At 43.8% G+C, this 70301-nt stretch overlaps 1 protein-coding gene, 2 non-coding genes and 1 pseudogene across 3 annotated transcripts; 3 read left to right on the top strand and 1 right to left on the bottom strand.

Annotated features, from left to right (window-relative positions):
- Nucleotides 1–22285: 22285 nt before the first annotated feature.
- Nucleotides 22286–23694, bottom strand: LOC123055642 (G-type lectin S-receptor-like serine/threonine-protein kinase SD2-5). Its single transcript, XM_044479569.1, has 2 exons — nt 23601–23694; nt 22286–23505 (listed from the first exon to the last, which is right to left on the bottom strand). The coding sequence occupies exons 1-2, from the start codon at nt 23692–23694 to the stop codon at nt 22286–22288; spliced, it is 1314 nt and encodes a 437-aa protein (XP_044335504.1).
- Nucleotides 23695–34045: 10351 nt separating this feature from the next.
- LOC123056395 (uncharacterized) lies at nt 34046–34167 on the top strand (annotated as a pseudogene).
- Nucleotides 34168–37337: 3170 nt separating this feature from the next.
- LOC123056390 (U1 spliceosomal RNA) lies at nt 37338–37497 on the top strand. Its single transcript, XR_006426771.1, has one exon. It is a non-coding gene; the product is annotated as a U1 spliceosomal RNA (small nuclear RNA).
- Nucleotides 37498–64006: 26509 nt separating this feature from the next.
- On the top strand, nt 64007–64168 carry LOC123056392 (U1 spliceosomal RNA). Its single transcript, XR_006426773.1, has one exon. It is a non-coding gene; the product is annotated as a U1 spliceosomal RNA (small nuclear RNA).
- Nucleotides 64169–70301: the final 6133 nt, after the last annotated feature.

The following is a 70301-nucleotide window of genomic DNA, read 5'->3' on the forward strand; positions in this document are numbered from 1 at the left end:
CCCATTGCAAGAAAGATCAATCTAGTAGGCCAAACCAAACTGATAATTCGAAGAGACTTGCAAAGATAACCAATCATACATAAAAGAATTCAGAAGATTCAAATATCGTTCATAAATAAACTTGATCATAAACCCACAATTCATCGGTCTCAACAAACACACCGCAAAAGAAGATTACATCGAATAGATCTCCACGAGAGTGGGGGAGAACATTGAATTGAGATCCAAAAAGAGAGAAGAAGCCATCTAGCTAATAACTATGGACCCGAAGGTCTGAGGTAAACTACTCACACATCATCGGAGAGGCTATAGTGTTGATGTAGAAGCCCTCCGTGATCGATGCCCCCTCCGGCGGAGCTCCGGAAAAGGCCCCAAGATGGGATCTCGTGGGTACAGAAGGTTGCGGTGGTGGAATTAGGTTTTTGGCTCCGTATCTGGTAGTTTGGGGGTACGTAAGTATATATAGGAGGAAGGAGTACGTCGGTGGAGCAACAGGGGGCCCACGAGGGTGGAGGGCGCGCCTGGGGGAGGGGGGCTAGGCGCACCCCCTACCTCGTGGCTTCCTGTTTGATTTCTTGACGTAGGGTCCAAGTCCTCTGGATCACGTTCGTTCCGAAAATCACGTTCCCGAAGGTTTCATTCCGTTTGGACTCCGTTTGATATTCTTTTTCTGCAAGATACTGAAATAGGCAAAAAAACAGCAATTCTGGGATGGGCCTCCGGTTAATAGGTTAGTCCCAAAAATAATATAAAAGTGTATAATAAAGCCCAATAATGTCCAAAATAGAATATAATATAGCATGGAACAATAAAAAATTATAGATACGTTGGAGACGTATCAGGTGCTGCATTATCTTCTTCCTCTGCACCACTTCATTTAGTCGCATGGGCCCTGTCCTGATGGCGTCAGACTCTGCCGGGGGCCTTGCCTTGCCGGCGCCAGGCCCTGCCGGGGGAATCTTTGGCTTGCCATCCGCTAGTCCTGCCGTCGCCACTGCCTCTTCGTCGACCTCCCTCTGTGCCACTAGCGCGGGGCTGACCACTTGATTCGTCGCCGCCAGATACAGCAGCAACGACTCTTGTGGTTTAGGCGCAACTAGTATCGGTGTAGAGGAGAGGTATTTCTTCAGATCTCGACCTCTGGGGTCCACTCCATTGGGCCTGCCTTTTTCAAGATTTTGAAAAAGGGAAGGGCACACTCAACAGACTTGGAGATGAATCTGCTCATGGCGGCAACGCAGCCAGTGAGCTGACGCACATCCTTGATCCGCTTGGGTGCCTCGATCTGCTCAATAGCCTTGATCTTGTCTGGATTTGCCTCGATCCCACATTGTGACATGAAGAACCCGAGAAGTTTGCCGGACGGAACGCCAAAGACACACTTCTCAGGGTTCAACTTGAGGTTGATCTTGCGCAGATTTGTAAACGTCTCCTCTAAATCTTGTACAAGAGTCGCCTTGTCCTTGGTTTTGACCACTATGTCATCCATATAAGCTTCCATATTTCTATGTAGCTGGGGCTCAAAACCAATTTGGACCGCCCTTGCGAACGTTGAGCCAGCACTCTTCAACCCGAAAGGCATCCGTAAAAAGCAATATGTACCACATGGGGTGATGAATGCTGTCTTCTCTTCGTCTTCTCTTGTCATGAAGATCTGGTGGTAGCCCGAGTAGGCGTCGAGGAATGATAACAGATCGCACCCGGCTGTGGAGTCAACAATCTGGTCAATGCGCGGCAACGGGAAGGGGTCCTTAGGACAAGCCTTATTGATATCTGTGTAGTCAATACACAGCCTCCACTTCCCGTTTGCCTTGCAAACCACCACCGGATTGGCCAACCATGTCGGATGGAGCACTCCTCTCACCAAGCCTGCCGCTTCCAACGTCCTGATCTCCTCTGTGATGAACTCCTGCCGTTCCAAAGCTTGCTTCCTGACCTTCTGCTTGACGGGTCGCGCATGGGGGCAGAGAGCAAGATGGTGCTCAATCACTTCCCCTGGGAACGTCGGGGATGTCGGATGCTTGCCATGCAAACACATCGACATTCGCCCGTAGGAAAGTGATGAGCGCACTTTCCTATTTGCTGTCGAGGGTGGAGCTTATGGTGAAAGCCCCTCCCGTGCCATCCTCCTTGACGGACACCTTCTTGGTCTCTAGCGGTGCAGCTCTGGATTTCTTGCTCTTGCCGGTGGAGCTCTCTGGCATGTCCTCGACGGTAGCACAACACTCCGAAGAGGTGCGCTTGCCGGAGTGGGTGCTAGAGGTCTTGCCAATGTCAGGGAAACGACACCTATGGGATCACTGGAATCCCTTCTACGGTTGGCGGGCGCGGGGTTGTGCAAAGAGCAGGTCTGACAGGAAGCACACGAATCGTTTACCCAGGTTCGGGTCGCGAAGATGTGTAATACCCTAGTCCTGCTTTGGTGGATGTATTCGAGTGTTCTTGTGTTCTTGAGCTAGCTACGGGGTGTGACTTTGCCCAAAAGATCCGAATCCCCCTCCTGGACGCCTCGGGCCTCCTTTTATAGACAAAAAGGGGCTGCCACAGTGGCACACAGGAGGTGGAAAGGTCTACAGTCGATGAGTCTATCCTCTGGCTCCGTCGGACAAATGCATTAAATGCGATGCCGAAGTGCCCCTCGCGCTTCATCGGGGATGGCAAAGAAGCACGTCCCAGCTGTTGTCGCCTCGCCTGGCCTCGACATGCGTCCTAGCTGACGAGGCGTCGTAGCGCCACGTTGGATGGATGTTGGGCTGGCGCGGTGGTGGAGCCTTCATGAAGACTTCCATGCCACCACGCAGGTGCTTGCTGAGTCGGTCGTGCACGCCGCTCGTCACCACGCAGGTGCCTGCTCAGTTGGTCGAGTTGGCAGCTGCATGGGGACGGCGGTGGAGCCTTGGCAGACGCGGGCCTGGCCGCGGCCCCGTGAGTGTCTTTGGCAAGGGCCTTGCCGGGGGCCCCGGCAAGGGTCTCGCCGCGGCACATGGTCGTCCTCGGCAAGGGTCTTGTCGGGGGTCTCGTGGATTTCCTCGGCTAGGATCCTGCCGAGGATCGTCGTCTTCTAATCGTCATCTGGTCTTGTGTGTTTACGATCTTGACGAAGATCTGCATGCCACCACTGAGGCGCCTCCTGAGCCTTGGTTCCGATGTAGTTGGTTGGTGGTGTTGGAACCCGCGGCTCAAGGGTGGCCTCCTCTGCTGGCGTCGGGCAAGTTGCCCCGGCAAGGCTCTTGCCGGGGGAGTCCACCACGCCCTCTTGCTCTTTTGTGTTCTCTGGTCTTGGCATTGCCTCTGGTCGCCTTGTGCCTCCGGCTCCCCTCCTCTGCCCTGCTTAGCGTGGCCGTGGGCGCGGCTCCGACTGCCCGTCCACAAGTAAAGGGGTAAAAAGGAGTGCCCCTACTTTTGTACACCGACACCCCGGTTGATAGAATACATGGTATTACTAATCCACGGCGACATAGTATAATCCTTTTTTGCAGCGTGAAAAGATGTTTTATTACAAAGTTATAGGGTGCAATCAAGAGACAAAAGTTCCTTAATACACGGAGGTCCTGGTTGAGCCACACAACAGTGACACAATCACTATGACTATAGTTTGTCAATCGATCTGCCACACCATTTTGAACACTCTGAAGCTTCTAAGGAATAAACTCCATGTCGATTGATACATCTCCAACGTATCTATAATTTATGAAGTATTCATGCTATTATATTATCCTTCTAGGATGTTTTATATGCATTTATATGCTATTTTATATGATTTTTGGGACTAACCTGTTAACCTAGAGCCCAGTACCAGTTTCTGTTTTTTCCTTATTTTTGAGTTTTACAAAAAAGGAATACCAAACGGAGTCCAATTGACGTGCCAATTTTTGATGATTTTTTATGGACCAAAAGAAGCCTCCGGAGCAAAAGAGTTGGGCCAGAAGAGTCCCGAGCTGTCCACGAGGGTGGAGGGCGCGCCCACCCCCTGGGCGTGGGCCCCTGCCTCGTGGACAACTCGGGAACCTCCTTGACGTGAGACCTACGCCAAAAATTCCTATAAATACTGAAACCTCCAGAAAATAAACAAGATCGGGAGTTCCGTCGCCGCAAGCCTCTGTAGCCACCAAAAACCAATCGGGACCCTGTTCCGGCACCCTGCCGGAGGGGTGATCCCTCACCGGTAGCCATCTTCATCATCCCGGCGCTCTCCATGATGAGGAGGGAGTAGTTCACCCTCGGGGCTGAGGGTATGTACCAGTAGCTATGTGTTTGATCTCTCTCTCTCTCTCTCGTGTTCTTGAGGTGGTACAATCTTGATGTATCACGTGCTTTGCTATTATAGTTGGATCTTATGATGTTTCTCCCCCCTCTACTCTCTTGTAATGGATTGAGTTTTCCCTTTGAAGTTATCTTATCGGATTGAGTCTTTAAGGCTTTGAGAACACTTGATGTATGTCTTGCGTGGGATACCCGTGGTGACAATGGGGTATTCTATTGATTCACTTGATGCATGTTTTTTTGATCAACTTGCGGGGTTCCGCCCATGAACCTATGCGTAGGAGTTGGCACACGTTTTCGTCTTGACTCCCCGGTAGAAACTTTGGGGCACTTTTTGAAGTACTTTGTGTTGGTTTGAATAGATGAATCTGAGATTGTGTGATGCATATCGTATAATCATACCCACGGATACTTGAGGTGACATTGGAGTATCTAGGTGACATTAGGGTTTTGGTTGATTTGTGTCTTAAGGTGTTATTCTAGTGCGAACTCTATGATAGATCGAACGGAAAGAATAGCTTCGTGTTATTTTACTACGAACTCTTGAATAGATCGATCAGAAAGGATAACTTTGAGGTGGTTTCGTACCCTACAATAATCTCTTCGTTTGTTCTTCGCTATTAGTGACTTTGGAGTGACTCTTTGTTGCATGTCGAGGGATAGTTATATGATCCAATTATGTTATTATTGTTGAGAGAACTTGCACTAGTGAAAGTATGAACCCTAGGCCTTGTTTCAACGATTTGCAATACCGTTTTCACTCACTTTTATCAATAGTTACCTTGCTGTTTTTATATTTTCAGATTACAAAAACCTTTATCTACCATCCATATTGCACTTGTATCACCATCTCTTCGCCGAACTAGTGCACCTATACAATTTACCATTGTATTGGGTGTGTTGGGGACACAAGAGACTCTTTGTTATTTGGTTGCAGGGTTGTTTGAGAGAGACCATCTTCATCCTACGCCTCCCACGGATTGATAAACCTAAGGTCATCCACTTGAGGGAAATTTGCTACTGTCCTACAAACCTCTGCACTTGGAGGCCCAACAACGTCTACAAGAAGAAGGTTGCGTAGTAGACATCAAGCTCTTTTCTGGCGCCGTTGCCGGGGAGGTGAGTGCTTGAAGGTATATCTTTAGATCTTGCAATCGAATCTTTTAGTTTCTTGTTTTATCACTAGTTAGTTTATAAAAGAAAACTACAAAAAATGGAATTGAGGGTGCCTGATATGCTTCATCTTTTTAATGTCTTCTGTGAAAATAAGGATTCCGATAATTGTGCTCAATTGCTAGAGGAAGAATGCATTAAAATGTTTGGCACTAAATTTTTGAATGATGAGCATGATTGCAATGTTGTTAGTATGAATTCCTTGAATACGCATGATGCTAATGATATGCAAAGCCACAAGCTTGGGGAAGCTATGTTTGATGAAGATGATATTTTTTGTCCCCCCAAGTTTTGATGAGAAAATTTATTATGATGAAAGCATGCCTCCTATTTATGATGATTATTGTGATGCCACGTATGCTATAAAGAATAAAGATAACCATGAAACTTGTCATCATGATTTTAATTTTCAATTGGATTATGCTTCACATGATAGTTATTTTGTTAAGTTTGCTCCCACTACTATTCATGAGAAGAAATTTGCTTATGTGGAGAGTAATAAAATTTCTATGCTTGTGCATCATGAAAATAATGCTTTATGTGCTGGTTATGTTGTTGAATTTATTCATGATACTACTGAAAATTATTATGAGGGAGGAACATATGCTTGTAGGAATTGCAATAATATCAAGTTTCCCCTCTATGTGTTGAAAATCTTGAGGCTATGCTTGTTTAACTTTCCTATGCTAGTTGATTCTTGTTCCCATAAGTTGTTTGCTCACAAAATCCCTATGCATAGGAAGTGGGTTAGACTTAAATGTGCTAATCATATTCTTCATGATGCTCTCTTTATGTTTCAATTCTTATCTTTTATGTGAGCATCATTGAAATCATCATGCCTAGCTAGGGGCGTTAAACGTTAGCGCTTGTTGGGAGGCAACCCAATTTTATTTTGTTCCTTGCTTTTTGTTCCTATTTAGTAATGAATAAATCATCTAGCCTCTGGTTACATGTGGTTTTATGTTTTAATTAGTGTTTGTGCCAAGTAAGACCTATAGGATCTTCTTGGATGATAATTATTTGATCTTGCTGAAAAAGACAGAAACTTTCTGCTCATGAAAACAATTGTTAAAAATCACCAGAAAGTGATAAAATACTGATTTCAATTGCAGTAGATCAATAATCAAATTATCTAGGTTGTCCTATTTTTTCAGATTTTTCTAAGTTCCAGAAGTTTGCGTTTGATACAGATTACTACAGACTGTTCTGTTTTTGACAGATTCTGTTTTCTATGTGTTGTTTGCTTATTTTGATGAATCTATGAGTAGTATCGGAGGGTATGAACCATAGAGAAGTTGGAATACAGTAGATATTACATCAATATGAATTTAGAATGAGTTCCCCACAGTACCTAAGTGGTGATTTATTTTCTTATACTAACGGAGCTTACGAGTTTTCTGTTAAGTTTTGTGTTGTGAAGTTTTCAAGTTTTGGGTAAAGATTCAATGGACTATGGAATAAGGAGTGGCAAGAGCCTAAGCTTGGGGATTCCCAAGGCACCCCAAGATAAATCCAAGGACACCAAAAAGCCAAAGCTTGGGGATGCCCCGGAAGGCATCCCCTCTTTCGCCCTCATCCACCGGTAAATTTACTTGGAGCTATGTTTTTATTCACCACATGATATGTGTTTTCCTTGGAGCGTCATGTCATTTTATTTTGTTTTGCTTGCTGTTTGAATAAAATACCAAGATCTGAAATTCTTAAATGTTAGAGAGTCTTCACATAGTTGCATAATTATTCGACTACTCATTGATCTTCACTTATATCTTTTTGGAGTAGTTTGTCATTTACTCGTGTGCTTCACTTATATCCTATGAGTACATGGTTGAATGATTTGAATGTCATAAATCTGAAATTATATATGTTTCATATGCCTTTCCCATGGGGAGTAATGCCTTCACATATAAGAAGTAGAGGTGGTAATTTTTTTGAAGGTTAGCAAACATTGTATTGGTCACTTGAAAAATTCATGAAAGAATATTGAAGGAAGAGAGATTTCACATATAAATATACTGTCTTGGACATCTTCTATGATTGTGAGCCCCATTAATTATTTTCAAACCTGAGCAAATTAGTTGAAGTTGGACAAGGAAGACAACATAATGAGTTATGCTTGGGTATATTTGTATAGAAGTTATATTTTTATGGATCCTCTAACATGTGGTGCTTGCTATTTAGAATCCTTTGCTAGCTAAAATATCTGTACTAAGCGGGAATACTGCTTGTGCATCCAAATTCTTTGAACCAAGTTTCTTCCATGAGTGTCCACCATATCTACCTATATGCGGTATTTACCGGCCGTTCCAAGTAAATTTGCATGTGCCAAACTCTAAACCTTCAAATAATAATCTGTTTTGTATGCCCGAATCGCTCTTGGTCGTTATGTTGACAATGAATGCATACCTCTCAAAATTATTTGCATCTCTGTTTTAGCTTCGAGCTCTGGCACCTCTGCAAATCCCTGCTTTCCTCTGCGAAGGGTGTATCTTTTACTTTTATGCAAGAGTCAGTAGTATTCCTTCTCATTCCAACCTACTTTTAGTTGGCAAGCATCATGTGGTGGAGAAAGATCTAAGCATGTATGGCCATTCAAATATATTTGATCATGAATTATTATTGTTGACAATTATCTATAGGATAAATAAGTTGGGAGGCGAAACATTAAGCCCCTATCTTTCTCTGTGTTCGATGGATGCTATTTGTTCTAAAAATATGCTTTGAGTGGTAGAAATCATGGAAGACTATATGATAGTTGAGTATGTGGGATTTGCTAAATCAAAGCTCTTACATAGACCCTTCTTGAAAATAAGATAAATTGCAATTGTTTGATGACTGAGAACTGTTTGTTAGTTTTCAAGAAAGTTTATGATCTATACTTTAACAAGTGAATAGCTTGTTACTTGATCATGAGAAGCTTTATGATATGAGCTACTGTTATGACATATTATGATGCAAGAAAAGGTGATTGAAATTATCATTGATCAAACTTGTGCACCTGCTAGCATTCACACTTCATAAATTATTTCTTTTATCATTTACCTACTCGAGGACGAGCAGGAATTAAGCTTGGGGATGCTGATACATCTCCAACGTATCTATAATTTATGAAGTATTCATGCTATTATATTATCCTTCTAGGATGTTTTATATGCATTTATATGCTATTTTATATGATTTTTGGGACTAACCTGTTAACCTAGAGCCTAGTGCCAGTTTCTGTTTTTTTCCTTCTTTTTGAGTTTTACAGAAAAGGAATACCAAACGGAGTCCAATTGACGTGCCAATTTTTGATGATTTTTTATGGACCAAAAGAAGCCTCCGGAGCAAAAGAGTTGGGCCAGAAGAGTCCCGAGCTATCCACGAGGGTGGAGGGCGCGCCCACCCCCTGGGCGTGGGCCCCTGCCTCGTGGACAACTCGGAAACCTCCTCGACGTGAGACCTACGCCAAAAATTCCTATAAATACTGAAACCTCCAGAAAATAACCTAGATCGGGAGTTCCGCCGCCGCAAGCCTCTGTAGCCACCAAAAACCAATCGGGACCCCCCTCCGGCACCCTGCCGGAGGGGGGGATCCCTCACCGGTAGCCATCTTCATCATCCCGGCGCTCTCCATGACGAGGAGGGAGTAGTTCACCCTCGGGGCTGAGGGTATGTACCAGTAGCTATTTGTTTGATCTCTCTCTCTCGTGTTCTTGAGGTGGTACGATCTTGATGTATCGCGAGCTTTGCTATTATAGTTGGATCTTATGATGTTTCTCCCCCTCTACTCTCTTGTAATGGATTGAGTTTTCCCTTTGAAGTTATCTTATCGGATTGAGTCTTTAAGGATTTGAGAACACTTGATGTATGTCTTGTGTGGGATACCCGTGGTGACAATGGGGTATTCTATTGATTCACTTGATGTATGTTTTGGTGATCAACTTGTGGGTTCCGCCCATGAACCTATGCATAGGGGTTGGCACACGTTTTCGTCTTGACTCTCCGGTAGAAACTTTGGGGCACTCTTTGAAGTACTTTGTGTTGGTTTGAATAGATGAATCTGAGATTGTGTGATGCATATCGTATAATTATACCCACGGATACTTGAGGTGACATTGGAGTATCTAGGAGACATTAGGGTTTTGGTTGATTTGTGTCTTAAGGTGTTATTCTAGTACGAACTCTATGATAGATCGAACGGAAAGAATAGCTTCGTGTTATTTTACTATGGACTCTTGAATAGATCGGTCAGACAGGATAACTTTGAGGTGGTTTCGTACCCTACAATAATCTCTTCGTTTGTTCTCCGCTATTAGTGACTTTGGAGTGACTCTTTGTTGCATGTCGAGGGATAGTTATATGATCCAATTATGTTATTATTGTTGAGAGAACTTGCACTAGTGAAAGTATGAACCCTAGGCCTTGTTTCAACGCATTGCAATACCGTTTTCACTCACTTTTATCAATAGTTACCTTGCTGTTTTTATATTTTCAGATTACAAAAACCTTTATCTACCATCCATATTGTATTGGGTGTGTTGGGGACACAAGAGACTCTTTGTTATTTGGTTGCAGGGTTGTTTGAGAGAGACCATCTTCATCCTACGCCTCCCACAGATTGATAAACCTTAGGTCATCCACTTGAGGGAAATTTGCTACTGTCCTACAAACCTCTGCACTTGGAGGCCCAACAACGTCTACAAGAAGAAGGTTGCGTAGTAGACATCATCGATCATCAATGCCTTGATCACCGTGATGAGGTGCCCATACACCGAACAAGATAGTTCATCACCTAATAACACAAGGGCCTCCGAAGAATCATACTAAACAATGATTGATACATGTGTGTGTGTTTGTAGACTTGCAGTGCCGAGTGTCATCCCTTGCATGAGCGCATATAGCTCCACTTCCAGCACATATTGTAATTGAACACATAGCGGTAAGCCGCAAAGATCACGGATCTGTCCTGTCTTGTCTGGGTGTGAAGTGAAAAAAAAAACCGCTCTGGCTGGCAACGGGCAGTGACTAAAAATCGTCTTTTGTTTGGTCTTTTTGAGTCTAAATCCAAACGGAGATAGTGGTTTTAATCCAGCTCAGAACGAAAAACGAAAAAGGCGTTGAGCGGGTGCAAGCTCAAGGAGGTAGGAAGCATGGAAGCAAGTTTGATTATTTTTCACTCCACTACTCGAGTGTTTTGTTATAAAAGAATAGCTCAATTCGAGAGAGGGTTGAGATCCACCAGTTAGTGTGCAAAGGATGATGTTTCTTTCCGGTCCTACAAACTGAAACCGTTCTAGCTTGATACTGCTATATCATCAAACCATCCAACAGAGCATATAAATCATTTCGGTGGCAGTAATGGCCTCCAGTAGTTTTCTATGGAACCATAGCACTATGTTCGTCTATATGATTAGACTGTGCCGCTTCACTAGATTTTCTTGAACCATCCATTTGATCCCGACAATCGTGACACCACATCCTAAAGAAAAGATGGTTAAATCCAATGTGGAACCAAACAGTAAGAGAAATTTATCATGGTAATTATTAATTGAAAGCAGTGGAACAAAGAGAACATGGAGAGTGAGTTGCAATGAATCAATTCTAGAGGAATAATGTTGAAAGAACAACATGTTGTGTCATAACTCGTAAGTATCGTATATAGAGATTTTTCATCTATCGTCGGACGTCATAAATATCGTATATACATATTTTTCATGTATCGGCGCTTTTGATTGAATTATGAAAGTAGGATGCACTAGACTTGCACCCCTTGTTTATAATGGGGTATGTGCTTTTGACAAACTGAGGCCGGTTGATAGAATATGTGGTATTACTAATCCACGGCGACATAGTATAATCCTTTTTTTTTTGCAGGGTGAAAAGATGTTCTATTCCAAAATTATAGGGTTCCAATCAAGAGACAAACGTTCCTTAATACACAGAGGTCCTTGGTTGAGCCGCACAACAGTAACATAATCACTATGACTATAGTGTGTCAATCGATCTACCACACCATTTCGAACACTCTGAAGCTTGTAAGGAATAAACTCCATGTGAATCATCAACGCCTTCATCTCCATGACGAGGTGTCCATACGCCCAATGAGATAGTCCATCACGTGATAACACAAGAAGGGCCTCCGAAGAGGACAGGCTGATTCAGTTCCCGAGCTCATCTGCTCCCTTGCATGAACAACAAGAAAAAATTGATTTTTTTGGGCGTGGAAGATGTACGAGTGTGTGATGTCCATGCCAAATTTGGTGGTGTCTGGACATCTGAGTAGCTCTCAGCAAAATAAATTTGAGGTCTATGAGAAAGTTTACTGCTCACACGCTGTTTGAACCGATTCTCTCTCTTTCTGCCATGGGCTCATGAGATGTCCGACCACATGAAATTTTGCGAGGACATCATCCATTTGAGTGTCTTGGTTGACAAAAAATTCAGATTTTTTGATTTTTCTCTACTTTTTTTAAATTTGCTCTTCACCGGGAGCAGATAAGCCTGAGCTCATAAATGAATATTCGCTTTAAAGAGTCTGATTTTGTTTTCCAATGCTTGGGCTAGCAAATTTGGATGCTCTATAGAGAGTAGAAATATTTCGACGTCGGAAATGCTAAAAACATTAGACTGGTATGAATAGTATGTAAGGCGACCCAAATACTTTCAGGCTGCACAATGAACTCCACAAAAATGTTCTGTGTCACCTCACGCAAAATGTGAATCCCTACTTATTGTTGCGCCAACTCTTATTTGGCGCCCGTTGCACCTGTTAATGTGTTATTGATTTTTCTTCAAATTTGATGTTTTTTTCAAAATCGATGAACTTTTCACCAGTTTTGATAAACCTTTTTTCAAATTTGAATAACTTTTTCAAAAATTGATGAGCTTTTTTAAAAATTCGATTCACTTTTTTCGAATTTTTAACCTTTTTTCAAATTTAATGAACTTTTATCAAATTTGATGATTTTTTGTTAAACCGATGATTTTTTTTTTCAAAATTGATGAACTATTTTGAACCTTTTATTTTAAAATCCATGAACATTATCTAAATTCATTTTATTCATTTTTTGTGATTTCTTCCATTTTTTTATTTTTTTCATTGTTCCAAACAGGTCAACCTCAATTAAGCAACCATGGAAAACCAGGTGAGTGCTCGCTCGTCGTTGGGTCGGCCCATACAGTAGGTCGTGTGAGCGCCAACTACACTCCCGTGCTTAAGACGTTGGGGAGGACATCATGGGCCAGGCGCATTACCAATCTTGCTACCCTTTTTTTTCCTTTGATTTTCTTGGAGCAACTAAGGGTCATTTTGGATGGGCCGAGAGCGCGTCACTTGACATGCTCGCGTGCTGGACGCTCCCTTGGGATTAAATTAGTGGTCGCAATGAGCGAGCTTGCAGACGAATCATTCAGTATATATGTGTGTAGTACTAGTACCTATAATCACGTCCTTGATTCCGCGGCGCGTTTTGCCAGACGACCAATCGTGGGATTCATTCCTGCAACTAGATTATCTCCCGCAACGGGATGGGAGCGGGTAAGCCGTCACTTGAAGCTGGCCCAAGTGTCAGAAAAATCTCTACTCCTAAAGGAGCAGTTTGTAGGTCATTTCATTCGTTGGCTACCCCTTGCACGACCTCATCCCCTTCCACCGAATTTTTTGCTCGTACGATCTTCCCTTCCACCGATTTTCACTCAAAAAATTGGACAAACCTGCTCTGTCTAGCTCATGATCCAATCGTCGCCGCAATCATCGCGCCTTCCCCTCCCGATTCAACCCTGCCCGGCCCATCTCTTCCCATCTCATGAGAGGCAACCATACCCCATCTGCCCCACGATCACGACGATGTTTCGCCCCTCTATCCAATCTTCCTCTCCCTCTCATCCTATCGCCGCCGCTTCCCATGCTCTCGCTTGCTTGCTCCCCCTTGCGATCCGCCGCCAAGAAGCTACCACTAGTGCAGAACCGGGCTTTAGCGCTGGTTCGTAAGGGCCTTTAGTGCCGGTTCTGCAACCGGCACTAAAGAGTGGAGACTAAAGGCTCCCCCCCTTAGTACCGGTTCGGCACGAACCGGCGCTAACGTGCCACCACGTGGCACGAGCCAGGCCCGAGTGCGTGTAGGACATTAGTACCGGTTGGTAACACCAACCAGTACTAAATGTTTGGGTGTGTTTTGGTTTTAATTTTTATTTTTCCTTTAGTTTTGTGTTTTTAATTTAACTTAGTGATTGTTTTACATTATAATGAGTTGTTAAATCATTAGGTGAAAGTACCGCAGATTAGTTTTGACTGGATGCATGTGGATCCTAGCTAAGTGATCAAGTATATGCCATATCCATAGTACTTGATCACTAGTGATCAAGTAATATGGATATGGCATATACTTGATCACTTAGCTAGGATCCATCCAGTTGAAACTAATATGCGGTTTCTTTCATAAATGATATAATAACTCATCATCATCATCATATTAATATAAAAACTCTTGCATCATATCATCACCAACAACAGTATATACTAGCTAGCAAAGATATCATCGAGTTCAACATGGTCATGATATTATAAGCGTTCATAACACCACAAAAGCAAATCACTCTTTAAGATTAAGTTCAGGACGAAGAACACGGACACGCATGAGAGGACAACAAGTACTAAGGGCATGATAACTAGCTAAATCACTCCTGCTGCTCTCTCTCAGGTAAAATAGCATATAACATGTATAGCTCTCCTGATTCATCATATTGGAGCATGCAGATGAACCTGTCTCCTAATCGTGGGTTGCGCTTCTGATTGCTGCCCCCTAGTACTTCTCTGCGATCGTTAACAATTTTGCTCCAATCTTTCACTATTAAGCATTCATCGCTTTCAGAAATCCTGAATGCACTCATGTGCACTGTAGGATATCTTGGCCGTAAGCTAACAATTGACATGCGACCTTTAGTCTCGATCCACTGAGGCACAACTGTCATCTGTTGAAGAACATCGTATAGTAATTAATATACTTAGCAATGAAAGTTTAGCTTGAAAAATAATGTATGCAAAAGATGCACTGAGGACTAATAGTAAAAAGCTTACCATCTTTCCTAAATACATGTGACCGTAGTTCAATACGATCACTATTGGTCGCACGTTTTGAGTACTAAGATTTTTAAATTCAGGAAAATGATTTCTCTTAACAGCATCAAGATCCTCAAGCCATGAAACATAATACTTATCTCCTCGCAGTTTAGTTCAGCTCCGGGACAGTAGTAGGTCCTGTCTACCAAGCGCCGGACATGTTTGCTTGAATGGAAATAAGTTGTCAATAGAAATTAGTTGTCAACTATTTTTGAATAAATAATATCAAAGACATAAATATAGTTGAGAAACTCACATAATGATAGAACTGGAGGCGTCTGCACATCGACCCAGATGTCTCTATTACCTTCAATATCATCTTCCGGACGAATATCAAAGGTGATAACCATATCAGGCTCAAATGCATAAGCCTTGCATAGTGCTTGCCAAGTTTTGCATTCAAAATATGTGTACGTGTCTCATTGTATAATTTGACGTTGAAAGTATAACCATGCTCGGTCTTCAGGTAAACTCTCTTTACCTCCATAGTTTCCATAGCACTGAAACCTATCTTATCCAAGACAAAAATTCTTGCATGGCAGGGGATGCGCTAGTAGGATAGTGAAAATTTAAAATTATAAGTTGAAGCAAATGAAGCATATATAAGTCATGCTTAATTACGAAAAAGACTTGTCGTTGTGACTTACTGTATCCACTTCGAAGGTCTCATCCAGCTTGATGCTGAAGCGTCTATCATCAACAAGGAAATTTCTGTCGCACAGGCCGCGCTGGTCTTCACAGAATTCGTACTTAATGAAATCTTTTTCGTCGTCAGACGACATTTCCTATGTTCATATAGGTGAAACATTAAACACTTACTAATTCTATTAATTCAACTAATTCAACTACTTCTATTAGTTCAACTAGTTCTATTAATTCAACTAATTCAACTAAGCATTTAATAAAAATAAACTTGTTCTATTAATTTTCTTACTAAAATAAAGTAGCTATTTCTATATAGTAATATTTTAATTAGATCATCAAATCTTAGATATCTAAATTTTCTTACTAAAAATAAACTAGTTCTATTAATTCAAGTAAGAATTTACTAAAAATAAACTAGTTCTATTAATTTTCTTACTAAAAAATATATATAAAGTAGCTATATATAGTAATATTTTAATTAGATCATCAAATCTCATATACTTAAATTTTCTTAGTAAAAATAAACTAGTTCTATTAATTCAACAAATTCAACTAAGAATTTACTAAAAATGAACTAGTTATATTAATTTTCTTACTAAAATATATAAAGTAGCTATATATAGTAATATTTTAATTAGATCATCAAATCTCATATACCTAAATTTTCTTACTAAACATAAACTAGTTCTATTAATTCAACTAGTTCAACTAAGCATTACTAAAAATAAACTAGTTATATTAATTCAACAGAAAATTTGACATGCATTAATCTAAACAACAGAAAACAGAAATAAGTAAAAAAATGTGTGTCTCTGTGTGTGTATGTGTGTGTATATGTGTGTGTGTGTGTGTGTACGAGCGGGGCGGCGGCGTACGGGCGGCGGGGACGGCGCGACGGGCGGCGGGCCGGGGGCGACGGCGCGAGACGGCGACACGTACGGGGCGGCGGGCCGGGGCGACGAGGACGGCGAAGACTAGCGGCGGGCCGGGGGCGACGGCGCGAGACGGCAACGACGGCGCGGCGGGTCGCGAGACGACGGGGGCCGGCTGGGGCGGCGACGACGGCGACGGGGACGGCGACGACGACGGCGACAGGGACGGGCTGGGGCGCGACAGGGGCGGCGACGAGGGCGAAGAACAAACTAAAACGAACTAAAAATATTCGTAAATGGTGCTTATATAGCGGTGGCCATTAGTACCGGTTTGATCCACTAACCGGTACTAAAGGCCTATTTTGGCCAGGCCAAGAGGCGGGAAGAGCAGGCCTTTAGTACCGGCTGGTGGCTCCAACTGGTACTAAAGACCCATCTTTAGTACCGGGTTGGGCTACCAACCGGTACTAAAGGGGTGCGCTGCCACCCGCGGTGTAGAAAGTTTGGTCTCACCTCGCCGGGCGAAGGGCAGCTGCACTGGTTTATAAACCCAGCCGCGGCTGGTACTTTGAACTCCCTTGTAAAGCAGGCTTCTAGGCCTAACTATGGCACGCTGCCCTGTGAGCCTGCTGGCCCTTGTGGGCCTGAATTTCCACGCCCGTGGTCTAGTAGGCCCACTGGGCAGCGCCCCAATAATTTTTTATATAGTTTTTTTTTTCTTTTCTTCTTTATTTATTTTCTTCTATTTATTTCTGAGTAGTTTTTTATATAGTTTTTTTATTTTCTGCTTTTTTTATTTTCTTCTATTTATTTCTGATTAGTTTTTTATATAGTTTTTTTCCCAAATCGGTAAATGACTGAAAAATAGCAAATGCTGTCAGAAAGTGTTGAAAATTGATGACGTCGCTTTGAATGGTGCGTACGGAACGCAAAAAAGTCTGGAGTTGTAATAAGTTTAAAAAAATGAAGTGCCAGTGTAACAGATGAGTTCTCGTCCGAAACCCTGATACTCCGAAAGAGATTGTCCAGTTTTGTACACGAAGTGCATCCAGTTTTTGCGTAACCCTCTCTACTGTTTTGCACATGCTATGTGGGTGAAATGATGATACCATGCCAAGTTTCGACATTTTCAGAGTTCATTTTGTAGTGATTTTTAATTTCACGGTAATTTAGCTCTCTAAACAAATCGGTAAACGACTAAAAAATAGCAGATGATGTCAGAAAGTTTTGAAAATTGATGACGTCGCTTTGAATGGTGTGTACGGAACGCAAAAAAGTCTGGAGTTGTAATAAGTTTAAAAAAATGAAGTGCCCATGTAACAGATGAGTTCTCGTCAGAAACCCTGATACTTTGAAAGAGATTGTCCAGTTTGTACACGAAGTGCGTCCAGTTTTTGCCGTAACACAAGAAGTCCGGAGTTGTAATAAGTTATTAAAGATAAAAAAGGGGCACAATGCTCGTTAATTAGCTTCAAGCCTTTTGGAATAGTGCAAACTGCATTGCACATAGCTCCGTGCAGTCTACACTATTCCTCAAGGCCTAAAGCTAAGCAACGTGCAGATGAGCATTGTGCCTCTCCTTCATCGTCTCTGCACTCAGGGCTTATAAACCGCTCCTAGTGCCTCTCTCTTCACGAGGTGGGACTAAAAAACAGCTTACTAAGAAACTATAGTACCAGTTCATGGCACGAACCGGAACTAAAGGTGCCCGTGGGGCCCCAGCCTGACCACAGCCTGACGCAGCCTCATTAGTACTGGTTTGTGACACGAACCGATACTAAAGGTTGCTCACGAACCGGTACTAATGATCTCCGCCCGCCTAGCCGTTGGAACCGGCACTAATGGACACATTAGTGCCGGCTCAAAATCAAACCGACACTAATGTGCTTCACATTTGACCATTTTTCTACTAGTGTACCATGGCGGCCGTGTGACACACAGGAAGAAGGCGCTCCCGCAGCATGCTGAACGGGGCAGGGTATGCCGCTGTAGGGGCTGGACATCCCCCACCCCTCGCCCTTCCCTCTCTTTCTCTCTACTCCAAGCTTCAGCGCCCTCTTTTCTGTTCATTATAGAGGCGGTGGCTCGTTCGAGGCGGGCGCGGGATCAAGGCGGCTGGGTAAAGACGGGAAGCTTGAGCGGTGTCGACGAGGGAGGCAGCTTGGAAGGCGTGTACCAGTGGTGGACGACGGAGCTGGATGGAGCGGTGGAGGAGTTTCGAAGGGGGGCATGGTTGGGAGAGTAGCGGCAACAGCGGGCGGCCTCATCGTCAATTTAGATCTCGACCTACCTATGCTATTCCATGTTGACCATGACTCCATGAGCATCAGCTTTGCCGAGGTCACGCTTTCTAATCAACTTTTCTCAATTAGATCGACTTATTAGATTGTCCAATGGACATAGCATGTAGATCAGGTCTGTGGCATGCATGGACGAAGGTTTATATCTGCTGGATTCCTATAATTACTTTCCTGCCGACCTTGTGCTATATTTTATACTAGGCATGCAAGCTGGAAGTGGATGAGAATTTCTGCACGACCCTCCAATTCCATGAGATTGCACTGAGATACTCTTCATATGGTAACAAGACATGGTCATCTATTGATTAGTCATGCTGCTTCAATTGGGTTGTTACGAGAACATGGAAAATACTTTAAATGATTCTAGGCTGGGTATGATACCCAATAAATCTATTGATTAGTCATCCTGCTTCAGCTGGGCTGTTGTTGATGTTGACGTGGAAAATTCTGTTATTGCGGTTGGTACCCAAGTCTAACTATTGTAGGTGATGTTCTTTCTTCCTAGTTTTCACTTTTCAATAGGGCCTTATATAAGATTGGTTGATTGGCAGTGTGCTTGCTCTGGTCCAGAGAAAGAGGATGAGCAGAGAATGAGGATCTATTGCTGCTACTGCAATGTATATCTCGTGAATGGGCAAGTAGTATAGATTGTATAATGTTTGCCTCAAAATAAAAGATTGTACAGCCTATAAAATTTGCCATACATAAATTATGCTTGTTGCTGCTAAATTTTATTGCTGCTATTAATGCAGAAGAAGTAAGGATACGGTAAATATGTTACTGTACAGTAAGGTGGTCATATGATCAACAAGAAAGTATCTCTGTAGTAACCATATTGTGGGCATTTTTATTGCTTTCCAATAATCGTTGGGCTTCTGTATTACCAAGAAGTCAATTTCCTAGTGAAGATATAGCTGCAAGGATGCAATATTTCAACTTTGAAGTTACTTAAGCTTTTGGATTTTAGATTAGTTGCCATCACCAACAGGTATGCTCTTGTATGTCAATAATCTTTAACTGTAAAACTTTCTGACTAGATTTGTTTGATATTCTTATTCGGACAATTTGATTTAGGAAGAACCCACTTGATTATTTTTACCTCTGAATTTACGTCACATCGCTGAGCTCCACGAAGTGAACTCCTTCTGCAACTAGACATAGGAACGTACTAGAAGACCAGTCTCGTCGCCCGCCTCTGACCCTCCTGTCTCCAGACCATCGCTTGCCTCATGCATCAACTAGACATAGGAAAATGTTCGTTTTTTTACCATGGGAAGTCGAACATTTTCGATGAAAATTTTAGTGACGCGAGGATGACAAGTTTATTTGACACGTATGGCAAATTTGTGCTCAGTTTTTTTCCAGGAAGTTGTCGTGTGTGTCAACTAAACTTGTCATCCTCGCATCACTAAAATTGCCATCGAAAACATTCGATTTGCCATGGTTACATTCCAAATGTTCGGGATTTATCATTTCTTTTTTTGGATCCATTATTAATGTGGAGTGGCAAAGATGAACTTACAATGATGTTTCACATTCATTCTTTTTTTTATGCATACAATTAATAACGTTTTCCGTTTTGTAACCCATGATAAGAACGGTCAAATTATAACCCATAATCGAGTAAGAAATGGAACATACCTCTGTGATGTGAACAAATTTTGTTTCGTTCGTTGAATGCCAAAATTCGCACACATATGTGATCTTCAGTAAGTAAATAGTTCTAGGTCAGTACACCATGGCAATTATCATGTTGCAAAATGTTAACATTTTTGTTTGCTCATTAGTTTGGAATAGTGCCTACACAATGGTCATATACAAATTTCTCCACAGAATGCTATGTCCTTTCTCTCTCTCATTCCATTCTCCACATAACAGGGCAACTAGGTTTCACAACCTCCCTTGTCCCATCCCGCCTTCTTCCTGAGCTCCTGGGTTCCACCCCATGGTAATGCGGAATTTTCTTGCAGTTACTAATGAGTGGGACGACAAGGCGTAAAAAATGAAAAATAAGTAATGGAACCGGCAACTACCATTCAGTGTTTACCATTCTCTGGTCTACACAACTGACATTTGCTAATGAACTGTATTTTTATTCTTCCTTGAATTGTTCCATTGTGTTATCCTTCGGTAAGTGTGGATAGTTGTGAAGTATAGTCAGAAGCTGAACCCCCCTTCCCCAGCAACCCTCTCGCGTCGCTCGACAGAAAGGGCGAACCCTACCCACTGCCAGGCCACCTCCCAGCCCTCCCGCCCGCCCCTCACGGACGTCGGGGTGCGCTGCCAGGTGAAGCCTGGTCAACGTTGGTGGCAGAGGTGACTTCTCTCCCCTCCCCTCCCCTTGGTGCTAGGCGGCGCGGATGGTGCACCAATGCGGCGGCGTGAAGCTTCAATAGGGGGCGGCAGCGCAAGGGCGGGCTCCCGCGGCGCGGGGCGGGGTGGCCTGCCGGTGGTGTGGATGGCTGGGGCGCGTCGAGCTTCCTCTTCCAGGGTTCGGGCGTGCTTGTCGGGCGGAGGTGTGTGCGGGGGCGCGATGCGGAGGCGGTGCATCTGATGCGCAGAGGCTCCCTGCAGCGCGAGCTGGGAGCGCCGCGGTCTGGTGACCCCGTGGTCATCGGGCGACGGCTGCTGACGGCTCTGGTGTTCGCGGCTCTTCTCGCGAGCGTGGAGGCGGGGTTGTATTTGAGCAGTTCATGATAGATCCATTTATTGGCCTGTGGCAACGCACGGACATTCTATTAGTCATGGTAGCAACTGAGCACTAATAATCTGCCTATGGGAATCGACTCAATCAGGTCACTGTTGAACATCGACAACAAGCTCGACAGAAAATATGTCGAGGAGGCGACGAGGACCTTACGAGCGTACGGAAACCAAGCGGGGGTGAGGCCGCATCGGCTTGGGGGTAGTTTGAGTTCTCGGGGTGACCGGAAAACACGACAGCCACGCCGGGTGGCGCTAAGACATGGCTGGCTAGGGAGACACAGAAGAGAGGGTCATTCTCAAACATGGAAATTAAACAGGAGCTCATGATTATCATGCTTAGCAATGCCCGCACAGATGAAATCCGCAATAGTTGCATTTCAGTCGACTGAATTTTCACAGTTGGGTCAATCAATTTTGGTCAAAGGGAGAAATAGCCAGATGGGAGGAGGAAACTTGTCGGAGGGGACCTCGTTGGGTAGGCCACCCTGATATCTATCTTCGGGTTCAGGGTGGGGCGGTGGTGGACGGCGGTGGTGGGGGGATTCGCCAGAGAAAAAACTTAGTGCGGCGGGGCCTAGAGGGATGGCCGGGGCGGTGGGAGACCGGCGGTGGGGGTGGTTCCGGGGAGGGCGAGGCAGCGCGGGAGCGCCGCCGGCCGCGGGCTGTGGGGGTCGGCGGTCCGGCTGGTGGTCCGTGGTGGCGGCTGGGGAAAGATGGGGTAAGGAAGAAGAGAACGAGGTGGAAGATGATTTCTAGACGTTGGATCTTGATCTGGTGGTTGGGATGAAATCGACTGACCACTTCAAAATTTCAGTCGACTGATGAGTAGCCACTCCCGACGAAATCTCTATAACATTATTTAGTACTCCATCCGTTTCTTTTTACTCCGTGTAGAAAATTTCGTCAAGGTCAAACTATATAAAATTTGACCAAATTTATATAAAAAATGAACATCTACAATACTAAAACTATATAGTATGAAAATACATTTCATGATGCATCTGATACTATTGATTCCATATTGGAAATATTGATATTTTTTAATATAAAGTTAGTCAAATTTTACAAAGCTTGACTTTACCAAAGCTTATATACAAACTAAAAAGAAACTAAGGGAGTAAATGCTTATATTTTACTCCCTGTCTCAAAATGTAAGACTTTATTTTTCACCAGTGAGTATATGTATTGTTCCATGCATGGCAATCGTACTACCACGAGAGTATCGTAGCTTAAACAATCTCGTTGCTACCACGAGAAACACCATTTGCGGGAGTCAACGCCGTGTTCACGGAGCTCGTCGTCGTGATCCACAGGTTTGCCGCCGCCGGCGCTGCCATGAGATGCTGGAACGGGTTCGCTGGCGGGGCAATGTCCATCTCGCCCTCGAGCATCTTCACCACCACACTCATCGGTGGCCTCGCCTCCGGCTGCTGCTGCACGCACCAGAACGCCACCTCGCACATCCTGTGCGCCGTCTTCTCGTCTTGCTCGTCACAGCTCTCCACGACTTCCATTAGCTCGTTGCTGTCGTACTTTGTCCACGCCAGCTTCGGGAACCACTGCTGGCTCTCCGGCGCGGCCTCGTCGAAGTTCCTCCTCCGACCGAGGATCTCGAAGAGGAGGATGCCGAAGCTGTAGACGTCGCACTTCTCGCTGGCGCCGGCCTGCATCCACATCTCTGGCGCGGCGTACCCGGGCGTGCCGCGCATCCCGGAGACGGTCTTGTGCGTGTCGGCCCGGTTCAGCAGCTGCGCGAGGCCGAAGTCGGCCACCTTGGGCGTGAGGCCGCCGTCGAGGAGGACGTTGCCGGGCTTGATGTCGTAGTGCACGATCTTCTGCTGGCACTCCTCGTGGAGGTACCGGAGCCCCTTGGCGACGCCGACGGCGATGGCGCGCGCCGTCTCGAAGCCGACGTCGCGGCTCCGGTCGAAGAGGTAGGAGTCGAGCGCGCCATGCTCCATGTACTCGTACACCAGCGCGCGCACGTCGGCGTCGTAGCAGAAGCCGAAGAGCCTGACGAGGTTGATGTGGTGCGTCCTCCCGATGGTGCCCACCTCCGCCATGAACTGCTCCTGCGAGGTCCTGTCGTCTTGGCCCGGGTGGAGGCGCTTGACGGCGACCGTGAGGCCGTTGGGCAGCATGCCCTTGTAGACGGCGCCGAAGCCGCCGGCGCCGAGTCGGGCGGAGTAGTTGTTGGTGAAGCCCGAGAGCTGCTGCGGGGTGAACCGGATGGGCTTCTCGCCGGCGATCTCCTTGAGGAACCTCTCCACGGTGGTGTCCCGTATCTGGGAGTCTGGCACGACAGCGTAAAGCCCCGTGCTCCCCGGCGCAGCCGGCGCGGCGACCGGGGTGGTGTTGATGTTGATGGCGGGGAGGCCGCTCTTCCTGACGCACCTGTACACGAAGCAGGCTATGGCGACGGTTCCCAATATGCTCAACACCGCGATAACTGCATTAATGGCACGCAATTAAAATTCAGAGTTAAACATAAATCATGTCGAACTCTTGTTCTTGATGGTGGCGTCAGATTTGTCGGGAGCGCACCAACGAAGACGGCGAGGAAGGAGTTGAAGGTGCTGGAGGCTTCTTTGCCAAAATCGTCGTGAAATGATGGTGGTGAGAAAGTAGACATGTCCATGAATTGGTTTGGTGGTTTGGAGGCAACAGATGATAAAGCAAATGATGATTGTGAAGTTTTACACGGACGGGGGCACAAATAGGAGATCAGGATCGACCTAGAAGCAAGCGCTCACTGTTCTTTTTCAAGTGGTACGTAGCACCCATTCAACACGTCAACTCGATATCGTAAACACGGTGAAGAAGTCATCGTGCCCGCACATGACCAGCTCGATCGGTCGGACCCAAATCGCGTCATTACAGGCAGCTGCAGATTCCATGGGAGTGATTAAGATCGAACAGGCAAGGTCAGTCAAGATGACGCAGCAAAACTCTAGCTCACTCTTAGTCTTCTTGATGGTTCGAAAGTCTACACATTGGCGTGCGGCCACGTTGGCCAAACCGAAGGTCAACTGTGTATATATATCGAGATGAGCAAACAATATTAGGTTCACTTAAGTTGACATCCCAAGTTTTCCAACACAATCTGTTCAAAGTTCAAACCCCGGTTACGTGGTATTACTAATCCACGGAGACATGGTATAATCTTTTTTCTGCGGGGTTATAAGGTGTTTTACTCTAAAATTATAGGGTTACAATCAAGAGACAAAGTTCCTTAATACACGGAGGTCTTGGTTGAGCTGCAAAACAGTGAAATAATCACTACGACTATAATTTGTCAATCGATCTACCACACCATTTTGAACACTCCAAAGCTTCTAAGGAATAACCTCCATGTCGATCATCAACCCCTTGATCTCCATGACGAGGTGCCCATACGCCGAGCGAGATAGCCCATCACGTGATAACACAAAATGGCCTTCGAAGAGGACAGGGCGATCTGCTCCCTTGCTTGAACAGTAAATTCAAAAAAAAATCTGAATTTTTTTTGGTGTGGGAGATGTCCAAGTGCGTGATGTTCATACCAAATTTGATGGTGCTTGAACATATGAGTAGCTCTCAATAAAAAAAAGTTGAGGTCTATGAGAAAGTCAATTGTTCATGCACCGTTCAAATCAATTTTCTCTTTTTCACCATGAGTTCATGAGATGTCCAAACACGATGAAATTTTACGAGGCCATCAGCATTTGAGTGTCTTGGCTGACAAAAAAAATCAGATTTTTAAAAAAGTTTCTATTTTTTTGGTTTACTGTTCACAGGGAGCAAATGAGCCTGGCTCATAAATGAATATTCGCTCTAAAGAGTCTGGTTTTGTTTTCCAATGCCTGGGCTAGAAAATTTGGATGTTCTATAGAGCGTAGAAACATTTCGACGCCGGAAGTGCTAAAAACATTGGACTGCCATGAATAGTATGTAAGGCAACCCAAATACTTTCGGGTAGCACAATGAACTCCACAAAAATGTTCAGTGTCACCTCACGCAAAATGTGAATCCCTCTTTACCGCTGCGGCAACTCCTATTTGACGCCCGTTGCACCTGTTAATGTGTTATTTTCAAACCAGCGCACACCCCTCGCCACGCTGGTTCGGCCCAATTTACTTTGTTTTCTTCCTGTTTTAAAATCGCAAAAAGAATCGAACCCTCGACATACTGGTTCGATGTAAGCTGTAGTAGCGCACCCCTTGTGAATACTTAAATATTTTTCCCTCTATACTCATCCCCCAAACCGGTTTTATTCCTTTCCTATTTTTTTATTTTTTCTATAGTTCCTTTTTCTTTATTTTTTTATTCTTCTAAAATACGATGAATTTTTTTCAAAATTGATGAAATTTTTAATTCTATAAATTAGTTCTCAAAACTGATGATTCTTTTTCAAATTAGTTTTTTTTTCAAAATTTATGAACTTTTTTAATATCTGTAACTTATTTCATATTTGACGAACATTTTTATAAAAATGATGAACTTTTTTTAACTTTGTGAAGAAATTCAAAATCTGTGAGCATTATCTAAATTCACGATGTTTTTTAGATTATATGATTTCTTCTCATTTTTTCGTTTTTTCCAAAAGTCAAACAGACTGGTCAACCATGAATGGTCAAATTGATCAATCGACCAGGGGAATCGGGCGAGCGAGCGCTCGCTCCTTTTGGGGCGGCCCATAAAGGAGGGCGTGTGAGCGCAACTACACTCCTTGGCGCTTAAGGCGCTGGGGAGGAGCTCTCTACCGTTGATTTCAGCGAAAATGCCCAAATAGCGCATAGGTGCGCGCATCATGGGCTAGGCGGATTACCAGTTTTGCGACCCTTTTTTTCCTTTCATTTTCTTGAGAGCAACTACCGAGGGGTAGCCCTTGTGAGAGCCCTTCAAGGGTTATTTTTGATGGGCGGCTCTTAGCCGCCGCCATGTGTCGCATGATTGGCGCTGACTTTGGTTTTTTTTTTATGTTTTCAGGTTTTATATTGGTTTTTTTTTGCCTTTTAAAAATTTCCTAGGTTTTGGACCATAATTTTTTGATCTTTTTTGTGTGTGGAAAAGCACATTTTTTTCTTTCGCGAGAGGCATAGATGTGCTTCTCGTGGAGCTACAGGTTTGCTTTCGCGAGAGGCGCATATTAGCTTCTCCTGGAGGCACATGTTTGTTCCCGCGAGAGACACAACTATGGATCTCGAAAAAGAGAAAAACATGTTTTTTGTTTCTTCCTCGAGAGACAGAGATTTGCTTCTCCTGGAGGCACTGGTTTGTTTCTCGTGCAGGCACAAGTTTATTTCCATGAGAGGCACACATTTGCATGTCGTGCAGGCACAGGTTTATTTCCGCGAGAGGCACAAATTTACTTTTCGTGTAGACATAGGTTTATTTCCGCGAGAGGCACAATTTTTTCTCATGGAAAGGAAAAAACACGTTTTTTCTTGTTCCATAAGAGGCACATATTTGCTAGCGTGGATGCATAAATATGCTTCGGCGAGAGGCATAACTGTGCCTCTTTGAAAGGAAAAAAAATTGGGGTAAGCCTTCATGCTTTCGGCTCGGTCTTTTTTTCCTTCCTGTTTTTTTCCGGTTTTTCATGAAAAAAAGTTCATCAAACCTATTACCATCACATCTAATTTCAAACATCTCGGCGCGAGAAATCTATTTGGACGCATGATTGAAAAGATAAAACATTTTAACTAAACAAATCTAAGAAAAAGAGAAAACTTACATGTTGCGAAAAGTGACGCACCACATAGGGGTACCACTTAATTAATGATTTTGGGTTATCTTCTCTTTTCTGCTTTGTGGTTTTCTTCAATGTGTTTTTTAACATAGTACAATTGAAGTTTCTCACATACACGGGTATACACTTACCCCTATGAACGCGCACACGAACACGCTACCCCTATGAGCACCTTCGATAGACTGAGCTAGCATAACATCTTGAGGTTTTATAAAGTCACCACATGCGCCTCACAGTCGACGGAACGTCTCCTCCCACTAAATGAACATCGCCGGAAGCCTGAAATAAATCCAGGAATAATGTGAGCATGAATGTAAGTCTAGGACTTGGACCTGGGGGGCTTGGGAATACCACTGTGTCCTCCTAACCATGTAACCACAGGTTGATTTGGTTTGTTTTGTTTCTTTTCATTTCTAGTTTTTGAACATGTATACAGTTTTTTAAAATACACACTAAACATTTCTTTTATGGAAAAACTATGTCCATATTTTCTCTTTCTCCCACTTTTATGAAAACTAAGGTTATTAGGCCGCTCATTTGGACGGCTCAATAAGCATTTCTATATTGAGCACGATTCAAAGATTTGTAGTGACTCTTTGGGCAGTGTGGGGAGCGCGACGGAAAGCAATATACGAGGACATCTATCAAAGCCCATTTGCTGTCCATAGCTTTGTGCAACATTACCTAGGGGAGCTGTGAGCAATCCAACCCAGGGTGACTCAGGTGCCTGTTTCATCCCCGAACAGGCCAACACAGTGGATCGCGCCGCCTGTTGGGCTAGCAAAATTAAATGTTGACGCCGCTGTTGGGAGAGGACGATCATATGGAGCTGTCGGTGCCATTTGCAGAGATCAAACCGTTATGTTCCTTGGTGCATCAGCAGTGGTTTTCCCAAATATTTCTGAGCCGACGACTCTTGAATCACTAGCCATCAGGGAGGCGTTGGCCTTAGCAGATGATTTGTACGAGAGGAGCATTCAAGTGGTGTCGGATTGCAAAGTGGTAGTGGACGATATACGATAGAAGAACCCAACGCTCTACGGGGCGATCATACATGAAATCATACACTGGAAAACTCTTTTTACTTTCTGTAATATTATCCATGATTTTAGGAGCTCGAATGTCGAGGCTTAGGGCTGGATTAACGAGCTGCTCGGCTCGTTCGGCTTGTTATCATTAAGCTCGTTATCATTAAGCTCGTTAATATTAACGAGCGAAAACGTCTGTTCAGCTCGGTTCGTTATGCTTGTGAGTGTTCACGAGTGCTCTTTAAGGTAATAAACAACATAGAAGAATCCCATGATCCCATAAAAGATTCACAATGGAATAAATTGAAAAGGACGTAAACGTAATAAACAACACAGAAGAATCCCATGATCCCAATAAAAATTAACAACGACATAAATTTAACAAAGACGTTTGGTTCCTGGCGACTGGCTCCTGGTTGACTCTAGGTCTGCTGGCGGCTAGCTCCTAGGTCTAGGTGAAGTGCCGAAGTGGGCTGGGGTACTGGGCCCGTAGGTTGGGCTAACTAGCAACTCTTTTGTTAGTGGGCTGATTTGAACTGGTCTCATGTCAAATTTTTGAAAATTAACGAGCTAAACGAGTTATCTCGTGAAACTCATTTGCTCGCTTGTTAAGCTCGTTAATCTTAACGAGCAAAAAACATTGTTCGGCTTGGTTCATTAACTAACGAGCACGAGCCGAAACGAGCCAAACTATCGAGCGTTTATTATGCTCGCGAGCTTCGAGCTTTTCGTCCAGCCCTATCGAGGCTCACAAACTCGCGAAGCACGCATTATCTCTAGGGGCTGGCTGCCATGTTTGGTTAGGTCAGCCCAATGGTCTTCATTTCGTCCCTGTAAACATTGTGACGATTGAATAAAAAACTTCAGAGTTTGCCTAAAAAAAACTTTTCAAAGACCTTGCGCCATGTCCCCTATATATGCTGTCAAACTAATTCGCCCCTATAGGAACAAAGAAAAACATTTTTTTAGCAACAAAGTAAACCATTTTCTTGGAAAGAAAAAAACAAAGAAGAACACATCAAAGGAATTGTCAGGTCAGACGATCGTCGCTCTGGGGAAAGAAAAAATTTCAAGTGTTATACAAAGAACTTTGCTGCTTTGCACGTACCAATGGACGCCTCCTCCTCCTAGCATTACGATTACTCTGCAAGGGCTGCAGCTAGCTTGCAACCAACTGTTACATCATTTCTTAATCGCCTCATTTTGCGATTATCATCAAGTAAGTCTTCATATTAAACCCCCGAAGATCATGAATCCAAATATTTCCGCATTTTCTGCACGTAAATCATGTTCTCGCCCTAGCTTTCGCCACCTGTAATTCCAGACTTTCAGCTGATCATGTCCTCCCACTTTGCTCACCTCGCTGCGTACGTGAACACCACGTCCAAAGTCTCCAGCCATCACCACCCATAAGAATCCCACATTTCAATCATCATCAACACCCGGATCGATCCTGGATCCTCAAAGACCTTCGCGACCAAGAACCGCCACATGCAATCATCGTAGCCGGCGACTCTAATCGACGGCAGCAAGCAAGAACACACGGCGGAAAGGTCAGGAACTCGATCGCCGATCGATCATGCCGAGGGAGTGCAACCCGTGCAGCGGCATGCTGGCGCTCTTCAAGGGGCGCCCGAGGGCGCAGCAGCTGTCGCAGCCGCCGAAGCCGACGCTGCTCCGCCGCGCGTTCGGCAGGATGAAGAGCAACCGCCGGCGCCGGCGCCACCGCTCCAGCAGCTTCAGCTCCGTGCGCGCGGTCTTCTGGCCGCTCATGTCCATGGGCTCGGACGTGGACCGCAGCTTCGTCGCCGACCGGCCGCCCAGGAGTTCCTCCGACGACAGCGGCGGCACCGCGGTGCGCGCGCCGTCGCCGTCCCTCGACACGCCCGGCGCCGCGTCGACCACGGCCGCGCGGCTGCTCGCGATCCAGGCTCAGATCGGCGAGGCCGCCGCATCGGCGTCCCCTGCCAAGCAGAGCAGCACGGCATCTGGCGCCGTGCGCGCCCCGTCGCCGTCGCTGGACGAGCAAGCCGCGTTGACGACGACGGCCGCGCGGGTGCTCGCGCTGCAGGCTCGGCTAGGCTCGGCCGCGGTATTCGCGTCGCCGACGAAGCCGATTACCACCGCAGTGCATCGTCTCAGCGACGTGGCCGCCGCCTGCGGAGACGGCGACGTGGAGGAGGCGTGCAAAGGCTTCGAGAGGCATCTGATGGAGATGCTGGTGGAGGAGGCCAAGGTGGGGGACCTCATGGACGTCGAGGAGCTGCTGGGATGCTGGGAGAAGCTCAGGTCGCCGGTGTTCGTCCGGCTCGTCGGCCGCTTCTACGGCGACCTCTGCATGGACCTCTTCTCCGACCTCGATGACGACGTGTCATCCGAGTCGTCCGATGAGTCGACTGTTTGACCGCGTGCGGCGCTTCTCACGGTGGTTTCAGTTTGTCCCTATGACGGGTGGACCCGTATGTGGCGATTTTATCATTTTATTATCATTTCTCCAGATTGAAGGAGAAAACTGTTTCATGCTTTTGTCCAAGGCGTTGTATGTGCATCTCTTTTTCCTGCCTTTTTTTTTGCGCTGGTATCTCTTTTTCCTGTCTGAAGCATTGCTGAGAGGCTTGTTCCACACCTAAAGAAAATGGAAATGATACATAGATAAAACTTTTGAAATCCCAATAAATGAAGTAAGTACCACCTCCGTCTCAAAATATAAGACATTTTTGTAGGCCAGTGGTAGTAGCTTCGATCCCCCCTTGCGCGCTTGAAGCTCTACGTGTTCCTCCCTTTGTTTCACTCTTTCCTCGGTGGTTGGTTGATGTATTTCTTCTCCCTCTCAATCTCGTTCTCTATTTCTAGATCTGGTTGGATGCAATTTTTGGCTAGAATCCCATCTCCTTGTCCAGTCTTAGGTAGTTATGTTGTTTTCCATGCATATGACTTTGAATTGTGTTAGTGTAGCGCATGGATTCATTTCCTGTAGGAGTTGGGTCTTTGCGTTGAGTTATGCATGGGATTTTTGTAGGTGTTTTTTTGTCTGTAGTGTCGCCCCAACGAAGTAGGGATGGATTTAGGTTAGTTAGATGGTGTGTTATATTTTTCTCAAAAAAAAAGATGGTGTGTTATATGGTTATATGTCATTTTTTCATCTTCTGAAATTTGCTGCTGATAGTCTTCTAGTTAGACAGATGATTTGGTTGTTAGTTTGTGCTTTATCTGTTTATCACTTAGATGTAATCTAGCCTTTGTTGTAATCTGATTTCATTTTCTGTTCTAACATATGGTTAGCATTTATAGTTAAGAGATATACTAGTTTGTAGCAGTTGTCATACATTTGAGAAAAGACTTTGCCTTGAAGGATCTAGGTGATCTACACTATTTTTGGGTGTTGAAGTAAAAAGGTGAAAGATGGCATTCTCTTGACCTAAGAGAAGTATGCCTCATAATACTGGAACGTGCATTTATGATGAATTGTAAAGTTTTGAACATGCCCCACTCTACTTCAGAAAACTATCCAAGGAAGAGGGAGAACTCTTTGGGGGGGGAGTCAACAAGATAGAGAAGTATGATAGGTGCATTACAGTATTTTATACTGACAAGACCTGACATATATTTTCATGTTAATAAAGTATGCTAGTATTTGCATTCCCCTACTTCTCAACACTTGAGGCTTGACAAACAGTAACAAGAATATTGGGGTATCTCAGAGGTACCATGAGTACATATCTGAAGTTTGCCGAATCAACCTTAACCTTACTAAGTGCTTTCTCATATGCTAATTGGGCAGGTTGTCCTGATGACAGAAGATTGACTAAGGATTTACTGTTTTCTTTGGTCCAAATAATATCTTGGATCAACACAGAGGTTGAATATAAATCTTGAGCTAATGCTACTGCTGAATTAATGTGGGTACAAACCTTACTAGATGAACTTGGTGTTATTCATTCTCCAGTTTCTTGCCTATGGTGTGTCAATATCGGTACCACATATTTCTAAAAAAATCCAGTTTTTCATTCAAGAACTAGGCACATTAAGATTGGTTACCATTTTGTGCGTGAAAGGGTAGCCAAGAGACTATTTGACATTTCGTTTTATCGTCACAGGTGACCAAGTTATAGATGGTTTTATCAAGAGGGAAGTGCATATTTCAAGCCCACACTCTTGCCCTAATCTAATCTACAACCCTAGTATCATCTCCAACCTTCAACTATGATACCGTCTAAGAATCACCCCCAAACTCTAAAAACCGGCCAGGATTCAACCGTACCCTCCCCGTTGACCGATTTTGATCGAATTGACATGTTTTGACCCGTTGACCATCTAGTCATAAAGCCACGTCAGCAATTTTTTAACAAAATATTCTGTAAAATAAAAAAACTAGAAAGCAGTTGATTTTTTTGTAAAATAAAAAACAATTATGTAAAATAATAATAAAAAAATCTTGAAACTGAAACTGAAGAAATTTACATTAATTGAAGAATTTTTGAAACTTTCCTAGAATGTTTAGTAGTATTTTCTTAAATTTACAGAATTTTCCCCTATTTTGTACAAATATTTAATTTTGGAAAAAATTGGGTAGAAAATGTAATTTGAAAATAATTTCATTTTTTTTAAACAAAAAATTGGAAATTTTCCAGTATGCTTAGTATTGTTTTCTTGATTTTACAGATTATTTTCAAAATTTCATAAAAAAATAGTTTTCCTGACCGTGGGGCAAAAATGGGGTAGAAAATTGCACAAAACTATTTTTTGGTTTACAGAATTTGTTTGTTGATTCAACATATTTTTTACTTTCGTTCAATTTTAGATAATTTTATTAGTATTATCTAATTTTTTATATTATAGATTTTTTATTTTACAGAATTTGTATTGGAAAATCGGAATTTTTTGCTGACGTGGCTTGCTGACTGGATGGTCAATGGATCAAAACCGGTCAACGGGGAGGGGAGGTTCAATCCTCATCAGGTTTAGAATTTTGGGGTTGATTAAGACGGTATCATAGTTGAGGGTTGTACATTAGACTAGAAAAAAAGTTGGGGATTAGAATATGCACTTCTCTCTTTTACCAAGGGCTTATCATGACGAAAATTAGAAGACCTCAAGGGCAATCTCAACTTTGTGAACTTGTGATTGAGGGGGCATGTTAGAAAGTATTACACATATATGGTATATATCCCCTACAAGTTTAAGCGTGGCTACCTAGGCCAACACTCAGACCATCTCCAGATTTGTAGCGGCTGCTCAATCTCCCGAAGGTGCTCATAGGGATAGAATATGCATGCGTGCAGGGATGAGTGTATGTGTGTATGTATAAGCGTCTGTGTTTGTACTGTGTTGAAAAGAAAAGACTTGCAGTGGCTGACAAGTGGGCCTGTGTTGCTGACGCAATGGCCAACATGGATTTTTTAGGGGTACCAACGTGGATATTGTAGGGGCAATCCATCACCTGTGAATAGGAGGACCTCCTGAATACACCAGTGCTCCTATTCTGCGCTTAAATACATGATTCATTTTATTTCAAATGCATTTTTGGAACATTTCTTAAATGCAAATTATAACATTGTTTTGAATGGTACATAACATTATCTTTGACTTACAGGACAATTTATTTTTGCATTGTATAAACATTTTTGAAGTACCTCGTACATTTGTTTGAAACACGTGAACTTTTTTTAAATGTCACAAAGAATTTTTTTGTTTGAAAGCTATCGACATTTTTCAGAAATTAAGCTAACGAAAATTATGCATAAACATTTTCCTTTATTTACCCAAAAGAATAGGGAATTACAAACGCAAACAAAAGGTAAAAAAACAGACTGAGAGAGAATGCACGTACGTGTTACACCGAACATTTTCGTTTGTCACTTTTTTTCAGAATCGTTTGCCCCTTCTTTTCCAGTATTGGTTTTTTTAGGGTCTTTTCCCGTATTGGTACAACAGGTCTCACGTGGTAGAAGTTGCTGGGCCCGTGCTTCATCAGGGTGATCGTATAACTCGCAGCATGTGGAGTATAGCCTGAAGGCCCCTGTATCGCATTCTAGGGCTACTTACGGCCCACGTTTTGGCCCGAACGGCGTTAACACGAGAGCCCACGCTCTGCAGACTTCGTCCACCAAGCCCACAGGGAGCAGCACATTAAACACAGATCACCACGTTGTTTAGTACCACATCGCTTGTTGAGAAGGTTGGAGCGGGAGAGCCAGCTATATAAGCAAGGCGGGGTGCAACCTTCGAACATACTTACCTGGACGGGGTCGACGGCTGATCAAGAAGAGCCGTGGCCTAGGCTAGTGGTCCACATTGCATTTGGTGGATGCGCTGGCTTACCATCTCCCCAAGTGGGAGAGTGGACCTGCGCCCCTCCTTCGCCTAACTTGCAAAGTAAACAAAACTCTTCACGCCATCTTTTATCTTGCTGACAACTGATCCTGTTACAAGTGCATCGTTCATTTTCTTCATATACTTTTCCATGAAATCCAGTTCTATGCTTTTTTGTTTGGGATGAATGAATGAAGTGATTGCCTTGTGACGGACTATGATCGCAGCAGCTTAGAAATGAGCATGTACCCTGCAGCAACAGTTAGCTAGTTACTTTAACAAGCCCAATGTATGTTTTGTAAAAATTTCAACTGTTATTGGCTGAGTTTTACGTACATTCAGAAATGGTTCTTTCTTGACTTCCTACACGCAGCAGCTTACCAATGTTGTATGCTTCGTTTCCTTGATTCACCCACATATTGTAATAGCACTAAAAATTATAATTTATGCAGCAATTTATTTTTTGATTTTAAAGTTTTTTATTTTTGTTAAAATTTATATATTATATATTATTATTTATTTATTTATCGATTTGTTTTTTCAAACTAGATATTTTAATTTATAGTTGTATGATTTTTTCCTGGAAATTTTGGATTTTTTGCTGACATGGCTTGCTGACAGCATGGTCAATGGGTAATTGGGAGGGAGGGTTCAATCCTGGTCAGTTTTAAGAGTTTGGGGTTGATTCTTAAATGGTACCATAGTTGAGGGTTGTACATTAAACTGGGGCGAGAGTTGGGGTTAAAATATGTACTTCTCTCTTTTACCAAGTGTGTATCATAACAAAAATTGAAAGACCCCACGAGCAATCTCTGTGTGCCCTGTGCTAATTCGATGATGTTGTGATTGAAGGGACATGTTAGAAAGTATTAAGCATGGCTACCTATGTCAACACTCAGACCATCTGCAGATTTGCAACGGCTGTTCAATCTTTTGAAGCTGCTCATGGGGATAGAGCATGTGTATGTGTGTTTATATAGACGATTGTATGTATGTATGTATGTATGTATGTATGTATGTATGTATGAGCGTCTGCATCTGTACTATGTTTAAAAAATGATTTGAAGCGGTTGACAAGTAGGCCTGTGTCGCTGATGATGTGGCCAACGTGCATGTTTTAGTGGCAATCCATCGACGGTGAATAGGAAGACCTCCTGGATACACGAGTGCTCCTATTCTCCGCTTTAAGCAGAATATCATCGAATTAGCACAGGGCACACAGAATGTGTCAGGCTCATATGGCCACATCCGTGCATGGTTACTTCCCTTTTTTTATCTTGTTTTATTTCTATTCTGAAAAATGTTTATACACTGTCTTTTTGCGTGAGTAATAAAGGAAATGTAAAGTATATACTCAAAAGATTGTTTATCTATTTTTCTTAAATATGCATAGTTACAAAAACTGTCCATGTATTCTGAGAGGCAAGTTTGTACATTTAGGCGATTTTTTTGTGTTTAAAAAATATTTATATATTTATTTAAAAATATCAACGTGTTAAAAAATGTTCGTGTAATTAAAAATATTCATGTGTTTGAAAGATGGTCGTGCATTTAAAAAGTGTTTTCTTGTTTAAAAAATTATTTGTTTTATAGAAGTCCACACATTAAAAATATTTATGTATTCAGAAAAGGGAAAAGTCTAGAAATCGCAAAGAAAAGATAAACTTGATAGAAAACCAGCAAATGCGGTACAAACCCGAAAGAAACCCTAGGCATGTGCCTAACTTCAAAAATTGCCAGAATGTACGGGCTGACCTATGGACGCTTCACATGGACGATTAGGCTATTATTTTCCGCCTTGGTTGGAGAATATGATTTGCCTAGAAGACACATAGACGTATATAGAAAACATGGCTATAGCCGGGCGCGGTGGAGCACGCCCTGCCGTCTAATACTCGGTTATGATTGGCAAAGTAAACTCGACAGTTTTGCGATAATTCGATAATAAGCCGGGCCTCATATGCATCCGATGGACAGTAAAATAAATAAATAGAAGCAAAAAAATCTGATTTTTTTGTAGTGCAAGATGCTCAATTGAATGATGTTCGTGCAATTTTTTGGGGGGTGTTTAGACATTCGAGGAGCTCGTGGCAAAGAAGATAAAATCGGAGGTGAACAATGTTATTGTTAAAAGTTTCATAGACACCCGGAATTTATCTTTTTTGCCATGATCTTCTCAATTGTCCAAACTTCACCAAATTTTCCATGGGCCTCAAGCATAGGAACATCTTGCACAAAAAATATCAGTTTTTTAGAAATTATTTTCTAATTTTCATGAATTTACTATTCATCCTCGGGCGCATATGAGCCCGGGTGCCGAACCGTCGCTCCTGCTGTTTTGTCACTATTCTCTATGGTAGTACGATTTAGTAGACACAACAATAATCATGAAGATGATGGCCCTTGCAGTTCAGCAGTAAATATGATTAGATCTTATCAAGGGGCGCCATTCCACCTCTGTTTACAGCATAGCATCGACGGTGCAGAGGGTAGCTAGTTTCACCATCCTCCTTAGCAGCGAAGTCAATAAGAAACAACGTTGTGCTGAAGTACCCGACCAACAATTTCAGCTGACTGATCGAAATCTGCGTTCTTCTTCTCGCAAAAGAAAAAAAAAGAAATCTGCATCCTACAACATGCTTTATCAAACTACACAAAATGATGCATCTCGCCGTACACTGTAGGATTGAGACGCTACGATCCAATAGCCTGAGTTAGTGGTTGAAGTTTTCATTGGTATTCCCAAATTCAGTCAACAGATAAACCCCTCACTGTATTTATGGCTGGTTAAGCTCCAGCAGTGAGATAAGTACAAGATTAACCATGGACTAGATGATAAAACTAAGGGAGCTTAAGCGGGTAGCATCCGTACTACTAGTATAGATAGCCACTGGCATCATGATGAGGTGGTTCTTCACTTCCATTTCCATATTCTGCAACAACGATATGGTTTTGATGTCAGGACAAAGCAAATATTAGTGAAGGCCTTTTTACGGCATTATAGGCCTGCTCATGGCCCACGTTTTGGCCCGAACATGGCAGCCTGGTGATAACACGCGAGCCCACGCTCTGCAGGCTTCGTCCAGGAAGCCCACAGGGAGCAGCACATTAAACACAGATCACTACCCTTGTTTAGTACCACATCGCTTGCTGAGAAGGTTGGAGCAGGAGAGGCAGCTATATAAACAAGGCAGGGCGCAACCTTGGAAGATACTTACCTGGACGGGGTCGACGGCTGATCAAGAAGAGCCGTGGCCTAGGCTAGTGGTACACATTGCACTTGGTGGATGCGCTGGCTTACCATCTCCCCAAGCGGGAGAGTGGACGTCATAATTTGTGGTAAAGGGGTACGTGTTCGCGCGGCCCCTGCCAAATTTTAATAAAATTTTGAATTTGAATTATTTTAACTTCCAAAAATAAAATTTGAAGAGCCATGGGCTACACTGCCCTTTTTGTAATATTTTCTTTTACCTTTCAATTATTCTTTAGTATTTTAAAATAAAATTTGAATGGTAGTCTTCTGTGCCCCATTGAAATGTTGACGCTGCACGCTTGATTATCTACATGCAGTTCAGATTTACTTGTTTATCACCAGGACATGTAAGATTCAATAGAAGACATGTGAATTATTTCATCAAAGTGTTGCCTCCCAAGATAGATTATCCAAATAATCTCCCCGTGCAGTTGGGCCTTTTACTGGAAGGAAAACATTAGTACAACCAGAGTTCAGCTACCCTCCTCCTTCCCCAGTGGTGAAATACTCTATTATAACTTGCAAAGTAAACACAACTGTTCACGCCATCTTTTATCTTGCAGCCAGATCGTAGCTCTGCATTGTCAAACACCATACATATGCGGTATATATGTGTGTCACGACACATATTAGAGATATGGCTACGAGGTAGTTTGTATGAGATATTCTTGTAACCATCTTCTCCTTTCTTCTCTCCCAAGATGTATCTTAGATTCTCCCTTATCTCTCTCTCTCAAACCGCATGTGTAAGCCATCTAGGGTTTGGCTCCCCTACTATATAAACATGGACACGTCGCCCTCGACGGGTAAGACGTTTACCGCTCGCACATGGTAATCAGAGCCCCTCTTCTTCAACTCATCTAGCTACCAGAACCACCTGTGTCGAAGCCGCACCATGTCTTCCTCCTCCGGCGCTTCCTCCTAGCCTAGTCTCAATGGCCAGGTCACCGAGAAGCTATCCCGCACGAACTACGTGCTTTGGCGCACGCAGATCGTACCCCAACTGCGTGGCGCCGGGGTCTTCGGCTACGTCGACGGCACCCAGCCGGAGCCGGCAAAGCTCCTCGTCACCACCAAGGACAACAAGGAGACTTCAACGCCCAACCCTCTCCACCCAATCTGGGTCCGGGAGGACCAGCAGGTCCTTGGCTACCTACTGAGCAACCTCACAAAGGAGGTGCTCCTCACGGTGACCACGGTCACCACCGTGGGCGCGCTCTGGATGACGCTCGCCGGCATGTACTCGTCGCAATCGGCGAGTCGCATCAACAACATCCGAACTTCTCTCATCAACGCGCAGAAGGGCAACCTCTCCGTCACCTCCTACTTCGCCACCATGCGTGGCTACGCCGACGAGCTGGCAGCGGCGGGCAAGGCGATCCTCGACGATGAGCTCATCTCCTACATCATCCACGGGCTCGACGCTGACTACCAGCCTCTGATCTCCGCTCTAGATGCTCGCATCACTCCCGTCACCATCGACGAGCTCTTCGCCATGCTCTCGAGCTTCGATCAGCGGATGGTGCACTTCCACGGCTCCGGTGGCGGCGGCTTCAAGTCCTCGGCGAACTCGGCCTCTCGTGGTCGTGGTGCCTCCTCTCGGCGCGGCGGCTTCTCCCGTGGCAGGGGGAGGTCCAGTGGAGGAGGCAACGGCGGCGGCTCCAACTCCCGCCAACAACAGATCACGCCGCGGTGGAGGCAACCCTCGCGCACGACCTGATGCCCCTCGCTGTCAGATATGTGGCAAGTTGGGGCACACAGCAAAATATTGCTGGTACCGCTACGAAGAGGACGACGATTCCTCTCAAGATGATGAAAAGGTGGTGGCGGCTGCAGATGGCTCCTACGGAATCGACACCAACTGGTACGTCGACAGCGGCGCGACCAAACACATCACCAATGAGCTCGAGAAGGTGACCATGAAGGAGAAATACCGCGGCAAGGACCAAATACACACAGCTAGTGGTGAAGGTATGGAGATCCGTCACATTGGTCATTCAAGTTTGGGACAATTCCATTTATCCCCCTAACTTGAGCCACCACCTGGCATTTGCCCCTAATTTTCAGGTATGCTCAAAAATACCCCTCTTCCGTCAAGTCACCTTACAGAAATGCCCTTCTGTGCCGTTACCGTCCGGTCAAAGGGGTTTGACCGTCTGGTGAATAGTAAATGGTGAACAGTAAATTCGCAAAAAATAGCAAAAAAATCTAAAATTTTGTGGGATCGAAGATACTCAAGGGAGCAAGGCGCGTGCAAATTTTGGCACAGTTTGGACATTCCAGCAGCTCGTGTCAAACGAAAAACTTTAAAATGTACGTTGTGAGCAGTAAATTCAAAAAAAATAGCAAGAAAATTCAAAAAAATATGAAATTTTTTGGCATCAAAGAGGCTAGGGTGCGCAAGGTGCGTGCAATTTTTTTTGTTTTGCGTTTCGACACTGTAGGAACTCGTGGAGAAAAAACAAAATTTGGCGCAGAAAAAAACTTTGAAAAAGTGCACTATTTTGCTTTTTTTTTCTAGAGCACCTCGCATGTCATTTGATCACAAAAATTTGCAAGCGCCTTGCGCACCCAAGCCTCTTTGATGCCAAAAAAATTCATATTTTTAAAATTTTCTTGCTATTTTTTTGAATGTACTGTTCACAGCGTATAGATTTAAATTTTTTCCTTTCCCACGAGTTCCTGGAATGTCCAAACAACGCAAAAATTTGCACACACCTTGCGCCCTTAAGTACCTTCGATCCCACAAAATTTCATATTTTTTTAAATTTTTTTGCTTTTTTTTTGAATTTACTGTTCCCCATGTTACTATTCACCAGACGGTCAAACCCCTTTGACCGGACGGCAAGGGCATTTCTGTAAGGTGAATTGACGGAAGAGGGGTATTTTTGAGCATACCTGAAAATTAGGGGCAAATGCCAGGTGGTGGCTCAAGTTAGGGGGATAAATGGAATTGTCCCTTCAAGTTTTAGTACCCCTTCTCATAAAATCCATCTTAGAATTTTTTTGCATGTTCCTAATGCCGACAAAAGTCTTCTCTCTGTCCATAGAATTGCCCTTGATAATCATGTCTTCCTTGAATTTCACTCTTATTTCTTTTTGATCAAGGATCAGGCGACGAAGAACATTCTCTATCGAGGTAGATGTGTTCGTGGGCTCTACCAGTTGATTCCGGAGCTTAGGAGACTGAATAAACAAGCTTGTGGTGCTATCAAGCTTTCATCCACATGATGGCATGATCTTCTAGGACATGCTTCTTTTTCTTTAGTTGAAAATTGCTTAGAAAGAATAAGCTCCCGTTTGTTAGTGAGCGCAATATTGAAACTGTTTGTGATTCCTGTCAACGAGCTAAGAGTCATCAGCTACCCTATCCTATATCCACTAGCGTGTCTACCAAACCGTTGCAATTAATTTTTTCAGATGTTTGGGGTCCTGCCCCCAACTCAGTTGGTAGACATACGTATTATGTGAGCTTCATTGATGACTATAGTAAATTCTCCTGGATTTATCTCCTTCAGAAAAGATCCGATGTCTTTCAAGTCTTTAAAAACTTCCAAGTACTCGTTGAACGCAAGTTTGACAGCAAGATACTTGCTGTCCAATCAGACTGGCGCGGAGAGTATGAGAAATTAAATTCTTTCTTTCAAACTCTCGGCATCTCTCACCATGTGTCGTGCCCCCACGCTCACCAACAAAACGGTTCTGCTGAACGCAAGCACATGCACATTGTTGAGGTCGGTTTAGCTCTCTTAGCTGGCGCCTCCATGCCTCTCAAATTCTGGGATGAAACTTTTCTCACTACTGTTCACATCATTAACATGCTTCCTAGTCGTGTTATCAATAATGAAACTCCAGTAGAAAGGCTACTCCATACCAAGCCTGACTACGTGTCTCTTCGTGTTTTTGAGTGTGCATGTTGGCCAAATCTTCGTCCATATAATCAAGGCAAACTTATGTTTCACTCCAAGGAATGTGTGTTTCTTGGGTATAGTGCAAGAGAAGAATTTCTTCGTGAAGTAATGCACCGGCGTTGGGATGAAGATCAGCGAAAGGAAACTTGGTTTCGTCAAAAAAAACATCACGGGAGATATAAACACGCCCCGTAGACACATCTAGGCATTTTACACGAAATACTTGTGATGATTCAATGTTGACTAACTCTCCTAATGGTGCACATTGTTGGGGAACGTAGTAATTTCAAAAAAATTCCTACGCACACACAAGATCATGGTGATGCATAGCAATGAGAGGGGAGAGTGTTGTCCACGTACCCTCGTAGACCGAAAGCGGAAGCGTTAGCACAACGCGATTGATGTAGTCGTACGTCTTCACGATCCGACCGATCCAAGTACCAAACGAACGGCACCTGTGAGTTCAGCACACGTTCAGCTCGATGACGTCCCACGAACTCCGATCCAGCAGAGCTTCGAGGGAGAGTTCCGTCAGCACGACGGCATGATGACGGTGATGATGATGCTGAAGGAAATATGCCCTAGAGGCAATAATAAAGTTATTATTTATTTCCTTATTTCATGATAAATGTTTATTCATGCTAGAATTGTATTAACCGGAAACATAATACATGTGTGAGTACATAGACAAACAGAGTGTCACTAGTATGCCTCTACTTGACTAGCTCGTTGATCAAAGATGGTTATGTTTCCTAGCCATAGACATGAGTTGTCATTTGATTAACGGTGTCACATCATTAGGAGAATGATGTGATTGACTTGACCCATTCCGTTAGCTTAGCACTTGATTGTTTAGTATGTTGCTATTGCTTTCTTCATGACTTATACCTGTTCCTATGACTATGAGATTATGCAACTCCCGTTTACCGGAGGAACACTTTGTGTGCTACCAAACGTCACAACGTAACTGGGTGATTATAAAGGTGCTCTACAGGTGTCTCCGAAGGTACTTGTTGGGTTGGCGTATTTCGAGATTAGGATTTGTCACTCCGATTGTCGGAGAGGTATCTCTGGGCCCTCTCGGTAATGCACATCACTATAAGCCTTGCAAGCATTGTGACTAATGGGTTAGTTGCGAGATGATGTATTACGGAAAGAGTAAAGAGACTTGCCGGTAATGAGATTGAACTAGGTATTGAGAAACCGACGTTCGAATCTCGGGCAAGTAACATACCGATGACAAAGGGAACAACCTATGTTGTTATGCGGTCTGACCGATAAAGATCTTCGTAGAATATGTGGGAGCAAATATCAGCATCCAAGTTCCGCTATTGGTTATTGACCGGAGACGTGTCTCGGTCATGTCTACATAGTTCTCGAACCCGTAGGGTCCGCACGCTTAAAGTTTCGATGACGGTTATATTATGAGTTTATGAGTTTTGATGTACCGAAGGTTGTTCGGAGTCTCGGATGTAATCACGGACATGACGAGGAGTTTCTAAATGGTCGAGACATGAAGATTGATATATTGGAAGCATATATTTGGATATCAGAAGTGTTCCGGGTGAAATCGGGATTTTACCGGAGTACCGAGGGGTTACCGGAACCCCCCCCCCCCGGGGGCTTAATGGGCCATAGTGGGCCTTTGTGGAGAAGAGGAGAGGCGGCCAGGGCAGGGCCGCGCGCCCCTCCCCCCTTATTCCGAATAGGACAAGGAGAGGGGGGCGGCGCCCCCCCTTTCCTTCCTCTCTCCCTCCTCTTTCCCCCTCCACTCCTAACCCAACAAGGAAAAGGGAGGGAGTCCTACTCCCGGTGGGAGTAGGACTCCTCCTGGCACGCCCCCTCCTGGTCGGCCGCACCTCCCCCTTGCTCCTTTATATACGGGGGCAGGGGGCACCCTAGAGACACAACAATTGATCTTTTAGCCGTGTGCGGTGCCCCCCTCCACCATAGTCCACCTCGATAATATTGTAGCGGTGCTTAGGCGAAGCCCTGCGTCGGTAGAACATCATCATCGTCACCACGCCGTCGTGCTGATGAAACTCTCCCTCAACACTCGGCTGGATCAGAGTTCGAGGGACGTCATCGAGCTGAACGTGTGCTGAACTCGGAGGTGCCGTGCGTTCGGTACTTGATCGGTCGGATCGTGAAGACGTACGACTACATCAACCGCGTTGTGCTAACGCTTCCGCTTTCGGTCTACGAGAGTACATGGACAACACTCTCCCCTCTCGTTGCTATGCATCACCATGATCTTGCGTGTGCGTAGGAATTTTTTTGAAATTACTACGTTACCCAACAGTGGCATCCGAGCCAGGTTTATGCGTAGATGTTATATGCACGAGTAGAACACAAGTGAGTTGTGGGCGATACAAGTCATACTGCTTACCAGCATGTCATACTTTGGTTCAGCGGTATTGTTGGATGAAGCGGCCCGGACCGACATTACGCGTACGCTTACGCGAGACTGGTTCTACCGACGTGCTTTGCACACAGGTGGCTGGCGGGTGTCTGTTTCTCCAACTTTAGTTGAACCGAGTGTGGCTACGCCCGGTCCTTGCGAAGGTTAAAACAACACCAACTTGACAAACTATCGTTGTGGTTTTTGATGTGTAGGTAAGAACTGTTCTTGCTAAGCCCATAGCGGCCACGCAAAACCTGCAACTACAAAGTAGAGGACGTCTAACTTGTTTTTGCAGGGCATGTTGTGATGTGATATGGTCAAGACATGATGCTAAATTTTATTGTATGAGATGATCATGTTTTGTAATCGAGTTATCGGCAACTGGCAGGAGCCATATGGTTGTCGCTTTATTGTATGCAATGCAATCGCCCTGTAATGCTTTACTTTATCACTAAGCGGTAGCGATAGTCGTAGAAGCATAAGATTGGCGAGACGACAACGATGCTACGATGGAGATCAAGGTGTCGCGCCGGTGACGATGGTGATCATGACGGTGCTTCGGAGATGGAGATCACAAGCACAAGATGATGATGGCCATATGATATCACTTATATTGATTGCATGTGATGTTTATCTTTTATGCATCTTATCTTGCTTTGATTGACGGTAGCATTATAAGATGATCTCTCACTAAATTTCAAGATAAAAGTGTTCTCCCTGAGTATGCACCGTTGCCAAAGTTCGTCGTTCCCAGACACCACGTGATGATCGGGTGTGATAAGCTCTACGTCCATCTACAACGGGTGCAAGCCAGTTTTGCACACGCAGAATACTCAGGTTAAACTTGACGAGCCTAGCATATGCAGATATGGCCTGGGAACACTGAGACTGAAAGGTCGAGCGTGAATCATATAGTAGATATGATCAACATAGTGATGTTCACCATTGAAAGCTACTCCATTTCACGTGATGATCGGTTATGGTTTAGTTGATTTGGATCACGTGATCACTTAGAGGATTAGAGGGATGTCTATCTAAGTGGGAGTTAAGTAATATGATTAATTGAACTTAAATTTATCATGAACTTAGTCCTGGTAGTATTAGCATATCTATGTTGTAGATCAATAGCTCGCGTTGTTGCTTCCCTATGTTTATTTTGATATGTTCCTAGAGAAAAACTATGTTGAAAGATGTTAGTAGCAATGATGCGGATTGGATCCGTGATATGAGGATTATCCTCATTGCTGCACAGAAGAATTATGTCCTTGATGCACCGCTAGGTGACAGACCTATTGCAGGAGCAAATGCAGACGTTATGAACGTTTGGCTAGCTCAAGATGATGACTACTTGATAGTTTAGTGCACCATGCTTAACGGCTTAGAATCGGGACTTCAAAGACGTTTTGAATGTCATGGACCATATGAGATGTTCCAGGAGTTGAAGTTCATATTTCAAGCAAATACCCGAGTTGAGAGATATGAAGTCTCCAACAAGTAATATAGCTAAAAATGGAGGAGAATAGCTCAAGCAGTGAGCATGTGCTCAGATTGTCTGGGTACTACAATCGCTTGAATCAAGTGGGAGTTAATCTTCCAGATAAAATAGTGATTGACAAAATTCTCTAGTCACCATCACCAAGTTAGTAAAACTTCGTGATGAACTATAGTATGCAAGGGATGACGAAAACAATTCCCAAGCTCTTCGCAATGCTAAAATTGGCGAAGGTAGAAATCAAGAAAAAACATCAAGTGTTGATGGTTGACAAGACCACTAGTTTTCAAGTAAAGAAGCCCAAGTCTGGACCTAAGCCTGAGACTAAGTGCTTCTGCTGCAATGGAACTGGTCACTGGAAGCGGAACTACCCCAAGTATTTGGCGGATAAGAAGGATAGCAAACTGAACAAAGGTATATTTGATATACAGATTATTGATGTGTATTTTACTAGTGTTCGTAGAAACCCCTCGGTATTTGATACTGGTTCAGTTGCTAAGAGTAGTAACTCAAAACGGGAGTTGCAGAATGAACAAAAACTAGTTAAGGGTGAAGTGACGATGTGTGTTGGAAGTAGTTCCAAGATTGATATGATCATCATCGCACACTCCCTATACTTTCGGGATTAGTGTTGAACCTAAATAAGTGTTATTTGGTGTTTGTGTTGAGCATGAATATGATTTGATCATGTTTATTGCAATACGGTTATTCATTTAAGTTAGAGAATAATTGTTGTTCTGTTTACATGAATAAAACCTTATATGGTTACACACCCAATGAAAATGGTTCGTTGGATCTCGATCGTAGTGATACACATATTCATAATATTGAAGCCAAAATATGCAAAGTTAATAATGATAGTGCAACTTATTTGTGGCACTGCCGTTTAGGTCATATTGGTGTAAAGCGCATGAAGAAACTCCATGCTGATGGGCTTTTGGAATCACTTGATTATGAATCACTTGATGCTTGCGAACCATGCCTCTTGGGCAAGATGACTAAAACGCCGTTCTCCGGAACAATGGAGCGAGCAACAGATTTGTTGGAAATCATATATACTGATGTATGTGGTCCGATGAATATTGAGGCTCGCGGCAGGTATCGTTATTTTCAGACCTTCACAGATGATTTGAGAAGATATGGCTATATCTACTTGATGAAACATAAAGTCTGAAACATTTGAAAAGTTCATATAATTTCAGAGTGAAGTAGAAAATCATCGTAATAAGAAAATAAAGTTTCTACGATCTGATCGTGGAGGAGAATATTAGAATTACGAGTTTGGTCTTCATGTGAAACAATGCGGAATAGTTTCGCAACTCACGCCACCTGGAACACCACAGCGTAATGGTGTGTCCGGACGTCATAACCATTCTTTATTAGGTATGGTGTGATCTATGATGTTTCTTACCAATCTACCACTATCGTTTTGGGGTTATGCAGTAGAGACAGCTGCATTCACGTTAAAAAGGGCACCATCTAAATCTATTGAGATAACACCTTATGAACTGTGGTTTGGCAAGAAACCAAAGTTGTCGTTTCTTAAAGTTTGGGGTTGCGATGCTTATGTGAAAAAGTTTCAACATGATAAGCTTGAACCCAAATCGGAGAAATGCGTCTTCATAGGATACCCAAAAGTTACTGTTGGGTACACCTTCTATCACAGATCCGAAGGCAAGATATTCGTTGCTAAGAATGGATCCTTTCTAGAGAAGGAGTTTCTCTCGAAAGAAGTGAGTGGGAGGAAAGTAGAACTTGATGAGGTAACTGTACCTACTCCCTTATTGGAAAGTAGTTCATCACAGAAATCTGTTCCTGTGACTCCTACACCAATTAGTGAGGAAGCTAATGATGATGATCATGTAACTTCAGATCAAGCTACTACCGAACCTCGTAGGTCAACCAGAGTGAGATCCGCACCAGAGTGGTATGGTAATCCTATTCTGGAGGTCATGTTACTTGACCATGACGAACCTACGAACTATGAGGAAGCGATGATGAGCCCAGATTCCGCGAAATGGTCTGAGGCCATGAAATCTGAGATGGGATCCATGTATGAGAACAAACTATGGACTTTGATTGACTTGCCCAAATGATCGGCGAGCCATTGAGATTAAATGGATCTTCAAGAGGAAGACGGACGCTGATAGTAGTGTTACTATCTACAAAGCTAGAATTGTCGCAAAAGGTTTTCGACAAGTTCAAGGTGTTGACTACGATGAGAGTTTCTCACTCGTATCTATGCTTAAGTCTGTCCGAATCATGTTAGCAATTGCCGCATTTTATGAAATCTGGCAAATGGATAAACAAAACTGCATTCCTTAATGGAGTTATTAAAGAAGGGTTGTATATGATGCAACCAGAAGGTTTTGTCGATCCTAAAGGTGTTAACAAAATGTGCAAGCTCCAGCGATCCATCTATGAACTGGTGTAAGCATCTCGAAGTTGGAATATACGCTTTGATGAGTTGATCAAAGCATATAGTTTTATACAGACTTGCGGTGAAGCCTATACTTACAAAAAGGTGAGTGGGAGCACTACAACATTTCTGATAAGTATATGTGAATGACATATTGTTGATCGGAAATAATGTAGAATTATTCTGCAAAGCATAACGGAGTGTTTGAAAAGGAGTTTTTCAAAGAAAGACCTCGGTGAAGCTGCTTACATATTGAGGATCAAGATCTATAGAGATAGATCAAGACGCTTGATAAGTTTTTTCAATGAGTGCATACCTTGACAAGATTTTGAAGTAGTTCAAAATGGAACAGTCAAAGAAAGAGTTCTTGCATGTGTTACAAGGTGTGGAATTGAGTAAGACTCAAAGCCCGACCACGACAGAAGATAGAAAGAGAACGAAAGTCATTCCCTATGCCTCAGCCATAGGTTCTACAAAGTATGCCATGTTGTGTACTAGATCTATTGTAATAACCTACCACAGAGTTTGGCAAAGAAGTACAATAGTGATCTAGGAGTAGATCACTGGACAGCGGTCAAAATTATCCTTAGTGGAATAAGGATATGTTTCTTGATTATGGAGGTGACAAAAGGTTCATCGTAAAGGGTTACGTCGATGCAAGTTTTTGACACTGATCCAGATGATTCTAAGTCTCAATCTGGATACATATTGAAAGTGGGAGCTATTAGCTAGAGTAGCTCCGTGCAGAGCATTGTAGACATAGAATTTGCAAAATACTTACGGATCTGAATGTGATAGACCTGTTGACTAAAATTATCTCATAAGCAAAACATGATCACACCTTGGTACTCTTTGGGTGTTAATCACATAGCGATGTGAACTAGATTATTGACTCTAGTAAACCCTTTGGGTGTTGGTCACATGACGATGTGACCTATGGGTGTTAATCACATGGTGATGTGAATTATTGGTGTTAAATCACATGGCGATGTGAACTAGATTACTGACTCTAGTGCAAGTGGGAGACTGAATGAAATATGCCCTAGAGGCAATAATAAAGTTATTATTTATTTACTTATTTCATGATAAATGTTTATTATTCATGCTAGAATTGTATTAACCGGAAACATAATACATGTGTGAGTACATAGACAAACAGAGTGTCACTAGTATGCCTCTACTTAACTAGCTCGTTGATCAAATATAGTTATGTTTCCTAGCCATAGACATGAGTTGTCATTTGATTAACGGGGTCACATCATTAGGAGAATGATGTGATTGACTTGAACCATTCCGTTAGCTTAGCACTTGATCGTTTAGTATGTTGCTATTGCTTTCTTCATGACTTATACATGTTCCTATGACTATGAGATTATGCAACTCCCGTTTACCGGAGGAACACTTTGTGTGCTACCAAATGTCACAACGTAATTGGGTGATTATAAAGGTGCTCTACAGGTGTCTCCGAAGGTACTTGTTGGGTTGGCGTATTTCGAGATTAGGATTTGTCACTCCGATTGTCGGAGAGGTATCTCTGGGCCCTCTCGGTAATGCACATCACTATAAGCCTTGCAAGCATTGTGACTAATGGGTTTGTTGTGAGATGATGTATTACGGAACGAGTAAAGAGACTTGCCGGTAACGAGATTGAACTAGGTATTGAGATACCGACGATCGAATCTCGGGCAAGTAACATACCGATGACAAAGGGAACAACGCATGTTGTTATGCGGTCTGACCGATAAAGATCTTCGTAGAATATGTGGGATCCAATATGAGCATCCAGGTTCCGCTGTTGGTTATTGACCGGAGACGTGTCTCGGTCATGTCTACATAGTTCTCGAACTCGTAGGGTCCGCACGCTTAAAGTTTCGATGACGGTTATATTATGAGTTTATGAGTTTTGATGTACCGAAGGTTGTTCGGAGTCCCGGATGTAATCACGGACATGACGAGGAGTTTCGAAATGGTCGAGACATGAAGATTGATATATTGGAAGCCTATATTTGGATGTCAGAAGTGTTCCGGGTGAAATCGGGATTTTACCGGAGTACCGAGGGGTTACCGGAACCCCCCAGGGGCTTAATGGGCCATAGTGGGCCTTTGTGGAGAAGAGGAGAGGCGGCCAGGGCAGGGCCCCGCGCCCCTCCCCCCTTAGTCCGAATAGGACAAGGAGAGGGTGGCGGCGCCCCCCCTTTCCTTCCTCTCTCCCTCCTCTTTCCCCTCCACTCCTAATCCAACAAGGAAAAGGGAAGGAGTCCTACTCCCGGTGGGAGTAGGACTCCTCCTGGTACGCCCCCTCCTGGCCGGCCGCACCTCCCCCCTTGCTCCTTTATATACGGGGGCAGGGGGCACCCTAGAGACACAACAATTGATCGTTTGATCTTTTAGCCGTGTGCGGTGCCCCCCTCCACTATAGTCCACCTCGATAATACTGTAGCGGTGCTTAGGCGAAGCCCTGCATCGGTAGAACGTCATCATCGTCGCCAAGCCGTCGTGCTGACGAAACTCTCCCTGAACACTCGGCTGGATCGGAGTTCAAGGGACGTCATCGAGCTGAACGTGTGCTGAACTCGGAGGTGCCGTGCGTTTCGGTACTTGATCAGTCGGATCGTGAAGACGTACGACTACATCAACCGCGTTGTGCTAACGCTTCCGCTTTCGGTCTACGAGGGTACGTGGACAACACTCTCCCGTCTTGTTGCTATGAATCACCATGATCTTGCGTGTGCATAGGAATTTTTTTAAAATTACTACGTTACCCAACTGATGCTACCAACGCAGGGCTTCGCCTAAGCACCGCTACGATATGATCGAGGTGGATTATGGTGGAGGGGGGCACCGCACACGGCTAAGAGATCAAGAGATCAATTGTTATGTCTATGGGGTGCCCCCCTCCTCCGTATATAAAGGGGGGAGGAGGAGAGGGCCGGCCAAGGGGAGGAGGCGCGCCCAAGGGGAGGCCAAGTAGGATTCTCCCCTCTTTCCTAGTCCAAGTAGGAGAGGGCAAGGAAGGGAAGGAGAAGGAGAAGGAAGGAGAGGGAGGAAAAGGAGGAAAGGGGGGCCGGCCCCCTAGTCCAATTCGGTTTGGGCTAGGGGGGCCGCGCGCCCTGCCTCCTCTCTTCCACCACTTGGTCCATGAGGCCCATTGCTTCTTCCTCATATTCCCGTAACTCCCCGGTACCCCTGAAAATACCCGAATCACTCGGAACCTTTCCGATGTCCGAATATAGTCGTCCAATATATCGATCTTTACGTCTCGACCATTTCGAGACTCCTCGTCATGTCCCCGATCTCATCCGGGACTCCGAACTACCTTCGGTACATCAAATCACATAAACTCATAATACAATCGTCATCAAACTTTAAGCATGCGGACCCTACGGGTTCGAGAACCATGTAGACTTGACCGAGACACGTCTCCGGTCAATAACCAATAGCGGAACCTGGATGCTCATATTGGCTCCCACATATTCTACGAAGATCTTTATCGGTCAAATCGCATAACAACATACGTTGTTCCCTTTGTCATCGGTATGTTACTTGCCCGAGATTCGATCGTCGGTATCTCAATACCTAGTTCAACCTCGTTACCGGCAGGTCTCTTTACTCGTTCCGTAATACATCATCCTGCAACTAACTCATTAGTTACAATGCTTGCAAGGCTTATAGTGATGTGCATTACCGAGTGGGCCCAGAGATACCTCTTCGACAATCGGAGTGGCAAATCCTAATCTCGAAATACGCCAACCCAACAAGTACTTTTGGAGACACCTGTAGAGCACCTTTATAATCACCCAGTTACGTTGTGACGTTTGGTAGCACACAAAGTGTTCCTCCGGTAAACGGGAGTTGCATAATGTCATAGTCATAGGAACATGTATAAGTCGAGAAGAAAGCAATAGCAATATACTAAACGATCAAGTGCTAAGCTAACGGAATGGGTCAAATCAATCACATCATTCTCCTAATGATGTGATCCCATTAATCAAATGACAACTCATGTCCATGGCTAGGAAACTCAACCATCTTTGATTAACGAGCTAGCCAAGTAGAGGCATACTAGTGAAACTCTGTTTGTCTATGTATTCACACATGTACTAAGTTTCCGGTTAATACAATTCTAGCATGAATAATAAACATTTATCATGATATAAGGAAATAAATAATAACTTTATTATTTCCTCTAGGGCATATTTCCTTTAGTCTCCCACTTGCACTAGAGTCAATAATCTAGTTCACATCACCATGTGATTTAACACCAATAGTTCACATCACCATGTGATTAACACCCATAGTTCACATCGTCATGTGACCAACACCCAAAGGGTTTACTAGAGTCAATAATCTAGTTCACATCGCTATGTGATTAACACCCAAAGAGTACTAAGATGTGATCATGTTTTGCTTGTGAGAGAAGTTTAGTCAACGGGTCTGCCACATTTAGATCCGTATGTATTTTGCAAATTTCTATGTCAACAATGCTCTGCACGGAGCTACTCTAGCTAATTGCTCCCACTTTCAATATGTATCCAGATTGAGACTTAGAGTCATCTGGATCAGTGTCAAAACTTGCATCGACGTAACCCTTTACGACGAACCTTTTTGTCACCTCCATAATCGAGAAACATATCCTTATTCCACTAAGGATAATTTTGACCGTTGTCCAGTGATCTACTCCTAGATCACTATTGTACTCCCTTGCCAAAATCAGTGTAGGGTATATAATAGATCTGGTACATAGCATGGCATACTTTATAGAACCTATGGCTGAGGCATAGGGAATGACTTTCATTCTCTTTCTGTCTTCTGCCGTGGTCGGGTTTTGAGTCTTACTCAATTTCACACCTTGTAACACAGGCAAGAACTCTTTCTTTGACTGTTCCATTTTGAACTACTTCAAAATCTTTTCAAGGTATGTACTCATTGAAAAAACTTATCAAGCGTCTTGATCTATCTCTATAGATCTTGATGCTCAATATGTAAGCAGCTTTACCGAGGTCTTTCTTTGAAAAACTCCTTTCAAACACTCCTTTATGCTTTGCAAAATAATTCTACATTATTTCCGATCAACAATATGTCATTCACATATACTTATCAGAAATGTTGTAGTGCTCCCATTCACTTTCTTGTAAATATAGGCTTCACCGCAAGTCTGTATAAAACTATATGCTTTGATCAACTTATCAAAGCGTATATTCCAACTCCGAGATGCTTGCACCAGTCCATAGATGGATCGCTGGAGCTTGCATATTTTGTTAGCACCTTTAGGATTGACAAAACCTTTTGGTTGCATCATATACAACTCTTCTTTAATAAATCCACTAAGGAATGCAGTTTTGTTTATCCATTTGCCAGATTTCATAAAATGCGGCAATTGCTAACATGATTCGGACAGACTTAAGCATAGATACGAGTGAGAAACTCTCATCGTAGTCAACACCTTGAACTTGTCGAAAACCTTTTGCGACAATTCTAGCTTTGTAGATAGTAACACTACTATCAGCGTCCGTCTTCCTCTTGAAGATCCATTTATTTTCTATGGCTTGCCGATCATCGGGCAAGTCAACCAAAGTCCACACTTTGTTCTCATACATGGATCCCATCTCAGATTTCATGGCCTCAAGCCATTTCGCGGAATCTGGGCTCATCATCGCTTCCTCATAGTTCGTAGGTTCGTCATGGTCAAGTAACATGACCTCCAGAACAGGATTACCGTACCACTCTGGTGCGGATCTCATTCTGGTTGACCTACGAGGTTCGGTAGTAACTTGATCTGAAGTTACATGATCATCATCATTAGCTTCCTCACTAATTGGTGTAGGAGTCACAGGAACAAATTTCTGTGATGAACTACTTTCCAGTAAGGGAACAGGTACAGTTACCTCATCAAGTTCTACTTTCCTCCCACTCACTTATTTCGCGAGAAACTCCTTCTCTAGAAAGGATCCATTATAAGCAACGAATATCTTGCCTTTGGATCTGTGATAGAAGGTGTACCCAACTGTCTCCTTTGGGTATCCTATGAAGACACATTTCTCCGATTTGGGTTTGAGCTTATCAGGATGAAACTTTTTCACATAAGCATCGCAACCCCAAATTTTAAGAAACGACAACTTTTGGTTTCTTGCCAAACCAAAGTTCATAAGGTGTCGTCTCAATGGATTTAGATGGTGCCCTATTTAACGTGAATGCAGCTGTCTCTAATGCATAACCCCAAAATGATAGTGGTAAATCGGTAAGAGACATCATAGATTGCACCATATCTAATAAAGTACGGTTACGATGTTCGGACACACCATTACGCTGTGGTGTTCCAGGTGGTGCGAGTTGCGAAACTATTCCGCATTGTCTCAAATGAGGACCAAACTCGTAACTCAAATATTCTCCTCCATGATCAGATTGTCGAAACTTTATTTTCTTGTTACGATGATTTTCCACTTTACTCTGAAATTATATGAACTTTTCAAATGTTTCAGACTTATGTTTCATCAAGTAGATATACCCATATCTGCTCAAATCATCTGTGAAGGTCAGAAAATAATGATACCCGCCGCGAGCCTCAACAATCATCAGATCGCATACATCAGTATGTATTATTTCCAATAAGTCAATTGCTCGCTCCATTGTTCCGGAGAACGGAGTCTTTAGTCATCTTGCCCATAAGGCATGGTTCGCAAGCATCAAGTGATTCATAATCAAGTGATTCCAAAATCCCATCAGCATGGAGTTTCTTCATGCGCTTCACACCAATATGACCTAAACGGCAGTGCCACAAATGAGTTGCCCTATCATTATTAACTTTGCATCTTTTGGTTTCAATATTATGAATATGTGTATCACTATGATCGAGATCCAACAAACCATTTTCATTGGGTGTATGACCATAGAAGGTTTTATTCATGTAAATAGAACAACAATTATTCTCTAACTTAAATGAATAACCGTATTGCAATAAACATGATCAAATCATATTCATGCTCAACGCAAACACCAAATAACACTTATTTAGGTTCAACACTAATCCCGAAAGTGTAGGGAGCGTGCGATGATGATCATATCAATCTTGGAACCACTTCCAACACACATCGTCACTTCACCCTTAACTAGTCTCTGTTCATTCTGCAACTCCCGTTTCGAGTTACTACTCTTAGTAACTGAACCAGTATCAAATACCGAGGGGGTTGCTATGAACACTAGTAAAATACACATCAATAATCTGTATATCAAATATACCTTTGTTCACTTTGCCATCCTTCTTATCCGCCAAATACTTGGGGCAGTTCCGCTTCCAGTGACCAGTCCCTTTGCAGTAGAAACACTTAGTCTCGGTCTTAGGTACAGACTTGGGCTTCTTCACTTGAGTAGCAACTTGCTTGCCGTTCTTCTTGAAGTTCCCCTTCTTCCATTTGCCCTTTTTCTTGAAACTAGTGGTCTTGTCAATCATCAACACTTGATGCTTTTCTTGATTTCTACCTTTGTCGATTTCAGCATCACGAAGAGCTTCGGAATCGTTTCTGTTTATCCCTTGCATATTATAGTTCATCACGAAGTTCTAGTAACTTGGTGATAGTGACTCGAGAACTCTGTCAATCACTATCTTATCTGGAAGATTAACTCCCACTTGATTCAAGTAATTGTAGTACTCAGACATTCTGAGCACATGCTCACTAGCTGAGCAATTCTCCTCCATCTTGTAGGCAAAGTACTGTCAGAGGTCTCATACCTCTCGACACGGGCATGAGTATGAAATACCAATTTCAACTCCTGGAACATCTTATATGCTCCGTGGCGTTCAAAACATTTTTTGAAGTCCCAGTTCTAAGCCGTAAAGCATGGTGCACTAAACTATCAAGTAGTTATCATACCGAGCTTTGTCAAACGTTCATAACATCTGCATCTGCTCCTGCAATAGGTCTGTCACCTAGCGGTGCATCAAGGACATAATTCTTCTGTGCAGCAATGAGGATAATCCTCAGATCACGAATCCAATCCGCATCATTGCTACTAACATCTTTCAACTTAGTTTTCTCTAGGAACATATCAAAAATAAAACAGGGGAGCTAAACGCGAGCTATTGATCTAGAACATAGATAAGCTAATACTACCAGGACTAAGTTCATGATAAATTAAAGTTCAATTAATCATATTACTTAAAGAACTCCCACTTAGATAGACATCCCTCTAATCCTCTAAGTGATCATGTGATCCATATTAACTAAACCATGTCCGATCATCACGTGAGATGGAGTAGTTTCAATGGTGAACATCACTATGTTGATCATATCTACTATATGATTCATGCTCGACCTTTCGGTCTCAGTGTTCCGAGGCCATATCTGCATATGCTAGGCTCGTCATGTTTAACCTGAGTATTCCGCGTGTGCAACTGTTTTGCACCCGTTGTATTTGAACGTAGAGCTTATCACACCCGATCATCATGTGATTTCTTAGCACGAAGAACTTTCGCAACGGTACATACTCAGGGAGAACACTTATACCTTGAAATTTAGTGAGAGATCATCTTATAATGCTACCGTCGATCTAAGCAAAATAAGATGCATAAAAGATAAACATCACATGCGATCAATATAAGTGATATGATATGGCCATCATCATCTTGTGCTTGTGATCTCCATCTCCGAAGCATCGTCATGATCACCATCGTCACCTGCGCGACACCTTGATCTCCATCATAGCATCGTTGTCGTCTCGCCAACTATTGCTTCTACGACTATCGCTACCGCTTAGTGATAAAGTAAGCAATTACAGGGCGATTGCATTGTATACAATAAAGCGACAACCATATGGCTCCCGCCAGTTGCCGATAACTCGGTTACAAAACATGATCATCTCATACAATAAAATATAGCATCATGCCTTGACCATATCACATCACAACATGCCCTGCAAAAACAAGTTAGACGTCCTCTACTTTGTTGTTGCAAGTTTTACGTGGCTGCTACGGGCTGAGCAAGAACCGTTCTTACCTACGCATCAAAACCACAACGATAGTCCGTCAAGTTAGTGTTGTTTTAACCTTCTCAAGGACCGGGCGTAGCCACACTCGGTTCAACTAAAGTTGGAGAAACTGACACCCGCCAGCCACCTGTGTGCAAAGCACGTCAGTAGAACCAGTCTCGCGTAAGCGTACGCGTAATGTCGGTCCGGGCCGCTTCATCCAACAATACCGCCGAACCAAAGTATGACATGCTGGTAAGCAGTATGACTTGTATCGCCCACAACTCACTTGTGTTCTACTCATGCATATAACATCTACGCATAAAACCAGGCTCGGATGCCACTGTTGGGGAACGTACTAATTTCAAAAAAAATCCTACGCACACACAGGATCATGGTGATGCATAGCAACAAGAGGGGAGAGTGTTGTCCACGTACCCTCGTAGACCGAAAGCGGAAGTGTTAGCACAACGTGGTTGATGTAGTCGTACGTCTTCACGATCCGACCGATCCAAGTACCGAACGCACGGCACCTCCGAGTTCAGCACATGTTCAGCTCGATGACGTCCCACGAACTCCGATCCAGCAGAGCTTCGACCAAGAGTTCCGTCAGCACGACGGCGTGATGACGGTGATGATGATGCTACCGACGTAGGGCTTCTCCTAAGTACCGCTACGATATGATCGAGGTGGATTATGGTGGAGGGGGGCACCGCACACGGCTAAGAGATCAAGAGATCAATTGTTGTGTCTATGGGGTGCCCCCCTCCTCCGTATATAAAGGGGGGAGGAGGAGAGAGCCGGCCAAGGGGAGGAGGCGTGCCCAAGGGGGGCAATCCTACTCCAAGTAGGATTCCCCCCTCTTTCCTAGTCCAAGTAGGAGAGGGGAAGGAAGGGAAGGAGAAGGAGAAGGAAGGAGAGGGAGGAAAAGGAGGAAAGTGGGGCCGGCCCCCTAGTACAATTCGGTTTGGGCTAGGGGGGCCGCGCGCCCTCCCTCCTCTCTTCCACCACTTGGCCCATGAGGCCCATTGCTTCTTCCTCGTATTCCCGTAACTCCCTGGTACCCCCGAAAATACCCGAATCACTCGGAACCTTTCCGATGTCCGAATATAGTCGTCCAATATATCGATCTTTACGTCTCGACCATTTCGAGACTCCTCGTCATGTCCCCGATCTCATCCGGGACTCCGAACTACCTTCGGTACATCAAATCACATAAACTCATAATACAATCGTCATCGAACTTTAAGAGTGCGGACCCTACGGGTTCGAGAACTATGTAGACATGACCGAGACACGTCTCCGGTCAATAACCAATAGCAGAACCTGGATGCTCATATTGGCTCCCACATATTCTACAAAGATCTTTATCGGTCAAACCGTATAACAACATACGTTGTTCCCTTTGTCATCGGTATGTTACTTGCCCGAGATTCGATCATCGGTATCTCAATACCTAGTTCAATCTCGTTACCGGCAAGTCTCTTTACTCGTTCCGTAATACATCATCCCGCAACTAACTCATTAGTTACAATGCTTGCGAGGCTTATAGTGATGTGCATTACCGAGTGGACCCAGAGATACCTCTCCGACAATCGGAGTGACAAATCCTAATCTTGAAATACGCCAACCCAACAAGTACCTTTGGAGACACCTGTAGAGCACCTTTATAATCACCCAGTTACGTTGTGACGTTTGGTAGCACACAAAGTGTTCCTCCGGTAAACGGGAGTTGCATAATGTCATAGTCATAGGAACATGTATAAGTCATGAAGAAAGCAATAGCAACATACTAAACGATCAAGTGCTAAGCTAATGGAATGGGTCAAGTCAATCACATCATTCTCCTAATGATGTGATCCCGTTAATCAAATGACAAATCATGTCCATGGCTAGGAAACTCAACCATCTTTGATTAACGAGCTAGTCAAGTAGAGGCATACTAGTGACACTCTGTTTGTCTATGTATTCACACATGTACTAAGTTTCCGGTTAATACAATTCTAGCATGAATAATAAACATATATCATGATATAAGGAAATAAATAATAACTTTATTATTGCCTCTAGGGCATATTTCCTTCACACATGAGTCCTCTGGTGATGTTGCAGGAACAAACAACGAGCAAAATGATGCAAACAGCGAGAAAAATGATGAAGAAATTGGCCTCCCAGTGCCATATTTGCTGTGTCCAAATTTGGGGAACAGATCCTCCTCGGGATCGTCGCCGAATCAGCAGCAGTCCAGGAGATCCGCGCCGGGATCAACGCTGGCAGATGCGCCAGACCTGACAGCAGCGGAATCTGCCGCTCGTGCGGGCTCCCGCGGCTCCGCGCATGCCACGCGCCAGCCCTCGGGTGGCGGTAGCCCCATGCCGGCTCCGCTCCAATCGCCAGACGCCACGTGGCGACGTCCTGGTGGGTTGGGCGGTGCGCGCTTCCCCGACGAATCACGCTGCTACAAGCGGCGCCCCCAGGCAAGGCCGACTGATGCAGGATCCAGCGCTGACCCACCCAGCCAGGAGGGCGCGGACTTTGGTGCTGATCCGCATGGCCCCGCGCAATCACGCGCTCATGATGAACCGGTCGGCGACCCGGGATCTTATGCGGCAGATGCAACCTCGCCATCACGTGCTGAAGCCACAGAGGATCCGGTGCGGGTGCCGGGCGGATCTACCTCGGGATCACCTGCACCAGGAACTCCTGTGCGTGGTTCCGGATCCTCTGTGCCGGCCGACTCTGCGGTGCAACCTCGACGACTCACACGGTTGCAAAAAGGTGTAACTCAACCCCTCAATTATAAAAATATAAGCAAATATGGCCTAGTTTGCTCTACAGATGAACAAGCTGAACCACGAACTCTGGATGAGGCATTTGGAGATGAAAAGTGGAGAAAAGCAATGATGGAAGAATATGTGGCACTGAAGAAAAATAAAACATGGCATTTGGTTCCCCCACGGCAAGGTAAAAATCTTATAGATTGCAAGTGGGTGTTCAGAGTTAAGAGAAGATCTGATGGAACTGTTGATAGATACAAGGCTAGGCTTGTTGCAAAAGGGTTTAAACAGAGATATGTATTGATTATGAGGACACATTCAGTCCTGTTGTAAAAGCTGCCACCATTCGTCTTGTTCTGTCTATTGCTGTTTCTAGGGGATGGAGTCTCAGACAGTTAGATGTACAGAACGCGTTCCTCCATGGTGTTCTGGAAGAAGAGGTGTATATGAAACAACCTCCTGGGTTTGAGAGCAAATCTAATCCCTCATTTGTGTGCAAACTTGATAAAGCACTCTATGGCTTGAAGCAAGCCCCAAGGGCGTGGTACTCCCGTCTTAGTCACAAGATGCAATCACTTGGTTTTGTCCCTTCCAAGTCATATACCTCACTGTTCATTTACAATAAGCTCAATACATGCATATTTGTTCTCATCTATGTTGATGATATTATTGTTACAAGTTCATCCAGTGAGGCCATTGCATCATTGTTGAAGGATTTAAGTGCAGAATTTGCTCTCAAAGATCTTGGAGATTTGCATTTTTTCCTTGGGATTGAAGTGAAGAAACACAAGGATGGACTTCATCTCTCTCAAGAGAAATATGCAACTGACTTGGTAAGAAAGGCAGGTCTACAAGGTTGTAAACCCTCCTTCACTCCATTATCCAGCTCATAAAAACTATCTCTCACAGAAGGGCAACTCTTAAATCAAGACGACAGTACAAAGTACATGAGTTTAGTAGGTGCACTACAGTACTTGACCCTAACAAGGCCTGATATCTCTTTTGCTGTCAACAAGGTATGTCAGTTTCTACATGCTCCTACCACCGTGCATTGGACTGCTGCAAAACGCATTGTCAGATATGTCAAACACACTTTGAGCATTGGCCTTAGTTTGAGCAAGTCACCCTCAACTCTTGTCAGTGCTTTCTCTGATTCTGATTGGGCAGGTTGTCTGGATGACAGGCGCTCTACTGGTGGATTTGCAATATTCTTTGGACCTAACTTGATTTCATGGTGTGCAAGGAAACAGGCCACCGTGTCTCGGTCTAGCACAGAGGCAGAGTACAAGGCATTAGCAAATGCCACGGCTGAAATCATATGGGTTCAATCAATGTTAAAAGAACTTGGTACACAAAGTTCTCAAGCTCCATGTTTGTGGTGTGATAATCTTAGTGCTACCTACTTATCTGCAAATCCAGTCTTCCATGCCAGAACAAAGCACATAGAGATAGATTTTCATTTTGTCAGAGAAAGAGTTGCACGGAAATAGCTTGATATTCGGTTCATTCATTCCAGAGATCAAGTTGCAGATGGGTTTACTAAAGCCCTGCCTATCGGAAGCTTTGAAGAATTCAAGCATAATCTCAACCTGATGAAGTTGTGATTAAGGGGGGGGGGGGGTGTCAAACACCATACATATGCGGTACATATGTGTGTCACGGCACATATTAGAGATATGGCTAGAGATATGGCTAGGAGGTAGTTTGTATGAGATATTCTTGTAACCATCTTCTCTCCCAAGATGTATCTTAGATTCGCTCTTATCTCTCTCTCTCTCAAACCGCATGTGTAAGCCATCTAGGGTTTGGCTCCCCTACTATATAAACATGGACACATCACCCTCGACAGGGTAAGACGTTTACCGCTCGCACATGCATCACATCGGAGTGATTGTCCTTATAGTATTGTTTGCCCTGCTGCAATCGTGGCTGCGTAGCTGACAACTTTTTTTGAGGAGGTGTAGCTGACAATTGATCCTGTTACAAGTGCATCGTTCACTTTCTTCAGGTACTTTTCCAGGAAATCCAGTTCTATGTTTTTTGTTTGACATGAATGAATGAAGTGATTACCTTGTACGGTTGTACCGGAGTATGATCGTAGCAGCTCAGCAGTGAGCATGCACCGTGCAGCAACAATTAGTTAGTTACTTTAACAAGCCCAATCCATATTTCATAAAAATTTCAACTGTTATCGGCTGAGTTTTACTTGCATTCAGAAATTGTTCTTTCTTCAATTTCCTACATGCAGCAGCTTATCAATGTTGTATGCTTCGTTTCTTTGATTCATCCGCATATTGTAATAGTAAACTGCAAATCAGAATTTGTGCAATATAATCATTCATATACTTTCCACTGACTTGAAATGTTACTTGTGTTACAGTGTTTAGGATTTTTTTTTTGTAATTTAGGCTCAAATTCGATGTCATCCTTTTTGCACAGATTTGGTTTTAGTGCCGCTCAAATTTAATTGTTCTCGCGCTAATTTTTTCTTGAGCTACTATTGTAGTAGTAGATTTTACAGTGAAATCTAAGATCTTTTTACAGTGCAAATGTTAATGATCTACATATTGTAGTAGTAGTCTTTCTTGTCCAAATCGTAGTGCTTTCTCTGCACTTGTTGATCTTTTCAGTCTGAACTTTTCACTCAGTTCAGGATTTTTGTTGTGTACATCATGGATGATGCATGTCTTTTATATTGGACTGTAAGCTCTTTTTAAAGTGTTGGCACACATGAACTACAGTATCCAAGCAATTGTATTTGGTTGAATTACCATTTTAGTTCTTTTACTGAACTTGTCCGTCAGTTAACTATCCAACTCCTATCCAAGTACAGCCTGATGGATGTCATGAAAAAACAGCTATGATGGTCGGTAATCGTCCTAACATGAGGCGTAACATGCTGCAGTGCTACGTCTAACAAATGCTTTGACCTGTCTGAAGCCGTAACAGCTATGTACATCTCCTTTTCCTGTTCTGAAGCATTGCTGATCGGCTTGTTCTGCACCTAAAGAAAATGGAAAGGATATAAAGCTTTTGAACCCCCCACCTTCCGCAATCGAAGTTCTACGTCCGTCCGTCCCCCCCCCCCCCCCCCCCCCCCCCCCCCACCCCGCGCCGCATTTAAATGTATGATTAGTTTTTTCAAATACATTTTTTGAACATTTTTAAATACAAATTATAGCATTGGTTTGAATCGTACAGAACATTATTTTCCTTTATTTACCCAAAAGAAAGGGAATCACAAACGCAAACAAAAGGTAAACAAAAAACTGAGAGAGAATGCATGCACATGTTACGCCAAACGTTTTCGTTTGTCGCTTCTTTTTCCAGCATTGGTACAACACAGGTCTCGTGCGGTAGAAGTTGCTGAGCCGGCCCGTGCTTCATCAGCTGTAGGCGAGGCAAGTGAAGTATGGCATTCCCTAAACGGCGCCCGTTCCAGGCATCGGCGCACACCCCCCGCCGCACCCCCTCGCTGCCCTGGGCCGGCCCAATAATATGATCGAAGCAAAAAATTACTCGCTGGATCGAGAGTGCAGCGCACTGACCACCAGGATAACGACACACTTGTGCTAGTAAACCTCTTTCTTTTCTTTTAATTTTTATCTATGTTGTTCGCTGGTCAGTTTCTGGACGTTTTTTTTCTTGTTCCTTTTTCTTTTCTCATTTCCTTTTCTTTCTTTCCTTAAACGTGCAAACTTTTTATCAAATTCGTGAACTTTTTTCAAATTCAACGAACTTTAATCAAAATCGATGAACTTTTTTCAAATTGGATGAACTTTTTTTTCAAATCGATGAACTTTTTTCAAATCCGATGAACTTTTTTCATTTTTTATGAACTGTTTTCAAATTCGATAAACTATTTTTTCAAATCTATGAATTTTTTTCAAATCTGATGAACTTTTTTCATTTTTGATGACCTTTTTCCAAGTTTGATGAACTTTTTTCAAAATTGATGAACTTTTTTCAAATTTGATGAACTATTTTTTCAAAACGATGAACTTTTTTTCAAATCTGATGAACTTTTTTCATTTTTGATGAACTGTTTTTTTCGAATTCCATGAACTTTTTTTCAAAATCGACGAACTTTTTTTCAAAACCGATGAAGCTTTTTTCAAGATGATGAAATATTTAAAATTTTGTGAACTTTAAAAAAAATGGTGAACTCGTTTTCAAAATCAATGAAATTTTCAACTAATTTTCGAATTTATGTTAATTTTTGACTAAAAACGGTGAAGTAGAACGTTTCTAGTTAAAGAACAACAGAACGTGGTTGGTCTACTCGTTGTTGCGTTAGTGGAGAATAATACTTGCGGTCCTGAGTGCCATACCCAGCTTTCGCACTTTTACTTCATGTTTACTTTTTTCGCGTCGTGGTCGAAGCTCACCTGGGCTGGCCCAGGAGCTCCCGTGAAGTATAGCCGGGCCCGTGATCGCTTGCCTGAAGGCCTCAGTACCGCATTCTAGGCCTGCTTACGGCCACGTTTTGGCCCAAATAATGTTAACACGCGAGCCCACGGTCTGCGGACTTCGTCCACGAAGCCCACAGGGAGCAGCACATTAAACACAGATCATTACCCTTGTTTAGTACCACATCGCTTGTTGAGAAGGTTGGAGCGGGAGAGCGAGCTATATAAGCAAGGCGGGGTGCAACCTTGGAACATACTTACACTGGACGGGGTCGACGGCTTATCAAGAAGAGCCGTGGCCTAGGCTAGTGGTCCACATTGCACTTGGTGGATGCGCTGGCTTACCATCTCCTCAAGTGGGAGAGTGGATGTCATAATTTATGATAGAGGAGGTACGGGTTTGTGCTAAATTTGAATTATTTTAGTTTTTAAAATATAAAATTTGAAGAGTCGTGGGCTACACTATCCTTTTGGTAATATTTTTACCTTTGATTTGTATTATTCTCAATTTTAGTATTTGAATGGTAGTCTAATGTGCTCCCTTGAAATGTTGACACTGCATGCTTGATTATCTGCAAGCATGCAGTTCAGATTTCCTTGCTTACCATTTATTCTTGATGTATTGCAGTTAAGTTTATAGCTGACAAAATGATAAACTACAACATCACCAGTACATGTAAGATTCAATGGGAGACAACGCGATAAGCCCATAACTAACATGTGAATTATTGCATCGAAGTGTTGCCTTCCAAGATAGATGATCCCTGTGCAGTTGGGCCTTTTTCACTGGAACCTGAAAAAGGGATCATCAGTACAAACAGAGTTCAGCTGCGCTCCTCCTTCGCCAGTAGAGATATAGGAACATCCGTGGAATACTCTGTTATAATTTGCAAAGTACACACAAATGTTCACGCCATCTTTTATCTTGCAGCCACAAGATCGTAGCTCTGCATCACATCGTAGTGATTGTCCTTATAGTATTGTTTGCCCTGCTGCAATCGTGGCTGCGTAGCTGATAACTTTTTTTTTGAGGAGGCGTAGCTGACAATTGATCCTCTTACAAGTGCATCGTTCACTTTCTTTTTTTTGAAATGAAAGGTAGATGAGGTTCTACCTTATATATTTCAAAACAGGCCAAGGCCTGGGACCAGAGGTCGATTACATGAAGCTTACATTGAGCACCATGGTGCCATGGCTATAAGCAGCCATTTGAAAGAGAGAAAAGTAGGGGCACAGGAGGGGGGGGGGGGGGGAGATCGAGAAAACTACAACACAGTACAAAAGCTAAAATTAGCCCAAGAGATGCACCCAGCTTGTAATAGCATCCTTGTCAATCTGTCTTTTGGCCCGGTGCTGCTATGCCTCGAGGAGTTGCGACATATATCGTCTGAGATAGATCGGAGACCATCTCTTATCGTTGAAGACTCGATCATTCCTAGCGTGCCAAAGAGTAACGGCAGCCGCAGCGAAGAGAATGTGTACTCCGCTGGAGTTGATCCAAGTTCGCTGATCTCTGTGCATAAAATGGACAAGGTCCGCAGAGCTGGAGGCTTGGTCGTTCATGTGGAGCGCTTCCCAGATAACAGAAGCCGGATAACAGCGCAGAACAATGTGGCTGGCAGACTCGCTGGCAGGGAAAATGTCGCAGTCCTGGTGTTCGGTAATCAAAGACCATTGTTTCCGTAGCATGTTATCTCGTGTGTTCAATCGCCCCCAGAAAGCCAGCCACAGAAAGACGCGGTACCTCAGAGGAATGATCTTGTCCCAAATCCAGGAGCTAAACTCGCAACCCACTCCTCTGAATGTAAGAAGTTGGTAAACCTGAGAAGTAGTGATTGGCTTATGGTGTATAGCAAAAGTTCTGACATCCGAGCCGGAACCTGCTGTTGTCGAGGCCAGAAAAGAGTGCAGCATCTGCAGCTCCTGGACGGCAGTGGCAGACAAGTTTGAGTGTAGCTGAATGCACTAGGTATTGTTGGAGAATTGAGAAGCCACTGTGCAACTGCCATCCTTAGCATACGAGAAGAGGGTAGGCAGAATGAACCGAAGTCGCCCCGCCGGTAACCAGTTATCATGCCAGAAGGAGATAAGCTTGCCAGGACCCATCGAACATTTAGAGGATGCCAGAACTGTAGGAATGAAGGGTTTGAAGTTCTTCCAGATTGCCGTGTCACGGTTTGAGCTCTTGAGAGGGATAACAAGCTTACAATACTGTTGAGCAAACCATTGAAAGCAGGGGACATCCGAGGACTGCAAAACTTTAGCTGCGAACTTGCTGAGCAAAGCTTGGTTATGAGCAGAGAGATCCCTAATGCCCAAACCGCCTGAAGATCTTGGGAGAGTGGCGAAATGCCAGGCGACGAGGCAATGGCCACCCTTGACTGTGTTCTTGCCTTGCCAGAAAAAAGCCCTCAACAATTTTTCCAACTTACTAAGAGATTCCTTAGGCCAAAGGAAACATGTCATATAGTAACTTGGGATGCTGGCAAGAACTGAGTTAACCAGAGTCAAACGGACACCATATGATAGAAAGGTGGCTAGCCATCCTGATAACCTCTTGTCCACCCGATGAATGATAGGCAGAAGCAGGCCATGCTTAATCTTGTGTAAGGAGAGTGGCAGGCCTAGGTATGTGCACGGGAAGTTTGAGATAGGGCAACCAAAGAGACTTGAAATTTCCTGTGTGCTGCTCGAGTCGAGGCAAATAGGGATCATAGTGCTCTTGTGGTAGTTGATTTGCAGCCCTGTGAAAGCTGAGAAGTCGGACAAGACCTGTTTAACGATGACCGCTTGCTGAGAATTGCCCTGGAACAACAACAGTGTATCATCGGCGTACTGGAGCACCGGGAACATTCGGTCGGAACCAAGCGGGTGTATTAGGCTGCCATCTTCAAAACGCAAACAGCACAGTTTTTGTAGGACATCAGCGACCAGAATGAACAGGTACGGCGAGATGGAGTCGCCCTGACGGAAACCTCTCTGTGCAACGAAAGGCTCTCCAAGCTCACCATTAAGCATGATTCTGGAGCTGGCCGTGGTCAGAAGCGATGAAATCCAGCTAATCCATCGCGAAGGGAAACCACGGGCCTGAAGAATGCTGAAGAGGCAGGCCCAGCTGACAGAGTCGAACGCCTTTTGGAAATCCAACTTGAGGACCACCATCGGCACTTTTCTCTTATGAGCTATTTGAACCATGTTAGCAGCCATAGCAAAGTTCTCAACTATGGAGCGGCCCTTGATGAAACCAGATTGCAAAGAGTGAACCAGGGAAGGGATTTGCACTTGTAATCTTTGGGCAAGGACCTTGCTAGCCAACTTAGGAACACTATGAACTATAGAAATTGGCCTGGGCTGCGATTGTTGGGCGAGTGGTTAATTGCTTGAACAATCTCCTCCCAATAAAACTCCCTAGCAAGGCAAGACAAATCTGCAGGTTCGTATATAGCAGTGACATCAACAGTAGGTAGAGAGGGGGATGACTGACCCAGCAGCTCAGAGAAATAAGCGGTGGCAAGCTGTGTTGGGGAACGTAGTAATTTCAAAAAATTTCCTACGCACACGCAAGATCATGGTGATGCATAGCAACGAGAGGGGAGAGTGTTGTCCACGTACCCTCGTACACCGACAGCGGAAGCATTATCACAACGCGGTTGATGTAGTCGTACGTCTTCACGATCCGACCGATCAAGTACCGAACGTACGGCACCTCCGAGTTCTACACACGTTCAGCTCGATGACGTCCCTCGAACTCCGATCCAGCCGAGTGTTGAGGAGAGTTTCGTCAGCACGACGGCGTGGTGACGATGATGATGTTCCACCGACGCAGGGCTTCGCCTAAGCTCCGCAACGGTATTATCGAGGTGTAATATGGTGGAGGGGGGCACCGCACACGGCTAAGAGATCTCAAGGATCAATTGTTGTGTCTCTGGGGTGCCCCCTGCCCCCGTATATAAAGGAGCAAGGGGGAGGCAGCCGGCCAAGGGGAGAGGCGCGCCATAGGGGGGAGTCCTACTCCCACCGGGAGTAGGACTCCTCCTTTCCTTGTGGGAGTAGGAGAAGGGAAGGGGGAAGGAGAAAGAAGGAAGGGTGCGCCCCCCTTCCCTAGTCCAATTCGGACCAGACCATGGGGAGGGGTGCGGCCACCTTTTGAGGCCTTTCTCTCCTTTCCCGTATGGCCCATTAAGGCCCAATACGAATTCCCGTAACTCTCCGGTACTCCGAAAAATACCCGAATCACTCGGAACCTTTCCGAAGTCCGAATATAGTCGTCCAATATATCGATCTTTACGTCTCGACCATTTCGAGACTCCTCGTCATATCCCCGATCTCATCCGGGACTCCGAACTCCTTCGGTACATCAAAACTCAATAAAACTGTCATCGTAACGTTAAGCGTGCGGACCCTACGGGTTCGAGAACTATGTAGACATGACCGAGACACGTCTCCGGTCAATAACCAATAGCGGGACCTGGATGCCCATATTGGCTCCCACATATTCTACGAAGATCTTTATCGGTCAGACCGCATAACAACATACGTTGTTCCCTTTGTCACCGGTATGTTACTTGCCCGAGATTCGATCGTCGGTATCTCGATACCTAGTTCAATCTCGTTACCGGCAAGTCTCTTTACTCGTTCCGTAACACATCATCCCGCAACTAACTCATTAGTCACAATGCTTGCAAGGCTTATAGTGATGTGCATTACCGAGTGGGCCCAGAGATACCTCTCCGACAATTGGAGTGACAAATCCTAATCTCGAAATACGCCAACCCAACAAGTACCTTTGGAGACACCTGTAGAGCACCTTTATAATCACCCATTTACGTTGTGACGTTTGGTAGCACACAAAGTGTTCCTCCGGTAAACGGGAGTTGCATAATCTCATAGTCATAGGAACATGTATAAGTCATGAAGAAAGCAATAGCAACATACTAAACGATCGAGTGCTAAGCTAACGGAATGGGTCAAGTCAATCACGTCATTCTCCTAATGAGGTGATCTCGTTAATCAAATGACAACTCATGTCTATGGCTAGGAAACATAACCATCTTTGATTAACGAGCTAGTCAAGTAGAGGCATACTAGTGACACTCTGTTTGTCTATGTATTCACACATGTATTATGTTTCCGGTTAATACAATTCTAGCATGAATAATAAACATTTATCATGATATAAGGAAATAAATAATACTTTATTATTGCCTCTAGGGCATATTTCCTTCAGTCTCCCACTTGCACTAGAGTCAATAATCTAGTTCACATCGCCATGTGATTTAACATCAATAATTCACATCACCATGTGATTAACACCCATAGTTCACATCTCTATGTGACCAACACTCAAAGGGTTTACTAGAGTCAATAATCTAGTTCACATCGCTATGTGATTAACACCCAAAGAGTACTAAGGTGTGATCATGTTTTGATTGTGAGATAATTTTAGTCAACGGGTCTGTCACATTCAGATCCGTAAGTATTTTGCAAATTTCTATGTCTACAATGCTCTGCACGGAGCTACTCTAGCTAATTGCTCCCACTTTCAATATGTATCTAGACCGAGACTTAGAGTCATCTAGATTTAGTGTCAAAACTTGCATCGACGTAACCCTTTACGACGAACCTTTTGTCACTTCCATAATCGAGAAACATATCCTTATTCCACTAAGGATAATTTTGACCGCTGTCCAGTGATCTACTCCTAGATCACTATTGTACTCCCTTGCCAAAATCAGTGTAGGGTATACAATAGATCTGGTACACAGCATGGCATACTTTATAGAACCTATGGCCAAGGCATAGGGAATGACTTTCATTCTCTTTCTATCTTCTGCCGTGGTCGGGCTTTGAGTCTTTACTCAATTTCACACCTTGTAACACAGGCAAGAACTCTTTCTTTGACTGTTCTATTTTGAACTACTTCAAAATCTTGTTAAGGTATGTACTCATTGAAAAACTTATCAAGCGTCTTCATCTATCTCTATAGATCTTGATGCTCAATATGTAAGCAGCTTCACCGAGGTCTTTCTTTGAAAAACTCCTTTCAAACACTCCTTTATGCTTTGCAGAATAATTCTACATTATTTCTGATCAACAATATGTCATTCACATATACTTATCAGAAATGCTGTAGTGCTCCCACTCACTTTCTTGTAAATACAGGCTTCACCGCAAGTCTGTATAAAACTATATCCTTTGATCAACTTATCAAAGCGTATATTCCAACTCCGAGATGCTTGCACCAGTCCATAGATGGATCGCTGGAGCTTGCATATTTTGTTAGCACCTTTAGGATTGACAAAACCTTCTGGTTGCATCATATACAACTCTTCTTTAATAAATCCATTAAGGAATGCAGTTTTGTTTATCCATTTGCCAGATTTCATAAAATGCGGCAATTGCTAACATGATTCAGACAGACTTAAGCATAGATACGAGTGAGAAACTCTCATCGTAGTCAACACCTTGAACTTGTCGAAAACCTTTTGCGACAATTCTAGCTTTGTAGATAGTGACACTACTATCAGCGTCCGTCTTCCTCTTGAAGA

This window comes from Triticum aestivum, chromosome 2D (genome assembly GCF_018294505.1).
Source record: "Triticum aestivum cultivar Chinese Spring chromosome 2D, IWGSC CS RefSeq v2.1, whole genome shotgun sequence".
NCBI classification, from domain to species: domain Eukaryota; kingdom Viridiplantae; phylum Streptophyta; class Magnoliopsida; order Poales; family Poaceae; genus Triticum; species Triticum aestivum.

Excerpts from the sequence above, each read along its gene's own strand:
- LOC123055642 (XM_044479569.1), bottom strand. The coding sequence starts at position 23,694 with ATGGACATGTCTACTTTCTCACCACCATCATTTCACGACGATTTTGGC. Across the intron at positions 23,506-23,600 it reads CTTCCTCGCCGTCTTCGTTG|TTATCGCGGTGTTGAGCATA; the intron begins GTGCGCTCCCGA and ends CCATTAATGCAG.